The sequence below is a fragment of the Bubalus kerabau genome, chromosome 5 (assembly GCF_029407905.1).
Source record: "Bubalus kerabau isolate K-KA32 ecotype Philippines breed swamp buffalo chromosome 5, PCC_UOA_SB_1v2, whole genome shotgun sequence".
NCBI lineage: Eukaryota > Metazoa > Chordata > Mammalia > Artiodactyla > Bovidae > Bubalus > Bubalus kerabau.
Window position 1 is genome coordinate 55,810,973 of NC_073628.1, and position 67,715 is coordinate 55,878,687.

The 67,715-nt window shown below is 56.1% G+C and overlaps 3 protein-coding genes across 6 annotated transcripts; 1 reads left to right on the forward strand and 2 right to left on the reverse strand.

Annotated features, from left to right (window-relative positions):
• The first annotated feature begins 13,271 nt into the window (after positions 1-13,271).
• Positions 13,272-30,856, forward strand: SOX13 (SRY-box transcription factor 13). Of its 3 annotated transcripts, none has more exons than XM_055581707.1 (14): positions 13,272-15,056; positions 18,097-18,295; positions 19,569-19,710; positions 19,794-19,880; positions 20,989-21,161; positions 21,624-21,692; positions 22,087-22,201; positions 24,652-24,737; positions 24,896-25,058; positions 25,416-25,525; positions 25,652-25,748; positions 26,535-26,678; positions 27,492-27,708; positions 29,062-30,856. In XM_055581707.1, exons 1-14 carry the CDS (start codon positions 14,956-14,958, stop codon positions 29,336-29,338), a joined length of 1,980 nt encoding a protein of 659 aa, XP_055437682.1. In that variant the 5' UTR covers positions 13,272-14,955; the 3' UTR covers positions 29,339-30,856. The 3 variants fall into 3 exon arrangements, with proteins under 3 accessions (XP_055437682.1, XP_055437683.1, XP_055437684.1); XM_055581708.1 differs by having other exon boundaries at positions 13,276-15,056; positions 19,599-19,710; XM_055581709.1 differs by having other exon boundaries at positions 13,276-15,056; positions 19,599-19,710; positions 22,090-22,201.
• Positions 30,857-34,194: 3,338 nt separating this feature from the next.
• ETNK2 (ethanolamine kinase 2) lies at positions 34,195-52,365 on the reverse strand. Its single transcript, XM_055583535.1, has 9 exons — positions 52,237-52,365; positions 50,363-50,622; positions 47,411-47,533; positions 42,449-42,591; positions 41,823-41,906; positions 38,957-39,102; positions 37,362-37,435; positions 35,601-35,759; positions 34,195-34,905 (listed from the first exon to the last, which is right to left on the reverse strand). Exons 2-8 carry the CDS (start codon positions 50,566-50,568, stop codon positions 35,687-35,689), a joined length of 849 nt encoding a protein of 282 aa, XP_055439510.1. The 5' UTR covers positions 50,569-50,622; positions 52,237-52,365; the 3' UTR covers positions 34,195-34,905; positions 35,601-35,686.
• A 2,177-nt stretch (positions 52,366-54,542) lies between these two features.
• On the reverse strand, positions 54,543-64,297 carry REN (renin). 2 transcript variants are annotated; one of them, XM_055583537.1, is made up of 10 exons: positions 64,206-64,297; positions 60,757-60,907; positions 60,151-60,274; positions 59,514-59,632; positions 58,542-58,738; positions 56,796-56,804; positions 56,196-56,315; positions 55,683-55,827; positions 55,295-55,393; positions 54,543-54,704 (listed from the first exon to the last, which is right to left on the reverse strand). In XM_055583537.1, the coding sequence occupies exons 1-10, from the start codon at positions 64,283-64,285 to the stop codon at positions 54,543-54,545; spliced, it is 1,206 nt and encodes a 401-aa protein (XP_055439512.1). In that variant the 5' UTR covers positions 64,286-64,297. The 2 variants fall into 2 exon arrangements, with proteins under 2 accessions (XP_055439512.1, XP_055439511.1); XM_055583536.1 differs by lacking the exon at positions 56,796-56,804 and having other exon boundaries at positions 64,206-64,285.
• Positions 64,298-67,715: the final 3,418 nt, after the last annotated feature.

Below are 67,715 nucleotides of genomic sequence, written 5' to 3' on the forward strand. Positions count from 1 at the left end.
CAGGAGGTGGTCCCCAGTGACCCCCACCTGTGAGTGGGACTCTACACCTTCGTGTTAGGTGCACAGAGCTAAGCACTTAGCAGGTGCTCAATAAATCCAAGGATAAATCGAGGTTAGCGACGAGGAGGGACCTTGGAAAACAGACGTTTCCTGTTCAGACTCCTCGGGGCCCAGCTTTTGTCCCTGAAGACAGGTGGAAGTGAGCCTCTGGGGAGCAGCTTTCTCCCCTGTGGCCAGAGGAGGCATATCTTTCTCTTCTTGGTCTTGCGGAAATAGTGGTGCGGATGCTGCTGCTGCTGCTGCTAAGTTGCTTCAGTCGTGTCCGACTCTGTGCGACCCCATAGACGGCAGCCCACCAGGCTCCCCCGTCCCAGGGATTCTCCAGGCAAGAACACTGGAGTGGGTTGCCATTTCCGTCTCCGATGCATAAAAGGGAAAAGTGAAAGTGAAGCCGCTCGGTTGTGCCCAACCCTCAGCGACCCCATGGACTGCAGCCTACCAGGCTCCTCCGTCCATGGGATTTTCCAGGCAAGAGTTCTGGAGTGGGGTGCCATTGCCTCCTCTGTGGTGTGGATGAGAGGAGCAGAAAAGAAGGGCCAGGCCTTCTATGATGTTGTTTTTCAGATTGAGAGTCTGTTATTAGCAATTTATGACGGCCAGGTCTGCAGCCAAGCACATTCTGTTCTCCAGTGTTGAGGGGAGACTTGCAGGGCCTTAGCAAGAGGCTCAACAGGAAAAACACCCGGGTCGCTAATTTCAGGACCGACCATGCAGGGCCTCGGCCTGTGCTGGCGGCAGCTTCAGCGCAGGGCCAGTTTGAGCCCAGCCCCGCGTGGGGAGATGCCCTTCTGGGTGGCACGGCCTCCCCAAGGGACCGCAAATGGCTCCTGTAAGTGGAAGGAGCCCCCTCCCACGTCGGCCCACTGGGTCTTGGGTTGCTGATTGCTTTCTGTGAAACGGGGTTAGGACAGTGATGAGAGCAGAGTCACTGTAGTTTCTTGAGACGGCAGGGCCTGGGAACACTCCTACAGAGAAAGAAGAGCGGCTGTGTGAGAGAAGACCCCGGAAGAGGGGCAGCGGGCGAGATGACCACCCTTGTGGAAAGAATGGTGCACAAGCAAAGCAACCCCCTTTCTGCAAAAGAGCTGAGCTGGTGGAATTTAGCTCAGCGGCCGCAAGATCAGGGCAGTAGATAGAGCTCTGCGGGCGCCGGGCCCGTGTGTGTGCAGGTTGTTGTGTGGCGTCCCGGAAGACCATGGAGAGGCCAAGAGCAGCAGCTGCAGCGCCCCCTCCTCCAGGCTGGCCTCCGCGCGTCCCTGGATTCCTCACCAGTCCCCGTTCCTGGAAGCAAGCCCCCTTTCTCCATCCACTCCTCATGTAAGTCGCTTTCATTCTTTCTGTGATTTCCCTTCATTCTGTTCCCAACTGTTTGGCTTTGACTAGAAGCAGCCACATTAGCCATTCTTCAAGGGGTCCGCATCCCCCAGGTGGCCAAAGTGCCAAAGGGCAGAGAGCTTTGGTTGGCGGGGGGCTTCTCAGGGTCAAGTACAGTGCTGCCTGATCCCCGGCCTCTGCTTCATGCCTGGGAGGAGCCTCGTCTGCTTCCGGAAGAGCGAATCTCTCAAGTAGCCATTTCTTGCATCCCAAGCATGTCTCCAAGCTTGCTGCCGTCAGACGGTTGTTGAAAGGCAGACTCATTGGAAGGATAAGAAGCTTTTGTGGGACTCCGGAAAGAGCCAAGGGTGAGAACGTAATGCGTTGGGTAGTGGGGGAGAGAGATGCTGGGCAGTGAGAGAACTGGCCTGGTTTCCAGCTGTGAGGATTCACTGTTATCTTATTATTATCCTCACACAGCTGACGGCCACTCAGTCCCGAGGCAGATTCCCTGTCTTCTCTTCTGTGGGTTGACATCCTTTTCTCCTGCTAGCTCAAGGCTCTTGCCAGGAGTCCATGAAAGGGTGAACTCAGGTCTGATCCAGCATGGTTAGGTTTGTTAGATGTGGAACACACGCTCTGGGCCCAGCACGAGACTCGGGGCTCCACTAAGCATCCCTGTCCCCTGCTAAGACAGATGTTAGTAGGGCGCCTCTGTGCCGAGTGCCGTGGAACAACGGTGACTAAGCTACCAGCCAAGAGGCTGAGGAACCCTGCTGGGGTAGAAACAGGGTGATGGAGGGGGTGAGCTTAGAGAGCAGTTAGGAAGAGATCTTCAAGGTCAGAGGGAGTCTTGAATGGAGGCCAAGGAGCCAAGACTTGCTTGACAGTGAGGAACCAAAGAACGTCTCAGAGAACTTTCAGAATGGGTGGCTCATTCATTGAAGCCAAAACTTCTCTCTGTTCTGCAACAAAATTCCAGCAGAACCCTGTGCTTTTTCTTTCCATTCAAAGACATTTTTGCTGCTTTCAAATTGTGCTGAACCACCTGGTAATAGAGACAACTTTCCTTCCCCCGCAGGGCTCTGGGCTCCCAGGATCGGGACCAAGCCTGGCAGCCTGCGGAGGGTATGTTCCTTCTCCTGGTCTCATGACCACACTCAACCGGGCTTCGCTCCCACGGGGGCCCGAGGGAGTGAGTGCAGCCAACTTTCTGAGATGTGCCATTTCTCCATAAATGAGCAAACTCATTTTGTTCAGGCTTGATGAACGTTAATCTCTAGATGTCTTTTTTAAAGGCAATGGTTTGATATATTTTTTAACAACTAAGATATTCAGAGGATGGATAAGTTTTCAATTCAGTTCAGTCGCTCAGTCTTGTGGCTTCCCTGTCCATCACCAACTCTCAGAGCATGCTCAAACTCATGTCCATTGAGTCACTGATGCCATCCAACCATCTCATCCTCTGTTGTCCCCTTCTCCTCTCACCTTCAACCTTTCCCAGCATCAGGGTCTTTTCAAATGAGTCAGTTCTTCCCATCAGGTGGCCAAAGTATTGGAGCTTCAGCTTCAGCATCAGTCCTTCCAATGAATATTCAGGACTGATTTCCTTTAGGATTGACTGGTTTGATCTCCTTGCAGTCCAAGGGACTCTCAAGAGTCTTCTCCAACACCACAATTCAAAAGCATCAATTCTTCAGCTCTTAGCTTTCTTTATGGTCCAACTCTCACATCCATACATGACTACTGGAGAAACCATAGCTTTGACTAGACCTTTGTTGGCAAAGTAATGTCTCTGCTTTTTAATATGTTCTCTAGGTTGCCCATAGCTTTCCTTCCAAGAATCAAGCGTCCTTTAATTTCATGGCTGCAGTCACCATCTGCAGTGATTTTGGAGCCCAAGAAAATAAAGTCTATCACTGTTTCCATTGTTTCCCCATCTATTTGCCTTGAAGTGATGGGACTGGATGCCATGATCTTAGTTTTCTGAATGTTGAGTTTTAAGCCAGCTTTTTCACTCTCCTCTTTCACTTTCATCAAGAGGCTCTTTAGTTCTTCTTCACTTTCTGCCATAATGGTGGTGTTATCTGCGTATCAGAGGTTATTGATATTCCTCCCGGCAATCTTGATTCCAGTTTGTGCTTCATCAGTCTGGCATTTTGCATGATGTACTCTGCATATAAGTTAATAAAGCAGGATGACAATATACAGCCTTGACGTACTCCTTTCCCAATTTGGAACCAGTCTGTTGTTCCTTGTCCAGTTCTAACCGTTGCTTCTTGACCTGCATAAGCTTTACCCCATATCTCATCATGTGAAGCCACTGGGTGGGGTCGGGAGGAGACCAAACCCTGCCCACAAGGAAGCAGTAATCTGTCTGAGGAGGTGAGACAGGATCACTGGAACCAGCTGCGTTGTGAGAACAGAGCTTTTAGCTGAGTGGGCCAGGGCCCCAGAACTCTTTTTTTTTTAATATTTGTTTTAAATTTTTATTTATTTATGTGGCTACTCTGGGTCTTAGTTGTGGCATGTGGGATCTAGCTTCCTGACCAGGAATTGAACTTGGGCCCCCTGCATTGGGAGCTCGGAGTCTTAGCCACCAGACGACCAGAGAAGTCCCATGTCAGGACTCTTGAAGACATTTTTGTCTCCATGGGCTTGGTTTCAGAGGCTGGGTGCAAGGTGGAGTTAGACAGATCCCTCTTTGCATCCTATCTCTGCTTCTTCTGAGGTGGAAGATTTCTGGCAAATACTAGAACTTTCTTTGAGTTTAGTTTTTTCACCTACAAAGTGGGAAAAGAATAATACCTACCTCCCAAGTTTAAAAGGATTCAATGAAGTGATGTTATATATTACAGTGTCTGGAGTATACTCGATTCCAGTTAGTGGGAGCTGATGTTAGTATCATGGCCATCATGGTGGTGGTGTTGGGACGGTGGTGCAACTCTCCTGGAGCCTGTCTGGATGTGGGGGCAGCTCCTCCCTTGGGTCATGAGCATGGCTTACATGCGATTTGGGAAAGGGAGAGTGTGGTGAGCGGACTCCGTGAGCTGTGACACCTGTCTCGGCCCCCCATCAAATTCTTCCTTCAGACGTGTACAGAGTGCTGCGTGACCCTGGCCACGTTACTCAGCCCATCTGTGCTTCAGCTTCAGGAATTATAAATTGCTGCTGGCAATCATACCTGGTACTTACAAGATTGAATAAAAAGGGTGACCTGGAAAATTCAGACACTGTCTGCCATGGGGGGCGGTGGGGGTGGAGTTCTTATCCAGGCATTTGCTGCTGTTACTATTGCTGTGATTATTCTGCTACAGGAGTGGCCCATACACTCAACCCGGACCTTGGAGCAGGGGTAGGGTGTGGGGTGGAGGTGGGCTCGAGTGTGGACCCCCGTGTGTGGCCCTCACTGTGCCGGCGCTGGAGGGCAGCCCAGAAGAGACGATGAACCTTCTCACCCACCAGCTGCAGGCAGGGTGTCGCCAGGTGGAGCATAAATGACAGTTTGGCTCAGCGTGTACTGCCTCTTGTCCTTTACCCGGTGTTGTCCCTTAATCGGGTCACTAAGGGCGACAGTTCCACACCAAGTAGAATGGACTTTTGCAAAACTGGTGAAATTCGCTTGTAAGTCTGAATCGCTTGAAAGCATGAAACCACTGCATTCACCAGACCCAACTGCTGGTGAATTTTTATAATTCATAGTAACAGACCGCCTTTAACTAACCTTTGGACTCTGGGCACTCCAGAGCTCCTGCAGGAACCCAGCAGGAAGTGGAGGCTGTCCCCCAGCACCCTGCAGCAGACAGGGCTGATTGGTTTGGGTGCACCTGCGGGGAAGCTGCCTTTTCTCCAGAGCCCTTGTGCTGTGGTTTTGGATAGGAGGCAGGTGGACCTTCTGTGCGATTTTGCTTCCACCCTTTAGCTTCAGGTGCCTCAATTATAAAATGGGTTTTGTTGCTACCAAAAATACCTGTGAGGTGCTTAGCTGGTGCTCATTCAAAAACGTGGCAGGCTGTCTTTCTGCCACTGTCTTTCTGCTGATGCAGGCTGTGGCCTGAAGGTGGGAACCAGGGCCTTAGCAGCACTTGTATTTCTACAGCATCAAAGACCCTGGAGCCCTCCCCGACTTAAAGTTTTATCTCTGAGAGAAGAAATAATCATTTATCCCATGAGCAAATGGAAAAACTGAGACCTTGCAAGTTTGGGTGGTGTGTGCCAGGCCCCACAGTGAGTTCCAGGTGTCCAAACCCCTAGCAGTTGTAGGGAGGTTTCTAAACCATCAAGTGTGTGAAGCATTTTGACATTTAGAAAATCACTGTGCTGAGGCTCCAAGCCACACAATGTGTATGTTGACTTCCAATTTATAGATAGGAAAACTGAGGCTCAGAAAATTAGGACTTACCTAGGATTGAACCTTGATTTTTGTGGCAGAGCCGGGGCTCCAACTCAGACCTCCGGCCTCCAAATCCAGGGTTCACCACCGTGCACTCAGAGTTATCACATGGGTCTGTGTGATCCTCTCTGCAGTGACTTTTCCCCTCCGCGCAGGTAGATCTGTTAGGGTGACTAGTCATGAGCCAGCAGGGAGAGGGTTAAATTCCTTCCTAAGCGAGGGCAGGTTTTGAGCTGGGCACCTCTAGTGACCCCGTCACTGACCCTCACCCCGGGTCAGGGCGCGGGCTGTGGGGGAAGGGAAGGAAAGCAGCTCTAAGGGCTGGGTGGGGACGCTCATCTCCCTTCTTCTCTGGACAAAGACAGACACGTGCCAGTGGCTCTTCCCAGTCTCCATAGACAGTCCCTAAGGTTCCCCTGTGGTGCACGGCCATCAGCAGGGCCTACCCTCTCACTCAGGCCCTGGGGCCCCGGCAGCGCTTAGAGACATTGGAAGCCGTGTGATGTGTTCTTGGGTAAGTGGGAGCTGGGCTAGTTTTTTTACCTGTAAAGGCACCAGTAATAGAGAATGAAACTATCAAATGACCCTTCTGGCTGGATGGGACTTTGGTCCCCGCCTGTCATTCACTAAAGAGGAGAAGGAAGATCTGGGTGGCCCACAGAAGCCAGCGTCTCTGACATAAGTGGTGACTCTGAACCCTGGGAAGGCTTCTCCATTCCCTCCTCTCCCCAGGTGGCCCCACCCCAGTCACCCCCTCTGTTAGCTCAGACCTACTTGAAAGCATGTGTTTGAATTATTGTCCCTGTGTCCTCCCTAGATGGACCTCAAGGAGGTCGAGAGCTGTAGAGTAGACTGCCCAGGGCTGCTCAGCAAGTCGGGGATGGGGAGAGCTGTTCTGGAAGCCAGGCGTCACCCAGCACTTTCCTTGAGACTGCCACCCCAAGAAGGCCAATTGAGGAAAGGATTTCCAGGAAAGCAAGGAGCTGACTTAAAGGAAGTGAGCAAAATCTCTTCCTCCATCCCCGCCTTCCTGCCCCCAGACCCTTCCCCTCCCCACTGCTGCTGCTGCTAAGTCACTTCAGTCGTGTCCGACTCTGTGTGATCCCATAGACGGCAGCCCACTGGGGAATTCTTAATACACCTGTCTCTGAGTGACAGGGAAAAGCCTTTAATTGTACCCAGAGGCGAGGGAGGCACTGAAGGGAAAGCCTGCTCACTGGTGGGGCAGGTCCCAATCTGTCTGTCTCTGGCCCTTTTGGACACTTCAATTAATGATGTTAATGATGGCTTTGCGCGCAAGGGGCTCTCCAAGGCAGCTGGTCTCCGGGCTGCACAGCCCCGATACCTGGCCAGACCTGAGTCCCCAGTCCGTGAGTCTGTTTTATGCCTGTCTGCAAGATTAAAGGTGCCATGAAACTGTAAATTATTAGCAGTTTCATGTTCTCCATCTTTTTTGTGTGTGTGTGTGTGTGGTAACATACATATTAATGAAATTGACTGTTTTAATAATTTTTAATTGCATAGTTTGGAAGCGTTAAGTACATTTGCATTGTGCAACTGCCCCTGCTGTCTATCTCCAGAAGTTTGCCTCCCCCAAACTAAAACTCTGTACTTGTTAAATAATAACTCCCCCTTAGCCCCTCTCCCCAGCCCCTAATAACCTCTATTTTACTTTCTGTCTCTATAAATTTACTATTGTAAGTACCTCATACAAGCAGAATCAAGAAATATTAGTCGTTTTGTATTTCACTTAGGCTTATTACATTTAACATTTTCAAGTTTCCTCCACATTGTAGCATGTGTCAGATCTCCTTTTTAAGGATGATGATATTCTGTTCTTATCTATACCACGTTCTATTGTATCCATTCACTCTTCCACAGACACTTGGGTTGTTTCCACCTTTTGGCTGTTGTGAATAGTGTAAAAGCACGGGTGAGCAGCGTCCCTTCGCGGCCCTGCCTCACATCCTTTGGTTATACACCCAGAAGGAGAATTGCTGGATCGTAGGGTTATTCTATGCTTCAGCTCTTAAGAAACCACCGTACTGTTTTCCGTAGCAGCTGTAAAATTTTACATTCCCACCAGCAATTGTCTGCATCCTTGCCAACACTTTTTTTAATTTTTTTAAAAATAGTAGCCATCATAATGGGTGTGACGTGGCATCTCACTTTGATTCTCCATCTTTTGAAGGGGAAGTCAGGCCCCAGGAAGCACTAAGACATGTCCTCTGCATTGCAGAGCAGCTAGGCCCGGGCCCACGTTTCTCGGTCTGTGTCACAGGTTCCATCCTGTACTTCTGCTACGCAAGAGGAGGCAGACGAGGGGAGGGTTTATAGATTAGGAGGTTGGGATTAACGGATACACTCAACTGTATATAAAATAAAGCCAGTAAGAACCTACTGTGTACCACAGAAAACTCTTCTCAGTATTTTGTAATAACCTATAAGGGAAAAGAATCTGAAAAAGAATGTATATGTGTATGTGTAACTGAATCACGCTGCTGAACACCCGGAGCTAACACAACATCACAAACCAACTAGACTTCAGGAAAAAAAGAAAAGTAAAGAAAAAGAGGAAGCAGGTGAGGCCCTTCTCCTACCTCGCTCTTCCTGCCGATTGTCAGGGCCCTTTCCCTGCCTTCTGTCATAGGAGCAGAACGGCCCTGGCCCATCAGAAGTGTCTGGAGGGTGAATGACCTTCATGGGGAGAAGGGGCTTTCAGTGATATTGAGATTTAAAGAGTTGGATTGTTTTAACCCTGGGCACACTCCAGTGTTCTTGCCTGGAGAATCCCAGGGAGGGCGGAGCCTGGTGGGCTGCTGTCTCTGGGGTCGCACAGAGTCGGACACGACTGAAGCGACTTAGCAGCAGCAACAGCATTGGGTAAATTACGGTACAGCCACTGCAGAGATGTGCAACAATTACAAATGACTTCATAACTAATTTTCTTTCTATTTTGCTACACTGCATGGCCTGTGGGATTTTAGTTCCCCAACCAGGGGTCCAAGGCAGGCCCTCACAGTGAAAGCGCAGAGTCCTAACCACTGGACTACCATGGAATTCCCTGAAGAATTTTAAATAATTTCCAGTTTTTAGTAACATGAAAGCTTCCTCTGGTATTACATGTATATGGAGGGGAATAGTGTAAAACTTCTTTATGAGCTTAATGATGAAAAAGAAAACTAGACACAGGAAAAAGATTTAATGGAAATATGCCAAAGCGTTATCAGCTGCTGCCACCTCTGGATTAATGTGAAGTGGGTGACTTTAATTTTTTTGTCTTTATGTTATTCTAAATTTTTCAGATTATCTATTGTACAATGAATACATATTCCTTTTATAGTCAGAAAAAAGATTGATAATAAGATGATGGCCACTCTTCGTTTGGCACATGTGTTGAGTGGTCTGTGAAGTATACAGCTCTGCTCAGGCTGACGGTGGGACGCTAAGGTGTGGAGGTGTGGGGACAGAGGGCAAGGAAGGAAGGTCAGGACCCGGCGAGGTGATCGCTGGGGGAGGTCAGGGACGGGGGTATCTCTGCGCCCTCCGATGCCGCCCTGAACTCCCGACATTAGGACCCTGGTTTTGAATCATTTGATGTCTGCATGTGGCATTTGCCTTTGACTTTTCTCACTTCAGCTGAGCTGGGACCTGCCTGGACCCCTTGACCCCCGTCATGAGAGCAGCGGTGGCCCTGCAGAGGTTAGGGTCGAGGGGCGGGCGACTCAGCCTCCGGTGGGTGATTTCCCATGGCTCTTAGGACCTCAAGCATGTGGGAGAGAAACCAGCATAATCCAGCGCTTTAAAGAAAGTGCTCGACAGCCAGTCTCTGGGCCAGTGTTTTGCTCACCACTCATTGGCCATGACCTTTGGCAGCCTCCTTAAGGCTTTGTGTCCTCAGTAGTTAAAACAGAGATGATAACAGTAACTATTTCACAGGGCTCAGGAAAGTATTGAAAGAGCTAATTAATGCCTACTGATGGCCCCTAGCTTATTGTGTGCCTGATTCCTGTTGTCTGGTTGAGAGGAAGATTCTGATGCTAGACCTCCTGGACCCAAACCACCTCTGTGCCTCAGTTTCTCCATCTGTAAAATGGAGATCATAATACCAACTATCTCAGATGGTTATTGTGAAAATGAAATAAATTACTATAAATAAAAGTGACTGAAATAATACTCAGCACATAGTAAATACTTAGGAAATGTTAACTATGATCAGAGGGATATACACTGGAGTGGAAACCAGTTATGTGTGGGGGGCACCCGCCAACTCATCTGATTGTCCCGGGAGTCCCATCTCACAGGTTAGTGCCCATCATTCAATTGTTAAATACTTTGAATGCCCGCACTATTATTACCAACTCGGGCTCCAGATGTCAAGATTCCTATCTCATCCCACCGCTTTGCCAGATTTCTCTTTTCTTAGTTGAAATGGTCCTGCTCAGTTTCCAAAGGGTGCTGGTGCTGGAAGTTGGGGTCCCAGGCAGACTGGGGTGCAGGCTGGCTGCTTTGTGGATTGCTTGATGAGCATTTTAGATGAAATTGGAGACTTGAAGCTGTTCTCCTCCCCTTGCTCCCCTGCCCTTTTGAGAAGGAGCCAAAGCCAAGAAAAAGCAACGATTCACAAATATAAAGGGGACCATGAACATGACAGACAGGAGAAATCTTCCGCAGCAGTCTTGGCTGCCGGTGGGCCGATGGGGTAGATAATGGGAGAGGAAACATGGCCTTTGCAGAGAAATAGAACGGAACACTTTGTTCACTGGAAGAATGAACGCTGGTTGAGTAAGAGCCGCTCAGTCGGGGTTTCCGATGATGAGCTTGTCTTTGGGGAGATGATGGCGATTAGGTTTTCTCAAGGCGCAGGTGGGGTCCCACCCAGAAACCCTGGGGTGGGGGAAGCCACAGACCTGAGCAGGGCGCCCAAAGGTGAGGCCAGTGCATCCCAGTGCAGCTCATGGGCCCTGGCCGCTGACTGCAGCGCCGCCAGCCACTCTGTCCCTCCGTTGTCTGCCCAAGCCGAGGAGCGGGGTGTGCAAATCCCTCTGGAAGCCCCCGAACCTTTTCTCAAAGTATATCTTTTTATGGAACCTTAGGGAGGTAGAGGGGCTTCCCTGGTGGCTCAAATGGTAAAGAATCAGCCTGCAATGCAGGAGACTCCGGTTCGATCCCTGGGTCGGGAAGATCCCCTGGAGAAGGAAATGGCAACCTGCTTCAGTACTCTTGCCTGGAGAATCCCATGGACAGAGGAGCCTGTTGGGTTATATTGTCCACGGGGTCGCAAGGAGAAACTGAGCAACTTTCAGTTTTTTATAGGGAGGTACATCCCAGGGAGGAGAGGATGAGGCCACGTGTATTTTCTGATTATTTGCATGCCAACTTTCTGGGTCAAGACGGTATCCTGTCAACACTTCCCTGGACATATATTCTGTACCAGATTCTCGAAGCTTATGATTACCTTCTAATTACAAAGTAGGTATTGGAATCTCTGTTTTACGTGTAAAGAAACTATTCTAAAGACTGAATCTTCCCCCCAAGTTTCCAAAGTGACTTTGGGTTTTTTTGATTAATTTTTCCTTGGCCATGACTCAAGAAACGACTGGAATCCTGTAAGCGGCAAAGACAGTGGCGGCTTGATCTTTGCTGGACCGGATCCTGTTACCTGGGTTAGAGGGAGCCAGGGCACAGCCAGCAGATGGGAAGACACGGATCTGGGCATTAGTAATGGCTGAGTTCAGATGCCTCCGCTGAGCCTTGGGTGGGTCAGGAGAAGGAGAGACGAGGCCTTGCCCAGTGCCCTCAGCCGGGTGGTGTTCTGGCACAGCTTGCTCTTTTTCCTCCTGTCCCTGTGGTTAACACTTGGGGCTACCCCACAAGGCAGGTCTCTGCCGAGGCCGGTTGGCCTGGGCCGCGCGCGGGCCCTGGAAGGGACCTGCTTGTGCGAAGGAGCAGACGTGCATGCCCTCATCCAGGCTGGGGGCCTGGACCTGGCTCTGGGAAGGGAGGTCAGCGCTGCAGCTGCCCCAGCCCTGTGGCCCAGCTGCTGACGGGGCTCGGGAGGGGCTGGAGACAGCCTCAGGTCCTGAAGCAGGAGGGCCCCAGAGGAGGGCCTCCAGGAAACACTGTCTACTTCCTTGGCTTTACCCAGGCTGGTGGGGCAGCCCCTTCCTCCTAGGAATCTCAGCGGCCCTTCCACGCTGCCTCTTCTGTCTCTGCTGGATTCTTCAGGAAGAGGAGGCTCTGGGTGGGAACAGCACCGCCCGTTTCTCCCAGCTTTTTAAGTCCTTTGGGGGTCAGCTGAATCTTGGCAGCTGCCAAAGCTCCGTCTGGAGCAGGATTTCTGTGCTGGCGATGCAGGGGGCTGCCTCCTCTTACAGGCTAGGACAGGGGCTCCCGGGAGCTCGGCGCGCCTCAGTCTAGCTAGTCTTGGCTGCTCTGCTAGGTAATGTATTACCTTGATCAGCCTGGAAACAGCCCAGGGACGGGGGGTATTGGCCATTGTCTCCACCTGGTCTGGGCTAGACGGGGCCACACCATGGACCTGTTGACCCCCAGGGCCCACAGAGGCCGAAGAGAGGGAGAGAGCCTCTCAGGAAAGCTTTGTTTCAAGCCTGTGGCCAGCCCAGCCCCCAGCTCTGAGTAAACAGCAGAGATAGGATCGGGCGTAGCCAGGAAGGGTGGCAGGGTGCGGCCTGGGAGAAGAATGGCAGGATGTGGCACTGGGCACCGTGCTGGGCACCCACGCCTCGAGCCATTGTTCAGGGCTGCCCGGGGCTCTCAACTCTCAGGGGCCCTGAAAGGAAGTGATGTTCCTCTGGGACCCGTTCCCCTGGCCCTGCCACTCCCGGCCACATGCTTCCTCCCTGGCAGTGCCCTCTGCACCACCCACGCAGGGGCGGGGGTCTCAGTAGAGGGTCAGGTGTGTGCCCAGCGGGGAAGTGTCGTCACTGGCCCTCCTAGGAGGGTCCGCCTTCCTGAGGCCCTGGGTCTGAGTCACCCGTCATGCTCCGATGACTGGAATTTATCTCTATCTTTATCTGTATCTAGATGTGGGGAGGGGAGGGCTGTTGTTATGGAGGGAGGGAGGAAGGTCTGAGAGTAAAAAGTCCTTTGATTCCAATCTGGCTGGGCTGGTTGTTGTCTGATTGGGAGAGGAAGTGGCTGGTGATTTGTTTAGGGGTAGAAAGGGGCTTAGTTTTTGTGTGCCTAGGGTGGGAGGGGGTCAGAGGGGCTGGGAGAGGGTTGACTGTAGGCAGGAGAAAAAGGAGCTTAGCCCCTGGAGTCTGCCTGGTTGCAGACTCCAGAACTGGGCTCTGCGCCCTCGTCCCTCTGTGGGGGGCAGGCGTCCGCTGCCTTGTCCTGGGCGCTGGATTTGAAGTCAGCTCAGAGACTCAAGACTCTGCTGCATCCAGGGTGGGGCTGGCCAGAGCCCTCTCCCCCTAGGGGCCTTCACTTCTCAAGATGCTCAGGTGAGGTTAAACCCAGGAGAAGGTGGCGGAGGGCCTGTGGGATAGGTTCCCCGGAAGGGAAGGGAAGGCAGAGCAGGAATGCTGCTCCGTGCCCCAGCTGGTTGAAGGTCCTCTGACTGTATTCCTAAATCAGTATGCCCAAACAAGCCAGGTGAACCTGACGTTTCTGGGCCTCAGTTTCTCCATTTATAAAATATGAGTAAGACTGGGCGAGAGGGAAGAGATTGGGAACACAGAAGCGCTTCTACCCGAGTGAGAGCCCCACCTCACCGGGTGGCCTCTGACCAGGACCTGGATGGGAACTGGGGGAGGCCAGTAATCCACATCTCCTGAGCACCAGAAGAGTCTGACTTCTGGGCGTCTGGGGAGAGGGGAGGCTGTGACAGCTGACCTTAAAACCTCCTGAAAAATCATGTATATATGATTGAAGCATGGAGCATGCTTTGTAGGGAAGGGGTAATAAGGGAATTTTTTTTTTTTAAGTCTCTGGAAAAGACTTAAGGGAAGACTCCACAGGGTCTTTAAATTCATAACGTTTGGAAAATGTTTCTTACTGTCCCAAGGTAGGAACAAAAGGAAGTGGAGTTGCCTTGCTACTGGGGGATTGGGGTCATTCACAGGAAGAGCTTAGATGTAAGAAAGATGCAGCTGAGGATAACTGGCTGCGGGAGGTGGGGGTGTGGGAAATTAGCCACAGACAGCAGCATCCATCTGATGGTGATGATATAGTAGTTGCCACTTAGGCATTCAGATCTGCCTTGTCTTATGCTGCTGAGCTGTATTATACTCTGAGTGTTGTGCAAATGTTTGTTGAGCACCTATACGTACCAGGCACTGTGCTAGACTGCGGCTATACTGATGAGCAAAACTGAGCTTATTTTCACAGTGTGGGGTTGGATGGGTTCTCAGGCTACTGGGCCAGTCAGAAATAAAACATGTGAAGGTATCATTCCCAATTGTGAAAAGTACTTTGAAGTCGCAAGTTCAAGGTGCCAAGAGAATGTAAAACAGGCATATCTTATAGGGTCTGGAGTGTTAATGGAAGGCTAATCTCTTCATCTTTGGTCTTTCCTTGTGGCTCAGCTGGTGAAGGATCTGCCTGCAATGCAGGAGACCTGGGTTCGATCTCTGAGTTGGGAAGATCCCCTGAAAAAGGGAAAGGCTACCCACTCCAGAGTTCTGGCCTGGAGAATTCCACGGACTACAGTCCATGGGGTTTCAACACGGAAAAGCATTCCTGCTCTGCCTTCCCTTCCAGGGTTGCAAAGTCGGACACAACTGAGCGGCTTTCACTTCAATCTCTTCATGTTGGGAGTTTTATTCCCATTTCACTGAGGAGGAAATTGAGATTTAGAGAGGTTACGTCGGTTGCCCATGGTTACACGGCAATCAATTAAGCAAATTTAGGATTCAAATGGACTCAGGTGTGTCTGACCCAGAGCCTTCTCTCTCAACCACCTGGCTCTAGGAGCATCCTGGGCTATATGGCACCTAATGGATGCTCAGCCTGTATTATTTAATGTCCATGGACACCTGTGAGAGATGGATTATTATACCCATTATATGGATTAGGAGGCGGAGGCTCAGAGTTCGTTAGTTTCCAAAGGTAACACAAGTCAGTTGGTGGCAGGGCAGAGATTTGAATCCAGATTGTTAAACCCCAAAGGCTGCACTCTGCATCAACCCTGGGCTGTTGCTTCTCCATAAACCAATGAATCCATGGAGGGGACCAATGGAGAGCCAGGGCCAGTGCCTGCAGTGAAGACAGACGCCTGTGGGAATGAAGGGCCCTTTTCTGGGCTGCTAGCAGGATCTGGCAGGTAATAGGGGGTTGGGGTGGGGGAGTACCATGCCCTGGTGAACAGACTGACACCTCCAAGCTAGCTTGACTGGTCGCCAAGAGCCATTTTCTTTGTTACCAGGCTCTGTGTCAGAAGCTGGGACGGACTGTTGGGAGCCCCCCCCCCAAAACAAAAATAATCCCAGTACCCAGTTGGGTGTACTCTTGGGAGTTAAGAGTGGGTAGAAAAGGCCATCAAGGTCAAAGGGAAGAGCTGTCTTAGTGCAGCACGGTCCAACAGAAATATAATGTGAGCCACACTTATACACGTTTTTTCCTAGCTACAGTAAGAAGTGCAAAAAGAAACAGGTGAAACGAATTTTAACGATGTGTTTCATTTAACCCCAAAGTGTCCAAACTGTTATATTTGAACGAGTAATCAATAACCAATGAGCTGTTTTACATTATGTTTTCGTCCTAGCCCTTCCAAAACGAGGGTGTAGTTTGTACTCTGCATGTTTCCACCGGGACCGGCCGCGGTTCAGGTGCTCAGCAGGGGGGTGGCCGGGGTACCGGCCCGCGCGGCCCTGGGGTTCCTTAGGACCGAGCATCACCTCCTCTGCCTCGGCCTTCAGCGGCGGGGGCGGGGGGAGGGTGGTCCACAGCGGGACCGAGCTCTGGGGGGCGGCGGGCGCTGGGGGCCCCCCGGGTGCCGCCGGGAAGCTGGGCCGCGTGGGGCAGCACTCTGAGGGTGCCTGGAGGAGAACCCCCCAGGACCCCGGCCCGGGCGGGGCGCAGGGGGCGCGGAGCCGGCCGGGGATCAGAAGCCCGCGGCCCTGCATTGTTCGCCTGTCACACTTCCTTTGGCTTTATTGCCTTTGTCCAACACCCTATTGTCTGATTTCCTTTTGTCCCCCTTTCAGCGCTGCTGTCTTTTATTTTCCAGCCAGCCTGGTTGTTTTCATTTCTTTTGTCTGAAGTTCCTGAGAGGAAGGTTTTATTTTCAGCGGTTTGATTAATTCACAGCTTGAGCCCCGGGTTGTTTGTTATGTAATTGCGGCCCTCGGCTTCAGGATCGCGCCCCTCCCCCGCGCCCCTCCCCGCCCGGGTGGGCCGCGCGCCGGCTTCCTGGCTGCTGGCCGGGCCCGCGCGGGGCGGGACCCAGGCGCACCCCAGAGCTCTGCTGGGCCGCGCGGGGGTCTCTTCTCCTCTCTCCTCACCCTGCCCCTCCTGGACCCCACACCAAGCCCCCAGGGCACCTTGCCCTTTGAAAGTGGCAAGAGAGTCTGGTCTGGTCTGCAGGATGGCATCAAATCGAGCAGATACATCTTTTCGACTGGAATGCTTTCAGTTATTTGAAGTGAAATACTGTGCATGTGTACATCTGTCGTATGTAGCACATCGCGTCATTCCTTATAAGAAGCATTTTGTATAATGGTGATGTAATATACAAATATTATACTGCACCTGCAATTTAATTTGAGGGATGTTTTACTATATATAATTCTTGCCTTACATTCCCCTCCTAAAAATGTAATGCCCGTGTAAACAGTTGTTTTTTTTTTTTTTTAAGTTTTATTTAACACAGCTTTTCAAACTACTATGTATCAGAATCACCAGGAGGGCTTGTTAAAACAGATTCATGGCCTCACCCACAGAAATCCTGATTTGTGCCTGACCCATGACTTCACCTTTCAAACTAGCCCTCAGGCTATGCCGCCTGCCTCCCTTTGCTGCATTCCAACCGGCTGTGCTTTAACAAAGGCACCAAGCACTCTTCTGAACACCTTGTAAATATCAATTCATCACTTCACACTGTCCACTTTACAGATGAGAAAACAGGTATGGAAAGGTTAAGTAACTTGCCCAAGATTACTCAGCAGCTCCTGGAGTAGCTGAGGCAAGACCCATGCCTTCTTGGAACCTGCTGTGTGTCTCAGCTGGTCTTGTCTCTGTGACTTTGGAGGGGGAGCAGGTGAGCTCTGGGCATCTGCTGCTCTGGCCTTGAGCCTGGCGTGACCACCGAAAACGACTCCCAGGATCCTGCTCAACTACTTGGTGATCCCACATGGCATGGTGTCAGCAACAGAAGTAGGAGATTCAGTCTCTGCTTTCATTACACTGGGGATTGCAGAGGCCCAGAGGGGGCCAGACTCTAATTGAGAGACTAACCCGATACAAGAAAATATTTCTCGGAAAGCTACTCATCTCTTAGGTCACTTCAACTCACCTCACTTTTGGTAAATAGATAGATGGGTTCAAGGAATAGTTGCAAATAGTTCACTTTTATCTTGCCTCTACTATAAAGAAAACAAAGAACAAGTGTATAGGCTAGTCAATACTTGGTTTCGCTTTAGCGGAGTAGGAGGGAGTGTGAAAGTGAAAGTCGCTCAGTCGTGTCCGACTGTCTGTGACTCGGTGGACCGTAGCCCTCCAGGCTCCTCTGTCCATGGGATTCTCCAGGCAAGAATACTGGAGTGGGTTGCCATTCCCTTCTGCAGGGGAACTTCCCAACCCAGGGATTGAATCCATGTCTCCCGTATTGCAGATGGATTCTTTACCGTGTGAGCCACCAGGGAAGCCCCTGGTGAGTGGTGGAGAGGGAAACAATCTGGCCTCTTCATAAAGAGTAACTGCTACTCAATCCCAGTTATTGCCCAAGGCTAAATTCAAGAGTGTTCAAGCCCAGATTTTTATGTGCTATCTCTTGATTTTTAAATTTTGATAACTAATTACAAATATGTACTTAAACATACACAGACACATACTGTATATATGATCTTGGTTTTACTGGGCTTGGAAACAGCCAGTTAAGTTTCTAGGCTTCTTGGTGGAACCCATCAGCCCGCTAGTCCCAACGCTGCAACAAGCAGGGTACGACAGAAGGTGGCCCAGTCTCCTCTAGGCCTTTCTATTAAAAAAAAGAGGCGGGGGTTGGGGGCGGACCAGAATCTTTTCCAGTCACAGTGAGTTCCAAGTGGAGCTTGTCTTTTGTATGAGTGTACCTGTTTGGGGCTGGAACAGCAATCACTGCCCGGGGGCTCAGGTCCTCCTCCCTGACTCTGCCCCTCCTCCCTCAGGATGTCTATGAGGAGCCCCGGCTCTGCCCAGCTGGTCCTGGATGAAGTTGGCACCATGGTGAACTGTACTGTCAAGGCAGAGGGGAAGAAGGAGCCCTGTTACGAGGACCCCCAAGGCTCAGCCGCTGCGGCTGAATCGCAGCCTGGAGACCCAGCCCGCACCCCCCAGAATGGTGCTGACCCGCAAGCTCCAGCCCAGGTGCCCAGCACTCTCTTGGGTCCCCTAGGTCAGGGTTCCCAGCCTGCCTCTGCGGCTGCTGTACATGTGCCCATCCCCCCGGTGGATGGGACAGGCACCCACCAGGGGCTCCTGGGTCAGGGTCCCCAGTCTGCCCCTGCAGCTCCTGTGTGTGTACCCATCCCCCCGGCGGATGGGCCAGGCACCACCAGCCTAGCAAGGGGCAGGCAGACGGGTGGGTGGGTGGGTCAGGCTACCTGTCTAAGCAGGACATGGACTCACTCCTGTCCTCAGTCACCTGATACTAACTGCTTGCCTCTGTGTGACCGGTCCTTACCCTTGAGGACGAGTTGAGAAATAAGATACATGCATTTACAGTCTGGCTTAAAGATAATCTACTAGCTTTGTCTAGTAGTAAACATCTACTACTTTCGAATCTACTGCTGATTCGAGCAAATCAGTCCTATTACCCAAACCAGAGTTTAAATCACTATTAAAGACAATATGATTCCTTATCCTTAAAATGAAGGAGCTGAACTATATGAGTGGTGATGATTCTTTTAGCTCTTAAAAATTCCATGATTCCATTTAAGAGATGTAAAAGGAAATATGTAATCAGAGGCAAATGAGAAAATAAATAAATTTAAATTTAAAAAAAAAAGGCAAATGAGTGAAAATGAGGAGAGTTTTAGGGCTCTGAGGAGGGATCCAGCCAGGAGTAGGCGAAAGGGGGCTGAAAGGAGGGGTAGTGAATCAAGGAGGACTTCCTGGAGGAATAAGACTTTAAGCTGAGCCTTAAAGAATGGAGAAGACTCAGATGAGAAGAGGAGAAAGTGGGCAATGTCTGAAAGAGGGTGGGAATGGGGACCCTGAAAGTAACCAGCCAGGCTGGAGTGTAGTGCATGCAAGGGAGGAATAATTAATAGCTGACTTTTGGCCTTTGCCTCTGCAATGGCAAACCTCATTCACATGCCTTAACTCCTTTGATCCCAGCTACAATCCTATGGCAAAAGGAGGTATACGAATTTCCATTTTCAGAAGAGGGAGGTCAGGTTCATAGAAGTTCAGGAACTCATATGGGATTAAGCACATTGTGAGTCAGTGAGCCCAGATCTCTTGTTTTAAAACCTTTTGTTCTTTTCACGAAATCGATTAAGCCGAGTCAGAGCAAAGGTCGGGAGGTGGGGAGAGAGGGCCCTACTGAAGGCTGGGAGCTGGGTAGATTCTGGGGTTCCCCAGGGCACACATCCCTGGAGTGCTCAGCGCCACCCCCCTCCTGTCCCTCTTGTCTTAGGGTGACAGGGACATTCAGTGTGTCTTGCAGGACAGCAGCTCCCTGGAGAACAGTGAGTCCCCAGAACCCAGGAGACCAGGAGGTTCCGAGGCTGCTTCTGGAAGCCAGGAGAAGCTGGACTTCAACAGAAATTTAAAAGAAGGTGAGACGTCTGCCCTAGTTAGAGATGGGGGCCTGGTGGGGCGGTATTAGGATGGCGCTTCTCAGCCTTCTGGTATCTTCCAGTTGTGCCGGCCATCGAGAAGTTGCTGTCCAGTGACTGGAAGGAGAAGTTCCTGGGAAGGAGCTCTGTGGAAACCAAAGATGTCAAAGGTGAAGGCCCGTGTGGGTGGGCAAGCGGGAGATATCTGAACCCCCTTCCCTTCTCTAGGCCTGCAGGGCAATTTCTGGGGTTCTTGGCTCCCTCACACATGACCTGTGCCCCTCTGGCTGCTGCCTGGCCCTAGGGGTCAGCACCATTCTCCACCCAAGCGCTGGACCTATTTCCGTGCAGCAGAGGCCTGGCGGGAATCAAGTCCCCTGGGACCTTGTGACCTTGGGCATGCCATTGCCAGTCCCCATATCTCGCTATGAAATGGAATGTTCCCTCTCACTGCTGGAAATTAATTCTAGGCCATCAGGACCTCCCTCAGTACAATAAAGTGTGTTTGCTTAGGTTCACTCCCAGTGTGGTGGTTTAATTTTCCAAGAGGAAACTTTAAAATAATGCAGATGCCCAGATTCGAGACTCACAAAGGATAGGGACCTAGGCATCTGTATATTTCAAAGGTTCCCTGAGTAATTCTGATGCAAATGGTCTGCATCCTGGCACTTAGGAGTAACTGCTGTATCTGATATGAGCCGCGCTGGAGACAAGTTAGACATCGCTAGTTGAGGGCCGTGTACCGGGTCCACGACTGAGCTTTACATTCAGTTCCCATTACCCTCACAGCAGCCCTGTGAGGTGACAATCACGGTGCTTATTTATAGATTCAAAAAACCATAAAGTGCAGAGAAGTTGGTAGCTTGCCCAACAGCTCCCAGGGGGAATGGGGAGAATAGGAGAATTTGAACCCAGATTTCTCTGGCTCCAAAGCCTGCCCATGTCCCTCTGGACTCTCCTGCGGGACAGTTATCCACCTGGCCCTGTGGCACTGGGCTCTTGAGGACACCCCAGGGGTGGGCCAGGCCTGAGACGTCCCACCATCAGCATTTCCAGGGCCTGGAAGAGCAGCTGATGGTGGGGAACTTCCAGAGTGACCAGTGGTCGGCTGACTAGATGAGGAGCCTGCTCCAGGGCAAGATCATGTTCTGGTCTTCTCTGTGGTCCATTCCCTGGCAGGGCCCTGGGGGATAGCAATTGCTCAGTGTCCTACAGATTAACCGGTGGACAGATGAACAGACAAAAATTGTCAACAGTGGCTCTTTCCCTGTGGAGCAGGGACCAAGGAGAGCCTGGCGGAGAAGGAGCTGCAGCTTCTGGTCATGATCCACCAGCTGTCCGCCCTTCGGGACCAGCTCCTGACAGCGCACTCGGAGCAGAAGAACATGGCCGCGATGCTCCTGGAGAAGCAACAGCAGCAGATGGAGCTGGCCCGGCAGCAGCAGGAGCAGGTGGGCCCTGCTCCCCAGGTCGGGCACCCTCAGAGAACACCAGGGAGCATGGTGGGCCCTGCTCCCCAGGGCGGGCACCTTCAGGGCACAGCAGGGAGCGTGGGGCAGGCCTGGCTGGTGCAGGCTGAGGCTGCGGGCCACAGGAAGGGGCTGGGATTCCCGCCTCTGGGGTGCATCAGTCCTTGCAAGAGGACCAGGGTGGAGGGTGCTGGGGGAGCTCTGAGCGAAAGCAACCAGCTGCTTCCTGCCCACCCTCCCTGTCTGGTCTCTAAGGGCGAGCCCTGCAAAGGGAGAGTAAATCCTGAGGGCTGGCTGGCTGGCTTCTTATCCTGTCCAGCTATCCTGCCTGTCTGTCCACTGGTGTGGAAGGCAGGCTATGGATGGGGCTGCAAAGGCTTATGGGAAGTGGGATCCTGGAGCCTAATGTCCACACTCCCGTTGCCTCCTCTTTCCTTCTGCTAGATCGCTAAGCAGCAACAACAGCTGATTCAGCAGCAGCACAAAATCAACCTCCTTCAGCAGCAGATCCAGGTAAAGGGGGGAGGGCTGGGCTCTGGGAGGGCTGGAGGTTGAGGGGCTGACACCAGAGTGCACAGGTTTTGTGAACAGGGAAAGACAGTGGCTGTGGATTGAGCAGAACCACTCAAGCATGACCCTAAGCATGGCGACTCATGTTTCCTCTAGCCCCTTCCCTTGTTTTTGTCCCCCGTTTCAAGGGCAGGGCCCAGAATATCTTCCTCCCAGCAGGGATCTGAGGGAGCAGACAGGGGCCCATGGAGTGGGTGTGGGGTCAGATGGATCCTTTTGAAAACTGCCCTCAGCCCATGTCTCTCTTCCCCTGGTCCACCCTCTGTTTCCAGGCCTGACCACACCTGGGTAACTGGTTGGGACCCCCAGGGACTTACCCGTGTTTCTTTGCCCTCAGCAGGTCAACATGCCTTACGTCATGATTCCAGCCTTCCCCCCAAGCCACCAACCTCTGCCCGTTACCCCCGACTCCCAGCTGGCTCTGCCTATTCAGCCCATCCCCTGCAAGCCAGGTGAGTGTGGGCGGGGAGGGCCGGCCTGAGGTCAGGGAAGGAGCCCAGGGATCGCAGTCGTCCGTCGGTTTGCCATGTCACCTTTCTGGGTCTCAGTTTGGGATCTGTCTGGTCGAAAAAGAATCCCTTCTTTCTGAATGTCACTGGGAGAATGAAAAGAAATAGCACATAACCACGAAGTGCTTTCCAGACTGAGGATGTTGCCAGTCTAGGTCTAGTCTCCCAGTTCTGGGACACTTCCTGTACCAGAATATTAATACTTGAACATTAACTCACTTATACATCTCCCGAATTCACACTCCTGCTCTGCTCTGCCCCGTCACGGGACTCGGTGACCGCAGAACAGAGCACCAACCATGCGTCCGGCGCTGACGAGTTGCTGGGCAGCCATGAGGTGATAAAATGTGGACTCTGAGCTCAAGGAATTTATGGTCCCAGGAGGGAGACAGCAGAGTACCTGGGAGGGCTTCTTGCAGTGCTCACTTGGGTCCTGGGGGCGCAGACTTATGAGCATGAAGCTGGGAACGGAGGGTGGAGGGCCAGGGCCTGGATCCTGGGGCCGGAAGCCCAGTGGGGTGTCGGAGTGGGACGGCAGCGAGTGGGACACGCCTGGGGAGGGCGGCAGGGCTGAGCATAAACTCTGGAATTTATCTATAGGATGTGGGATGCGCCCGGACATTTCAGTAGAGGCTGCGTTGTCACTGGCTATGGGTGGTGGGGAACAGGGTGGGTACCAGGTGGAGTTGAGACCAGGTCAGGGGCTGTTGGGGGGATTCTTGAGATGGGGGTGACAGCCCGAATGAAGGCAGCGTGGGATGGAGGCGGCGAGGGAGCTGTGAGCACGGAGTCCTTATGAGCAGCCCTGGGGGCAGGCGGAGGTGATGCCTGTCACTGGTCCAGGAGGGGAGCAGGTTTTAAGTCAGCTCCCTTTGGGTGATGTTCCTGTTCCGCCTGAGAGACAGCAGAGGAAATCCAGCGTGGGTCCAGCACCAAGACCTTTGGGCTGCGGGCACAATTCCTGGGTCAGCCCCCCGATTCAGGGTGGAGGCAGGCAAAACATAAAGGCCTGGAAAGTCAGGCCCTGCTTTGAGGGCAGCTTCCTGGGGTGAAGGCATGGGAACTGGGGGTGAAGCGGGGTGAAGGGGAGGGTGGGTTGCACAAAACCACAGCACCTCCAGGTGTTCACGGGCTGAGCTGCAGGGCTGGGGAGGGCAGAGCCTGTGCCGGGATGGGACCACAGCCTCGTGGAAAAGGGAGAGAGGAAATACATTTTGGGAGACCTGCACTGGCCAGGCTACCACCTGCTTTATCTGCTCCCAGATCCTAGTGGGCAGGGAGCCCTGTGGCCACCAGCTGCGCTGCCAGCTTGTGAGCATTAGTTCTATGGCCCATAGAACAGGGTCCAAATTCCCAGGCTCGGCCTTCACAGGCCACGAGCCCCGCTGGTCCACGCGTGCCACCCTCACTTCCTATCTTCTGCTTTGGCACCCGCCTGCCTCCGCTGCACCTGCCCACCCACTGACACCTCCCCTCCCCCTGGGAGGCCTGCTCCGGTCCCTCCAGCTGAACAGAGTTGTCTGGCACGCCATGCACACAGCCCGTATCACCACCAATCACGTCGGCAGAGGCTTATCTCCATGGCTCATCTCTCCATCTCAATTGTCATGTCAGTGAGGCTGGGCCTCCTTGAGGGAGAATGAGCCCAGCTAGGTAGAAAAGAGCTAGTGCCTGTAGAGGGGTAAGATCTGGGTTCAGATCTCAGTGCTCCACTCATTAGCTGTATGAGCACCTGTGTCATTTCTCCTGGTCTCAGTTTCATTATCTGTAAAATGGGATGATGTAAACTGAGTACCTATTAATTTGCCACACACTAGGGATTCTCTTGCTAATGCACATAAGACAGACTACAAACCAGGTAGCTGCTTTTGTACCCTGCATGTGCATGCATGTGTGCTAAATCACTTCAGTCATGTCCAGCTCTTGCGACCCTATGGACCGTAGCCCGCCAGGCTCCTCTCTCCATGGAATTCCAGGCAAGAACACTAGAGTGGGTTGCTATGCCCTCCTCCAGGGGATCTTCCCAACCCACAGAAAAAACCTGCGTCTCTTAAGTCTCCTGCACTGGCAGGCAGGCTCTTGACCACTAGCACCACCTGGGAAAGCCCCCCAGCCTGTAGTAGGTACAAAATCCGTAGGAGTAGAGCTCATCTTGCTGTTGGGTGGGAACTCCATAGTCAGTGAGTTGGGAAGGGCAGGAACAGGGTGAAGAAACGGGGTTGGGAGTGGGCACAGGAGGCCTCGGCAGCACTCGGGGGCTGGGAGGCAGTGGTTGGAAGCAAGCTGGGCCTTCTCTGAGCCTCCACCCGCTTTGAGCTGCTGGGACCTCGTCAAGCAGGGTGTCTGCTGTCTGTGCTCACACAGGACTTTTCTCCTTGCCGCCTTTTCCATAGTGGAGTATCCGCTGCAGCTGCTGCACAGCCCCCCTGCCCCAGTGGTGAAGAGGCCCGGGGCCTTGCCAGCCCACCACCCCCTGCAGGTACCGGCCCCCCACCGGCCCGGCTCCCTCGGGGATGGGGGCTCCTTTGTGTTCCCCTACTTCTACCCTTGTTTCCCGCCTCCTTGTCTCCTCCGCCCCGCTCTGGCCCACGTGCCCCTGGCCCCTCTTGAGTTGCTGACCTTCGGCGCCTCCCTCAGGAACCCTCCCAACCGCTGAACCTCACGGCCAAGCCCAAGGCTTCGGAGCTGCCTAATTCCTCCAGTTCCCCTAACCTGAAGCTGAGCAACTGCGGACCGCGTCCCCCAAGCCATGGGGCCCCCACGCTGGACCTGCAGGCCAACCCCCCTAGCCTGCCTTTGGGTAAGCCCCCCACGCCTTTCCGTGCTAAGGGAGAGTGAAGAGGGTGGGATCTGAACAGGTCCGTGACAGTTTCTATGACCAGGGGTTACACTCGCTCCTCTCAGCCCCCTTGAGTTTCAGCACTCGGCATCCCAGAGACCCTTCCTGCTCTCCCCACCGGATCTGACTGGGCAGCACCCCCCACCATCAGGGATCTAGGCCTTTCTCCCGTCCGTCTGTGGGCACCAGGACTCCACGTCAATGGTGCCCTTGAGGGTGTGCAGGGCAGCAGAGGGGAGGACGGTGCATCACCCCAGGGGTCGTAAGACATGACCTCGCCCAGTCACCCCTCTGCTCCTCTCCCCGCCCTCTCCCCAGGCTTCCTCGGTGAAGGGGACGCTGTCACCAAAGCCATCCAGGATGCCCGACAGCTGCTGCACGGCCACAGCGGAGCCTTAGACACTTCCCCCAGTGCCCCCTTCCGTAAGGTAGGGGCCCCCTCCCCTGCACCCGGGGGGCCGGGGGGACACAGAGGCCGAGGCTACTGAAGGGAAAGCAGGGCAGGGAGTGCGGTGTGCAGAGGGGGCTGATGTACGAGTTCCCTGTCTCCCCAGGACCTCATTAGCGTGGACACATCTCCAGCCAAGGAGCGGCTGGAGGACAGCTGTGTGCACCCACTGGAAGAAGCCATGCTGGGCTGTGACATGGACGGTGAGGATCTGCGGCCATTCCTGCTCCCCGCCAGGGCCAGGGCAGACCTGGGGTGTCTGTCTGCAACCGCTTCTCCCCTAGGCGGTCTGTGGAGTCCCCCTACGGGTCCCTCCCTTGTCTGTCTCTCGTCCCTAGGCCCCTGTCCCTAGGCCCCTGCCGGTCTTCCCTGGCTGCTGCAGGAGGCTTCAGTGACCCCTGGTGGTGACAGAAGGGAAGTCCTTCTGCCAGCCCTGGAGGACTCTCCTTACCCCACGCTAACTGCCCTGGAGGACTCTCCTTACCCCACGCTGGCTGCCCTGGGGGACTCTCCTTACCCCACGCTGGCTGCCCTGGAGGACACTCCTTACCCACACTAGCTGCCCTGGAGGACTCTCCTTACCCCACGCTGGCTGCCCTGGAGGACTCTCCTTACCCCACGCTGGCTGCCCTGGGGGACTCTCCTTACCCAACGCTGGCTGCCCTGGAGGACACTCCTTACCCCACGCTGGCTGCCCTGGAGGACACTCCTTACCCACACTAGCTGCCCTGGAGGACTCTCCTTACCCCACGCTGGCTGCCCTGGGGGACTCTCCTTCCCCCACGCTGGCTGCCCTGGGGGACTCTCCTTCCCCCACGCTGGCTGCCCTGGAGGACACTCCTTACCCCACACTAACTGCCCTGGAGGACACTCCTTACCCACACTAGCTGCCCTGGAGGACTCTCCTTACCCCACTCTGGCTGCCCTGGGGGACTCTCCTTACCACAGGCGGGCTCCCCATCCAGGCTGATTCCTCCCCTGCTCCCCAGGCTCCCGCCACTTCCCTGAGTCCCGGAACAGCAGTCACATCAAGCGGCCCATGAACGCCTTCATGGTGTGGGCCAAGGACGAGAGAAGGAAGATCCTCCAAGCCTTCCCAGACATGCACAACTCCAGCATCAGCAAGATTCTCGGTGAGGGCCAGTGGGGTCTCAGAGCTGAGGGTTGGGGGACAGGGTATGGGCCCTCTCAGAGCCGTAGTCCAGCAGGATGGCTGCAGGAGTCAGCTGGGTCTAACCGGGCCTCACTGGGTGAGGGCCCAAGCCATGGTGAACTCCACCGGAGTCTGCCGGTGTTTGGGAACCAGGCAGGAAGCGGGCCCAGGGGGTCCTAGAGTCTTGTACCACGGTGGGGCTCTTCTGCACCCGTGAACTTGAGGGAGAGAGTGTACGTGTGCACATTCTCTAGCTCCCCCTCTCCTATCTCTCCCTAACATTGTCCTCCTCTTTGCCCAGACCCTTGGAGCTGGCTCTGGCAGGAAGTAAGAGAGACGTATTCTTGGGTTGTCAGTAGAAAGGGTTTTGAAAGTATACATCCTTTTTGGGGGCCAAGGAGAAATGGAGGGCAGGGCAGGTGGGGCTCAAAAAAGCAGCTGTTTTCAAGCCTCAGCTCCTCCAGTTTAGGCCTATGGTTATTGTTGAGGGCCTGGGGGGCTACTCTTTTACTTATGCAAATCATGCAGACCAGAGGCTTCCCAGAGTGCCGGGTAGTTTGATATGTGGGTGGGGGCTGTGTCTTAAGCTAGCAATTGGGTATCCTTCCACCTGCCAACCTCATTCATTTGCTCAGTATCTGTGGAGCTCCCACACTGGGCCAGGCCCTTGCTGTGTATATATGATTGCACATGTATCTGGGACTCGAAACCTTTGTGGGGCCTCCAGCGCCCGCAGGGGGCAGGCCGTGTCAGCAGAGCCCAGCGCTGACCGCCTGCCCTGGGTCTGGGCCAGGCTCCCGCTGGAAGTCCATGAGCAACCAGGAGAAACAGCCTTACTACGAGGAGCAGGCCAGACTGAGCAGGCAGCACCTGGAGAAGTACCCCGACTACAAGTACAAGCCGCGGCCCAAGCGCACCTGCATCGTGGAGGGCAAGCGGCTGCGGGTGGGCGAGTACAAGGCTCTGATGAGGACGCGGCGCCAGGATGCCCGCCAGAGCTACGCGACCCCGTGAGCGGCCTGCCCGCGGCTGCGCGCGCGTGCGTGTGTGTGTGTGTGTGTGTGTGTGTGTGTGTGTGAGAGAGAGAGAGAGAGAGAGAGAGAGAGAGAGTGAGCGACAGGGGTTAGTGTGGGCTTCCAGGGGAGCTGTGCCTAGTGTGGGCTTCCAGTGGAGCTGTGCGTGTGTGTGTGTGTGTGTGTGTGTGAGCGACAGGGGTTAGTGTGGGCTTCCAGGGGATCTGTGTGCGTTTGTGTGTGTGTGTGTGTGTGAGTGACAGGGGTTAGTGTGGGCTTCCAGGGGATCTGTGTGCGTGTGTGTGTGTGTGTGTGTGTGAGCGACAGGGGTTAGTGTGGGATTCCAGGGGATCTGTGTGCGTGTGTGTGTGTGTGTGTGTGTGTGAGCGACAGGGGTTAGTGTGGGCTTCCAGGGGATCTGTGTGCATTTGTGTGTGTGTGTGTGTGTGAGTGACAGGGGTTAGTGTGGGCTTCCAGGGGATCTGTGTGCATGTGTGTGTGTGTGTGAGCGACAGGGGTTAGTGTGGGCTTCCAGGGGATCTGTGTGCGTGTGTGTGTGTGAGCGACAGGGGTTAGTGTGGGCTTCCAGGGGAGCTGTGCGTGTGTGTACGTGTGTGTGTGAGCGAGCGACGGGTTAGTGTGGGATTCCAGGGGAGCTGTGTGTGTGTGTGTGTGTGTGTGTGTGTGTGTGTGAGCGACAGGGGTTACTGTGGGCTTCCAGGGGAGCTGTGCGTGTGTGTACGTGTGTGTGTGTGTGTGTGAGCGAGCGACAGGTTAGTGTGGGATTCCAGGGGAGCTGTGTGTGTGTGTGTGTGTGTGTGTGTGAGCGACAGGGGTTAGTGTGGGCTGTCTTTTGGCTGTGTGTGTGCGTGTGGCTGCAGGGATGACTGTGACTGGTGAGTCCCTGGTGGCTCAGGATATAGATATGTGACTGGGGACTAGCAGGTGTCTAGAGAAATGTGCCTGTGGATCCCATTTTTGACAAACTCGAAAAATTCAGGGGTACTAAAGATCATACAGAGGATTCGTGACTTGACCAAAGCAGGCATCCCAGTGGATTCCTTTAAATAGGAAACTCACTGGGGCACACGAAATATACAGCTTTCCCAAACTGAATTTACACACGATCCTCTAGGAATATCTGAACGTGTGGCCCTGGGGCTGCATGGGCCGGGGTGGGCGGGGGCAGGTCTGTAAATTTGCCATCAGAAAAGCACCAGGGAGCAGGTGTGTGTGTCTTGGAGCCAGAAGGGTGGGGGTGGGAGGACGTGCCCTGAGGAGGCCCAGAGGAGAGTGGGCCTGGGGTCGAAGTCAGGGACACCTGTAACCGCGCCTGTCCTCCGCCCGCAGCCAGCAGACCAGCCAGGTGCAGATGAGCCCCTCAGAAGTCCTGTACCCGCGGGTGGCAGGCGTGCCCCTGGCACAGCCCCTGGTGGAGCACTGTGTGCCCCGCAGCCTGGACCCGAACATGCCGGTCATCGTCAACACCTGCAGCCTCAGGGAGGAGGGCGAGGGCACAGAGGACAGGCACTCAGCGGCTGACGGCGAGATGTACCGGTACAGCGAGGATGAGGACTCGGAGGGCGAGGAGAAGAGCGACGGAGAGCTGGTGGTGCTCACGGACTGATCCCGGCGGCCCGGGCCTGGCCCTCCTCCCTGCAGAGACCTGGGCACAGCCACCCCACCCACTGGTACTTGGACTCGGGCCTGCCGGAAGATGGGCACAGCTGTGTGTGTGCAGATGCTTGCGCGATGGGTGATGACCCCTCCGCACACCCCCTGTGGGCACACTGAGGCGCTGGTGGCCTCGGTGGTGATGGGCTGGGCTCGCCGAGCTCCGCTGGGGCGCTTGGGGCTCATGGCCAGGGGGCACTGTGTGACCTCCCCTCCTGCAGGTCTGCCCGTCCTAGGGGTATGGCAGCTACAGACCTGTTCCTCTAGGGCCAGTCTTTCATTTCCATTCTTGTTCTGGCTGGACCAGCCACCGTGGGACCAATCTGCACCCCAGCATCACCACCACAGTACCCCAGATGGCTCCTGGGACCACCAGGATCACTTTGTGCACAAAGGTCTGGCTGTCCTTGCTGTCTTTACCTTCTGCCAAGCCTTTCGTGTCTCTGGCTGCTGCGTGTGCACGTGTGTGTGCGCATGTGTGCGTGTGCGCGTGTGTTTTCGTCTGTTCTTGCATCGCATGAGGTATTTATTGAGTGCCAGGGGCCGCCGCTGAGCTCCCGCGGGCGTGTCTCCTGGTGCCGCTCTTGCTTCTCTGGGGGGCTCTGTGCTTCTCTTTGTCCCCAAATTGCTACCTCTCCACGTCAGTCTGGGCGTCTCAGGCTCTGTGCGTCCTTAGTGCATTTCTGTCCTTGCCTCTTTGCAGGGCCTGTTTGGGTCTCGCCCTTCCCCAGTGCCCGCCCTTGCCCCTCTGGCACCCACTGGGTCTCTGCAGGCCCCAGTCTGCCCCGGGTCCCCGGGCACCCCCCTGCTCCTGCCCACTCCGTCACTGCCTCCCTGACTCCCCTGGAGCCACTTCCAGCTCCCGCGGCTGGGGATGTACTAGCCTCCAGAGGGCCCTGTCTTGCTGCCTCAGCCCTGTCCCAACCTGAGTGCCAGGAGTGGGGCAGAGCCCTGGCGGTGCCCCTTCTGTAAGCGGCAGGAACCTGGGAGGGCTCTCGAGGCCGCGGAGCTCCATGCCCCTCTGAAGCTGGAGGTGGGTGGGCTCCGTGTTCTGGGGGGCTTCGTCCTCTTCCCCTGCCCCCTGCCTGCCGCTCCCCTCCCCTGCCCCACGCCACACCAAGAGCTTGCCCGGGTCCTGGTCCCTTTCACAGAGGCTTTCCCCAAGAAAATCAAATCCTGATGGCACCTGACTCCAAAGATCTGCAACAGCCCTGGGCAGGGTGGGAAGGGAACCCATACCCCACAGGGACAGATGTGGAGTTTCTGTCTGTTCCCCCATCTTCCCCCTTCTCCTGCCCCACGCCCAGCTTTTCTCCCGCTGTTTCTTTTTTTATGACTGTAAACATAGATAGTGCTTTATTTTGTTAATAATAAGATAATGATTAGTAACTTAACCAGCACATTTCTCCTGTTTACACTTGGGGGGATTTTTTGTGTTTTGTTGATATAATAAAGACAGACCGTCTCAGAATCTGGCCCTTGCCTGGATGGGTTAGGGTTAGGGTTAGCCCCAGCCCGGCACCACTGCCCCTGGTGGCAGCCCCGTGGAGCCGATGAGGAGACATCCCAGGCCAAGGAGGCCAGGCTAGACACCCCCCAGAGCCCACACGCGACGGCCACCTCTGCTTCAAGGAGGGGAGCCCAGCCTCACCACAGCGCCCCCTCACGTCCAAAGAAGAGAACGCAGTGTTAGGAGCACCCTAAGAGGCAGGAACTCAGGAAGCTCTCCCCAGAACTGGCCATGTGGTCCTGTGCGTGTGCTGGGGGGACGTCGTCTCCCCTGCATGCCTCGTTACCCTCATCTGAGAAACAAGGATGCTGTGCCTTAGCCAGGGCTCTTTTCCTCTCTTGGAGAAGGAGCCCTTTGAAAACCTAATGAAAGTATGGACTCTCATTCCACAAAAGGGCTCACGTAGACACCATGAGCCCCCCAGGATACTGATTAACGAAGCAGGGTCTCTATTTATGTACTTTAGGGCTCTGTGACCTTACACTTTGAAATGAGGATTCCAAATATCTATGTATCACAGTAAGGAAAGTAATAGTCCCTAAAAGAGCTGGATGACTGAAATGCTCCAAGTGCAAGAAGAGCTGATGAAAAGACCAACTCCTGTAGCTGAAATATTAATCCCATTAATATGAAATTGGGGCAGCAAAGCGGAACAGTGCTACGTCAATTAGACTTGGGTTGGATTAACAGAAGTGTGTGCTGACCAGGGAGGTGAGGAGCCAGTGTGCACCACGCATTCCTGATCTCAGGTGCGTCACGGCAGCCCGAGGCCCTTCAACAGAAAAGGCCATTCTCGCACTGGAGGGGCCCAGAGGCAGGCATCCTATTCAGAGGGTTGGAGGGAGCCCGGTGGATGGACGTGACTTTCAAGGAATGGTTGGGAGGGCCAGGGATGTTTGGTCCAGAAAAGAGTAGGTTAGGGTAGGGTGGAAAGAACAAGATTGCTCTCTTTAAGGCTGTCAGCTGGGCAACACAGGTATTTGACACAGCTCCCAAGGGAGCAGTAGCCTGGCCTTTTGATCAAAGTCTCAAGGGCCAGCGTTTTTGGCTTAACATAAAAAACTTGTTGACAAAGATGGCCAAAAGTGGTAGTGAGCTTCCCCAAACAGGAGAGTTCTTGAATGCTGGAAAACGGATTTCTAAGTTAGAGATGGCTAGTGGTGAGAGAAGGTAGGTATGGTTGATTCCAGGGCCACAAAGCCAAGAATTAGGGCCCCGGGCTTTTGATCTAGGGAGCATCCTGGCTGCCAGCCTTCGCTGGTTTTGCCCAGCCCAGCCTCCCAGAGCTTGGTGCCTCCTCCTGCCCTCCCACCCCAGGTCACCAGCAGAGCACTGACAGGCAGGCCTCGGGAAGGCCGACTGTGGCGCCCGCCCCCTAGTGGCCACACGGGAGAGGCGCTCATTCCCACCTCACTGTCCGTCCCCCACCAACTGCCCCTCACTGTTCCAACCCAAACTGGACAGTGTGGTCAGCACACGCCCAGCAAGGCTCACCCTTACCTGCAGCCAATCCTGAGCTCCCCTCACTTCCCTACTCCCAGGGCCCCAGTGGTCTCCGGAGCCTGAGGCCAATACTACCCAGCTCCCACTCCAGCAACCCTTGTCCTGTCCGGCTCCCAACTCTGGACAGTCGCACGCCCGCATCCTCTAAGGGCAGGAAAACCATGCCCGGGAACCTGTGGTTGGGGCCCCGGAGCCCCGCCTGCTGGCCCCAGGAGAGGCGGCACAGGGTCAGACGGCTGGGAAGTGCCTGGACACTCCTAGGAAGCTGGGGCACGCCTTGTTCTCTGCGCCCTGGGTGCCTCTCTGGAGGGTAAGGGGCAGGGCAGAGATGAATGTGTGCCCAGGAGTGCTTTGCCCAGTACACCTGCTCAGTGTCAGGAAGGGCCCTGAGGGAGCATCCCAGGCCACCCCAGAGTCTGGGAGGCCTGGTGCTAAGCCCTGTGGACAGGGGAGCTGGTCGGTGCCAGGGGCAGCGCAAGGAGACACGATGAGACTCCAGGTTTTGTTTGGGAGCGGTGTGCCTAAACCTCCCATCACCCAGCCCACCCCCTAGGGAACTCGAGGGATGAGAATCATTTCTCAAGGCTGTAGTGGAATAGAGACTCAGATGAACTCTGGTGCAGGTGGTGGCCAGGCCAGGGGGATACAGGATACCGGGGGCTCTGTGCCAGCCACTGCCTGCTCACCACTGTACCACACCACTCCAGTCCATCAGGGTGCACTGTGCTCAGTCACTCAGTTGTGCCCAACTCTTTGTGACCCCGTGGACTGCAGGCTCCTCTGTCCAAGGGATTTCCCAGGCAAGAACACTGGAGTGGGTTGCCATTTCCTGCTGAAGATCTTCCCCACCCAGGGATCAAACCCACATTTCCTGCATCTCCTGCATTGGCAGGTGGATTCTTTACCACTGAGCCACCTGGGAAGTGGACATCAAGGCCCCAGGAGTCTGGGAACAAAGCTGCCTTCATAGTGGATCCCTCAGCTCCAGAGGTGGATGATCTAAGGGGAACAGAGAGGGTGGGCACTGCCCATGACCCCTGCCCCCAGAGATGATCCCCAGGGGTCCAAGGTGCCCAGCCCTGGCACCCGCCCTCTGCTGGGGCAGAGCTTCGCCCACGTCCTCCACTAACATCCCTCCTAGGCATGATACTGCTGCCCACCAGGGGCCTGGCCACGCTGGGTCACCAGGACCTTGAACAAGGCCCCAGCTTCCAGCGCCAGCTTGACTCCAGAGGTTGCCACGGCTCACGGGTACCTCTGCAAGCACAAGCCAAACAGAGTTCCCCTGGCAGGCAGCCACTGCCTTTGCAGGTGCTACTCCTAAGGGCACCGGGCACTTCTGGGGGCCTCAAGGCTGGCCCTCAGAGTGCAGCCTGGGCTGCTCAGAGGTGCCCACCCAGCTCTGAGCTTCTGTTCTCTCTCCCTCTGGCCTACTGAGGCGACAGTGTGGGTCCAGAAATCACCCTGGCCTGCTCTCAGCAAGTCCCCGCCCAACTCTAACAGCTAGCGGCGAGCGAGCACCAAGGAAGTCCTGAGCACTTGCGTGTGGGGTCTTCCTGGCCCATCACCCGGGCAGGCATCCAAAGCCTAGTTCCCTCTAGGCTCCGCCCCCTCAGGGTCAACTTCAAAAGCAGCGGAGCTGTGAGACCACCAATTCTGCCCCAAGCCGGGACCCCAGCCTCGTGAACCAGGCACGTGGTGCCAGGAGTGCACCCCAAAGGACCCAGAGAGGAGGGGCCACACCCCCTCCACGCCACCGCAGAGCGCATCACGGGATCCAGGTCAAATCCTCACTAATGGCTCTCAGGTTGGTCCATACGTGACCATTTTTAATGCAGGAAATGATGATCATTTACAAATGAACCATTTTATCGGCCAGAGCCAGGAGGACCCAAAAGGCAGTGAAGGAGGAGGTGGAGGCCACTGGGAGCTGGGGAAGCAGCTCCCAAGCACCTTCACAGATGATCCCACCCAGGCCCCTGCACGCCGGGCAAGCCCTGGCCATCCATGGCCCCTGCCCTCCGACTCCCACTAGGCAATCCCCAGGGGGAAGACCGTGGGTCAACCTCAGGACAGAAGACTGTTCCTGGGAAGTGAGGGTCTGGAGGGCAAGGAGGGAGGGGACAGGATGCTGGCCGCCATGCAGCCGCCTGCTCTGGGCTGCGGCCCCTCCAGCTGAGGCAGTGTGAAGCCTAGCCAGCCTTCGGCTCATCCCCTCCCTTTCCTCCCGGCAGGTGGCAGAGGGACCAAGCACAGGCCTGGGGCAGAAGGGGCACTGGGGGAAAAGCACGTGTCCTCAGGATGGGAAGGGTTTATCTGGCTGGATCTGCTTTGGAGAAAGGGAGGGATCTCAGAGGAGGCGGCTGCTGGGGGAGCCATCAAACCTGACTCTAGACGCCTCCCCCAGCATCTATACATCCATCGGTCAGAGTTGGCAGGATACTCGTCTGGACCCAGCACCTCCCACATGGGGCACGCAGGGGTAGACAGGCTGGAGGCTCGGGGCCCTGGAGGTAGAAAGGAGCCCTTCCACCATCCCCCTTCCCCAGGCCAGGAAGGTCAAAGACACGAAGGCAGCCCAGACTCGGGATGGCCGGGATGGGAAGGCTGGGCTTCCCAGGGTGGTTGAGTCCCAGCCCAGACTCAGGATGGCCGGGGTGAGAAGGCTGGGCTTCCCAGGGTGGCTGAGTCCCAGCCCAGACTCAGGATAGCTGGGAGGGGAAGGCTGGGCTTCCCAGGGCAGCCCTGACTCCAGGATGGCTGGGATGGGAAGGCTGGGCTTCCCAGGGCAGCCCAGACTCAGGATGGCTGGGATGGGAAGGCTGGGCTTCCCAGGGTGGTTGAGTCCCAGCCCAGACTCAGGATAGCCGGGATGGGAAGGCTTGGCCTCCCAGGGTGGTTGAGGCCTGAGCCCAGACTCAGGATGGCCAGGATGGGAAGGCTGGGCTTCCCAGGGGGGTTGAGGTCTGAGCCCAGACTCAGAATAGCCGGCATGGGAAGGCTGGGCCTCCCAGGGTGGTTGAGTCCCAGCCCTGCCTGGCTTCAGGCACTCGCCGTCACCAAGTCTGGCGAGGTGGAGAGGACCCTCAGGGCTGGGTTCTACCAGCCCATCCAAACAAAATCGGTCACCAGAAGCATCTCTCAGGGCTGGGGACAGGGGCAGAGTGCTCTTGGCAGGGACACCCCCCGGCCCCTTGCCCACCTTGTCCAAGGTGTAGACCCCAGAGCAGAGCCGGGCCCTGGAGAGCAGGTCTGGCCAGGCAGACGGGGGAGGACTGGGAAGGGTGGTCACTTTGGCATCTCCAGGGCCGACACTTGAGGCTTCACCTTGAAATACTGGTTGAATCGGATCACTGCATACCTGCCAGAACACAGGAAAGGGAACTGGCGTGAGAAGGGAGGCCAGGTGAGCCCTGTTGGGGGCACTCACACCATGGGGACAATTTCTCACCAGCTCAGCCCATCTAGGTCTGGACAAATGGACCCCAGCCCAGGCTGGGGTTTTTTGTTCATTTTGTTTTGACTTCAACTATAATTTTTTTTTTTTTCTTAGATCAGACTGGAGCAACTTCTCCCCAAACATGTTTGTTTGTTGATTCTTTACAGCTCAGTGTGGTCAGTATGTTCACCTTGTTGAGCAACAGAGCTCCAGGACTTTCCATTCCGTAAACCTGGACTCTCCCCGACATAGCAAGTGCCCGGCCCCCAGCACCCACCATTCTACTTCCGTCCCTACGGATGTGACTACTTTAGTTAGCTCATCTAAGTGGGATCATACAGCATTCGTCTTCTTGTGACTGGCTTATTTCACTTAGCACAATGCTCCTAAGGTTCATCTGTATTGTATTATGTGACATAATTTCCTTCCTCTTCAGAGGCTGAATACCATTCTCTGTGTGTATAGACCACATTTTGCTTATCCCTTCACCCATCAATGGACCCTTGGGGTTGCTTTCACCTCTTGGTTATTGTGAATAATGCTACTATGAACACGGTTCTGCAAATATCTGTTTGAGACCCCGCTTTCACTTCGAGTATACAGACCCAGCAGTTAAGGCTGCTGGATCATACAGTAATTCTACGTTCACTCTTGGAGGAAGGACCGTATTCTTCTGCACAGAAGTTACACCATTTCACATTCCCAACAGCAGAGCCCAGGGTTCCCATGCCTCCGCATCCTCACCAACACGTGTTATTTTCTGTGTATTTTAAAAGCAGCCATCCTAGTGGGTGTGAGGCGGGGGTGACTGGGGGTTCGACTTGCATTTTTCTAATTTTTGTGAACACTTTGAAGCCAGCATTGTGATTCCTTTTCAGCTGAGGGTGGGTAGGGACGATAAAGACAGAGACTGGACCAGAATGGAAGGCAAAATGATTCCTGGTCCTTCGGGGCCACGTCTCACACATCAGGGCCACCTGAGTGGTCAGTACTCACTACACTCTCGGTACAGCCCCCGATGGGTCACTAGGGCCCTTAAAGGAGTACCTGGGTCCGGGACCCCATGCACGGAGCACCAGCCACTGAGCGACCTCACCAGCCATCCACCCTCTGGACCTCTGTCCCTTCTGCTATCAAATAAGGGTTGCACTCATGATCTTAGACTAGTTTCCAGCAATTTCCATCAGCGCCAGGCTTTGTGGGGAAGAGCCAGCCAGTGGAGCAGACAGCAGGCTACAACAGAGGAGGAGGAAGCAGCTTGGCAGGAGGCGGGGTGAGAGACTTCTGACCCCTTAGAGAGGGGTCCTGGGCACGCATACTCCGCAGGTGTCCGGGCAGCAGAGGCCCTCCTCGGGGGGGGGGGGGGCGGGGGTGCTGGCGGGAACAGGGGCAGTGAGCAGAGCAGAAGCATGCATCCTGGGCGGTCTATTCGGGGTGTCCTTCACCCCCACACCCTGGACTCAAGGCTCTTCCTCCCCTCTACCCCCCTCCCCCAATGACTCCCAGCTTGCTCCCTGCACTCACCTGAGGAAATCAAAGTCGATGGTGGAGAACTGGTTCTGGATGAGGGCCCAGAGTGCCCAGAGGAAGTGAGACGCCTGAAAACAGGTCGGAGAAGATTAGTGTGGTGAGCCCCCCAAACCTGTTGTGGACCCTGACAGCTGGAAGGACATGGTCACGGTGGAAGACACACAGAGCCAGGATGCTGGCAGAGACACACGGGTGGGGGAGTCCGGGGTCACTGCATGGCACTCGGGGCCTCCACTCGTGCTAGCAGAAGGCAAGCAGGGTAGGTTCTCCCTGCCCTCAGGCTTACGCAGACCTTCAGCTTGTTCCCCAGCTTCAGCTGGACCTGAACTCCAGCCCTGGCCTCCCCCCTACCCAGGAAAACCCCTAGGAAGAGAAATCCCAAAGGCAGAGCTCAGGCCTGCTCACTAGTGGGGGGCTGGCACCCCGTCCACAGTGCCCTGGCCACAAGGGCATCAGAGATCAAGTCACGGGAAGGCCTCTACACTGCCCTCTCTCCTATCATGAGGTGGGTGGGCTCAGAAAATAAACACAGACAGGAGCCAGGCCACCGACCAGGGGTCCATCTGCCACCCAGGCCACCCCAGGCACCAGAAGCCAGAGCGCTGGGGTCCCTGCTGCCGGGTGACCCAGGCCAGGACCCACTCCCACGGATCTCCCTCTCCACCCCGAGTCCTGCCCACTCTGCTGTCGGCTCTGCAGTACCTCCCTTGTCATGACTTAGATCAATTAGCAAGTAGGAATGGTTACTAAAAATTTAGCCAAAGGAAGGCATGGGCGAAGAACCTTAAAAAGAATCACTTGGTTGTACAGCAGAAATTAACATAACGTTGTAAATCAACTATGCTTCAATAAAATAAATATTTTTAAAGAGGAGGAAGAACCTGACAAGAATCACTTTTATACCAATAAGGAAAATAGAATAGGCAATTCAAAATTACATGAGATTAAAGATTTTATTTAAGCTCTATAATGCATTGTGAAGCTCGGGTCAGCTGATGTGTCTTCTTGCTTATGCATGACTGACATTAGAAAGGCTAGCTAGCAATCCCCTTGGCACTATCCGTGGAGACCGGATGAAGCATGTACCTCGGGTGAGCAGCGCTCAAAACAGGGCTGACAGCAAAGTAATTTCAGAAGAAAAAGCCTGATGGGAAAGGCTGACCGAGTTCTGAGTAAGTCAGCGGGGACAGTCAACAAGGAGGATTTTTTAGAACTGACATTCTCTACTTTTTCCAAAGGCTAAAAAAAAAAATGGGATGCATTTAATTGTAGCATGAAAGGCTAAGGTTAGACACTAGAAAGAACTTGTCCAAATGAGAGAACTGCTAAAACAGGAAGCGGGGATCTTCCTTGGAAATAGTTCTCCAGGAAGGAGAGAGAACTTGATGGAATGGGAGGAAAGCGGAGAACAGGGCATCTTAGTATTAAGAAGTCCAAGATGGCTCTTCCCAGACTCCGCCTCAAGGCTGGGACGCCCTGGACCTCAGCCCTGACCCTGGGCTCTGCTTCCTCCGATCACAGGGCTGCGAGGGCACAGGAGCTGAGGTGAGCCCTCCTCCCGGCTCCTCCCTCCCTGCCCCAGCACTCACCAGAGCAAACTTGTTGACTTGCACGTAGAGCCTCTCCACCTCTCTGGGGGTCACAGCCGTCCCCTTCTGGGCCTGCAGGTAGTACCGCAGCCACTGAAGCTGGGTCTCCCGCGCCGGGTACCGAGAGTAATCCACCTCGTTCACACCTGAGGGGGACGCGGCCGCTCAGAAGCTGCTGGGAGACGGGCCCACTGGGGGTCTCCTCCAGCTCAGGAGGTGTTCCCCGATGCCCTCAAAACCTCCATCTCCTTTGCCCTGGGGGGCTGTGCCAAAGAAACCTGCTTCTTTGACCACCAAAAAACTCTAATGTATGGAGAGCCAACCCCCATCCCAGCTGAGGGCACTGCTCTCAGCTGAGCCGGAGGAAAGGACAGAGGGAGGCAGATTTGTTGAGGGGCAAGGCACTCTCCTGCAAGTGAATGGGGGTCCCCCTAAGACAGCACCACTGCACCCCTGAACCCTACCCAAAACCACAGCACACGGGAGGCACTGGGCCAAAGCCCCCAGTCAGGAGCCTCCTTGTCTTAGATCCGACGCTGCTGCTGCTGCTGCTAAGTCGCTTCAGTCGTGTCCGACTCTGTGAGACCCCATAGACGGCAGCCCACCAGGCTCCCCCGTCCCTGGGATTCTCCAGGCAAGAACACTGGCGTGGGTTGCCATTTCCTTCTCCAATGCATGAAAGGGAAAAGTGAAAGTGAAGTCGCTCAGTCCTGTCCGACTCTTCGTGACTCCATGGACTGCAGCCTACCAGGCTCCTCCGTCCATGGGATTTTCCAGGCAAGAGTACTGGAGTGGGGTGCCATTGCCTTCTCCCAGATCTGACGCTAACCTCCAGTTAACTTTGAACAAGCCCTTTCTTTTCAGCAGCCTGAATCTCATTTATAAAGCAAAGGAACTGGATGCAATGTATCAATATCTGAAGCCCTGCCTCCTTTTTAGGCAACCAGTGTTGAACTGGTTGCCTAAAAACATCACCTGGAGTGCTTGGCAAAGATACAGACTGCCGGGCACCCCACCCTGTCCCGTTCTCCAGGTGATTTGGACACACAGCCATGCTTGGGAGCCCTGAGCTAAGCGGCCTCAATGCCTTCTAGTCCTGCCCTTTCTTGAGTCCTCAAGCTGCCAACCCAATACACAGCAGCCACATCCCAGGCACGGGGGCAGAGGCCTGGCCGCAGAGCCGGCACAGGAAGAGGTGGCTTGTTAAAGACGGGACCAGGACTGGGCTACTTTCCCTTGTCTCCTCCTCCCTCTCTTTTCTCCTTATCTTTCCCAAGCTTCCCTGTGTTCCTGGAGAAACACACAGTCTTCTGGGCCCCCAAGAGTACGGCCGGAAAAGAAGCTGCTGGCACAGAGCTACACTCGAAGGCCCAGAGAGAAGACAGTTGTTCAAGGTCACAAAGCCAGTTAGAGTCTTGTTCTTAGCTCCCCTTCCTATCAGGGTCTCCCTGCTCCTGAGAACCCAGGAGGTGCCTCTCCTCCACTGCCTTCCCCATCCCCCCATCCTAGGTTCCTGGCCTTCATTCTCAACTTGGAAGCAGGATACGATCTTGGCCCCTTGGAGAAAGTCCAGCTGGACTCTGCTCTGTGTGGTGGGTGAGAAGGACTTAAGATGCTTGACAGTTACCCGCTTTGGAAAGGCTGGTGGGTCTGGCAACCAAGCAATCACAGGCCCAGTGCTCAGCGGTGCCAGCCTCTGCTCCAGGGCACACCCCGCAGCTCAGCTGCTCTGCTCAGCTGAGGCCCCACCACCCCGTGGGTTTCTGGGTGCTGCTGGTGGCACCCCGGGGAGTCACACCCTCAGGTACAGAGCTTGACAGCCCTGGTCACCTGGGATTCCTGAAGGGGAAGAATTGGCCTGGTTGGCTGGAGCGGGTGCCTTCCCTCTCCGAAGCCACGGGGACTGGTCACATCACCCCAGCACCCCACACTGCCAGCCTGGGGATGTCCCTCCCACCCCAGTGCCCACCTTCAACCACCAGTCGCCTCTTTAGCCCCATCAAATTGTTTAACAATTAAGCCCTCAAGCTGGAAAAACCTGCCCTGCTTCCTCTACACAAACGATTCCATTGTACACACCTGCCTTTATGGAAGGACAGCCTACACCGGGACATACCCCTCATCCAACCCCTTCCAAGGTGCTCCAGCCTCCCTTGAGTGCTCCCCTGACTGATGCCAGCAGGCTTGGGGCTAAGTGTGTGCCACGCTGGTGTGTGTGTCACGCATCAAAACCATGAAGCAGGCGCTATCTTCTCCATCTTACAGAGGCACAGAGAATGTAAGGAACTTGCCCCAAGGGTCATACAGCTAATCAGCAACAAAGCCAAAAAGTGAACTGGGGGAGTCATGTTGGGGTACACACTTTGAACCAGTTCCACCACAATTAATCTCATCAGGCCACCAGGCCAATAGCTCTTTGCTGCCTCTGCCCTCTCTGCCTGCAGGGCCCCCATTTACATGCGCTGCACTGAGCCCAAAGCAGCCCAGATGGGGGTGAGTGGCAGCTGACATCAAGCTTCACTGGAGCAGCGGGTGGGCTGTGTCTGCCCAAAAGAAGGGATCTCTTTCTATCTCACCTGTCAAGCTGAGTATCCTCAGGGATCCCACAGAGGGCATGTTTTCCGAATGTGTACCAGGGGCTCGCTCTGTCTATACAGACCCGCCCACTCCCCACCCCACCTTGAGACCTGGGGCCTCCTCAAGCAGGCTGTGCCCGCCCCTCTGCTGAGCTGTGATACCGTGAGGACAGGCGTGTCCAGCCTCCCTTCCCCATAAACCGAACCCCCTCCCCCAGTTCCCCCAGACCTGGCCCCCCATCTCAAGGAGGCTGTCTTGGACATAGGCCGAAAAGCAACGCCCTTCTCACCTGCAAACTCATTGAAATGGTTGCCAATGTCAAAAGCTTGGTAGTTGTAGGCAGCATATTCATAGTCGATGAACCGTACATGACCTGTGAGGTAGAGGAGAGGCAGGGAGGGTTGGCCCCAGAGCTGGACACAGGGCTTAGTCAGGCTCTTACAGATTCAGGAGCGCCCCCGCTGATGCTCACGGGCTCTGCAGCAACCCAGCCTAACCCAGCGTCTCAGTGGCCACCTTCTAAGCTGCTTCCTTCCATCTGTCCATTTGCCCAGCTCCAGCTCCCCCCTCACCCAGCTGGGCCCTCAGCTGAGAACCAGAAAATAAGGCTAAGGCCTCTGTGGGGGCAAAGCTGTGGTCAGGAACTCAGGGAGGTCGCTCTCCGTGGAGGCTCAGGGCAGCCGGGACATCCTCACTGTCGGGGAGGACGGCTCCACAAACTGTAATTTTGAGTTCTTTTGCGGTAAAGTTTTCTAACCATGAATTTGTTTCTTTTTCACTTCTCTCCTACTAATCAACTTGAGACCTACAGCAGACGGTCTCCCTTTGCTTGCCCAGCGCCAGCCTGAGGAGGGACGCCCCGAAGCTGCTGATGGGGCTGCCGGAGCCCTGCCGCCCCGGGCCGGGACACGGTACCTTTGCTGCTGTCGTAGATGATGTTTTTGCAGAGCAGGTCGTTGTGACAGAACACCACCGGGGAGTCCAGCTGAGGCAGGTGCTCCTTCAGCCAGGCCAGCTCCCGCTCCAGCACGCCGACCTCAGGGACGTCCGCGGACAGGCTGCGCAGCGGCAAGAAAGGCGGCCCGTGAGGGGCTGAGAGCGGGAGGGCTCGGCCTCAGACGCCCCGGGCCGGCCCCCGCCCCGCCTCTCACTGCACAGGGACCCTGGACAAGCGGTCGGCCTTTCAAGCCCTCACTTTAGTCGCGTGTAAAAGGGCACTAAGGCTTTCCTGTCCTTCTGACTTCCTGTGGTTACTCTGAGAAGCTGTTTAACACATGGGCACGGAAGCACTTTGCGAAGCATGCAAGTCCCTGAGTGAATGGCGTCCTGCTTCTTCAAAGGCAGCAGGAGATACGAGAGGCTCAGGAGGCGTCAGGGAGGACAGAACAGACATCCAAACTCAGTTATCCCAGAAAGGAGAAGGGCGGCAGGGGAGAGATACAATAGACCTCCTCAGAACAGTTCCGAGGGGGAGATGTAGTTCTCTTAAAAAAGAGCCCAGAGCTCCTCCCGTGGGCGAGGGATGGAGCCCTGGAAGTGGCTGGAGCACTGGGGCCCTCTTGAGCAGGCAGAGGGACATCCGGGTGTGTCTCCCTCCTGCCCTGGCAGCTGCTGACATGGTTGGAAAGGACCCGAGACCATTTTGACTAGCTTCCCACTGCACAGAGAGACCACTCGGGTCCACACAAGAAAGCCAAAAAAAAAAATGCTTCTTAGCCCCACGTCTACAAGGCCAAGGGAAGACGAGGGCCTCTCGACAGAAAAACACTTCTCTTGCACCTCAGTAACTCACCTCCTCCCGCTTGAACTCGGTGTGTGACCCTGCCCCGGCCCCCTGCGTGTGTGAGGGGAAGTCCAGAGCAGGAGTGAAGATGTGTACCTGTGGATGCACGGCCCACCTGTCCCTCAGCCCACCCGACCCTGCAGCCCACGGGAAGCACTTCTCTAAAGGCACACGTTGATGAATGAATGAACGGGTCAGTCAACAAGTCTCTCAGAGGCCATGGGGAGGCTGATGTGGGTGCTCTGGCACCAGTGTCCTGAACTTTGGTCCTGCAAAGCACTCAGGTCTGTGTACACTGCAAAACCAAATAGTTAGCGGAGCCCTTAAACACCTAGCCTCCTCCCCTCCACCCACTGGTGGTTCTGGGGTTTTATCTCCATTCATGTGACTCCTATTTGCTTTCTCGTCCAGGGCAGCGGGGATACGTGCAGGAGGCTGAGAATGAGACGTGTCCTCGTTGACTCTCCCACAGGATGCCCCACTGGCCCTCACCTAGCCCAGAAGCCAGAACGCAGGGTAGAGTATTCCGCGGCTGAGGCACCTTCACACAGCCCTGTAAAAGGCTGAGCAGGAGGCTCCCCCCAGGCTTTGAGATGGTCAGAGCTAAAGAGCATCTGAGGCCTCCAGTCCAACACCAGGGGGAAACGGAGGCTCAGGGCAGAGGCTTCCTCCCACCTCCAGAGTCTTACACACCTGGACACTCTACTCCCTCACCTAAGGAGAGCAGTCCTTGGCGTGTGCAAGAATCCAAACCCAAGCCGAGCCTCTGCCCTGAGAAGGTGTCAGCACCCCTCAGGTTCTGCACCGCCCACTCTGAGTCTGCAGGTCCGTTAGGGGCCGGGCTGGGGAGGCCGCCCCTCACTCTCACAGCAATGTCTCTGTGTCGACAGGTCTGCACAAAGTGCATTTCAATCTTGGCTTCTCTTAGAAGCTCCCTTTCTTTCCAGATTCCTTCCCACCTCCCCCCTTGAACTGACCATCCCAAGATAAGAATTAGGAGGCTTCCTTTGGTTTGCCCAGGTCTTAGCCTGAGAAACCTGTCTCTGCCATCCAAGATGCCTGCCGCCCAGGCCCTGGCCCCTGTCTGACCCCTCCACTAGCCACCCCAAGGCCATGCTGCTCGTTATACTGTGGGAGCAACCCAGACCTTCTGCCTCCTCCATGAGCTGCCCTGCTTCCCTCCACTGAGCTCCGGAAACATCGCCAGCTTTGCTGCCTTCAGCCCTGACGTCTCTCAAGGCTGAGCGGATGGCAGAGCAGTAACCACTGCCGCGTCACAGAAACTCCCACCCCCCAAGCAGATAGCTCCTCCGACTCCTCTGTCCCTCAGAGGCAGTGGGAGGGGGTGACAGGGCTGGGGGCCCCCTCAGGGAAACCTGGGGATGTCCACCTAGCTCTCAGATCCAGGTGCACTGGTGTGGGGAGCAGGGTACTGTCTCTCTGGAGAAAGGACTTTCTAAGTGTTCACACGTATGTACCAATCAAGCCGTGCACACTGCCTCCTGATGCCCCCTGAGCAGTGATCAGCCCCTGTCCCCGCCACGCTGGGCCCCTCCAGGCCCCGACCCAGCACCAGACCACCATGCCCATCCCGCCGGGCCTGCCTCGTCCCCCTGTCCTCCGTCTCCCCAGGAAGCTGCCACGGCAATGTTCCTTGGAAGGCAGCTCCCTGATCCCCCGCCCAGATCACCCAGGGAGCCTGTCAACATGCAGATTCCCAGGGTCTCATGTAAGACCTCCCAATCGACCTCCAGGGTTAGGCTTAGGATCTACACGTGCAAGAACCCAGGGGGACGTCATGCTCCAGCTTAGGGACCCTAGGCTTAGATGTTGCCCGTCAGATTATAACACTCCCCCCACTGGCCTCCCTGCCTCAAAGCCCCCAACTCCCACCCAAGTCTGCCCTTTACAATGAGCTCCTTACAAGGTGAAGCTGTCTAACACCTTCACAGTGACTCTCCACTGCCTGCTAAATTAATCTGGGCTCCTTTACCCGCCATGAAGGCCCCTCACAATCTAGCTCCAACTCCCCTCTGCAGTCCCATCTCCCACGACCTGCCCCCAGTCCCTCCTAAGACTGGCTCCAGCCACCTCATCCACTCATCATCCATAAACAAGCCTCTCCTCCAGCCGGAGGCCTCCCTTCTCATCGCTGCCATCTACCTCTGCCGAGTAGACGTTCCCTGGTGCTCCCTCTCATGCTCACATACCCTGCACAGGCGGGTCCTATTTACATGGATGATTTCTAAGCTCCTTGAGGGCAGGGCCACTTCTCCCTCAAGTATTTTTATTGTTTTAAAGTCCAATCAGTGTTTGTGAGATGAACCCTAAGTCAGGGTTATTAGGCAACGACGGGAACTCAAGTGCTTCCAAGTCTCATCCAAGTGATTGTTCGTCGCTGTCCTGCTTCTGGCAGGTTAGACAGCTTAGGGCAGGATCCATCCCCTAAAGAGGCTCAATTTAAGCAGCTTGATTTGCCCAAGGTCAAAGGTGTGATGAGAGAAAAGGAATTCGGCCAGCTCTTCTTCAAAAAGCACGCCCCTTTCAACAAGGTCACCCTCTTAAGATTACACAGTGACAGTACAGTCAAAAGAAGCTGCAGGAACAAGAGTCGTGCCTGAGCATCGAGCCTGGGCTCCAGTCCTTGAACGGCCATTGATCAGGTGGGCAAGCCCATCTCTCCTCTGGGCCTCAGTTTTTCCATCTGCCAAGTGAAAGTGGGAAGCTGGCCGATCAGAGGGTCTTGCTCTCTGTGTGCTGCTCAAGTCCTAGAACAAGTCCTAGTCCCTTCCTAGAGGGAAGGTGTCCTTGTCCCAGAGACACTGACGTGGAAGGTGTGAACACGGCCCATCCGAGACAAACAGTCCCCAAGTGGTGCTTAATAATCAGTGAGAGGGAAGATCCCGATAAAGTCATGAGTGCATGCGTGTGACAGAGATGCATCCTCGGGATGGTTAATTACTGTCTTATCTTAGAGGGGACAAGACACCCTTCCATCAGACCTCTTCTGTACCCTGCCCCTATGAACATTTGGAAAAGAGTGATGCTCAACCTCAGTGGGGAACATGGAGAGATCAGAGATGCACTATGGCCTTTTGTGGGGGCAGGGATGCTGCTGCTGCTAAGTCGCTTCAGTCGTGTCCAACCCTGTGCAACCCCATAGACGGCAGCCCACCAGGCTCCCCCGTCCCTGGGATTCTCCAGGCAAGAACACTGGAGTGGGTTGCCATTTCCTTCTCCAATGCAGGAAAGTGAAAAGTGAAAGTGAAGTCGCTCAGTCGTGTCCGACTCCTAGTGACCCCATGGACTGCAGCCCACCAGGCTCCTCCGTCCATGGGATTTTCCAGGCAAGAGTACTGGAGTGGGGTGCCATTGCCTTTTCCAGGGGCAGGGATGACTTCAGTCTACCTATTCAAGGGTAGGCTGGGGAATCAGGGATCTGAAGGCTAGAAGGATCTCAGGTTGCTGGCCAGAGAGCATAAGGAAAGGTCCAGGGAACTGCATCTCACCCGGGAAAAGGCAATGTCAGGAGGGGCAGAGCACGCCCTTCCTGGGAAGAGCAGTGAGGTAGCAGCAGCTGTCGGTTTGAACACGGTGGGGGACTGGGGTCCTGGAGCCGTGTGGGGACAAGAGGTGTCCGGGCAAGTAGCAGGAATCTTGACGTCCCAAGGGCTTGTCAGCTGGTGAGCTGAGCCCCATACTGTTCTCTCAAGAGGGCCAGGCCATCCCTTCCCAGGGCTCGGAGCCAGCTCAGGGAGAAAGGGTCCTGCAGAAACAAGAGCCCTGCCTTGGACTAGCCCTGGGACCCCAGGAAAAGCCTCGTCTCTGAGCTCGGTATCCTTCAAGTGAAATGGGGAAATGTTGTCCTCAACCCTAGTACCTGCCATAACCAAAAACTGAAGGAGAAATAAGCTCATAAGGACAAAACTGTGGGAACAAGTTCCTGAGCTTTCACGGACTGGCCGCACTCTGCGTGGAGAGAGAGGCCCAGGAATCGGGACTGAAGCTAAACCTTCTGTCGGGCAGGCTGGGCCGGGGGCCGTGCTAAGGCTGCAGCGACAGCAGAAGCCTCGGGCTCTCTGAGATACTCCTACCTGGGGCTGATCTCGTTCTTCACGAGGGCGAAGTAATTGTGTATCTTGTGCCAGAGGGTGGGCTTAGGCAGGCTGCCGTTGGCATGGATGGTGTGGATCTTGGCCATTTCTAAAGCGATTAGCCTGCAGCAGAAAAGAGGGAGAGCAGAGTCTGAGAGTGGGGCCAGTGTGGGACTATCACAAGTCAGGAGCTCTCGGTCCTACAGAAGGAAGGTCTCGGGACCTTCAGGACGTGAAAAAGATAAGGCCTTCAGCCCAGCAGCTGGGACAGCATCAGGAAGTGAAAGGGCAAAGCAGTGGGCTGTTGCCACAGGTCAAGGACCTTGCCCCACCACAAGGTTGAGTAACCACGGCAAACCCCGAGGACAGAGGGGTCACCTGGGCGTGGGGGCAGAACCCCTCCCACCGCCCCACCCCGCCCATCTAGACTCAGACCCATGCCGTCAGAGTGAGGTAGATGCCCAGCCCCAAGAAATCAGGGTGGTGATGCCAGGCAGAGGAGCAATGCGCATCTCTTATCAGCCTGGCCAAGGTGGGGAGGGAGGCAGGCTGGCCCTGGGCAGCCCCTTCCTTTGCAGCAAGGAGGCGATGCTGGCGGCTGGGTGCCAAGGACGCAAAACAAACCAGCGTTCTATTTTCAAGTTCTCCCGTGGACATTATCCAAGGTCCCAGGAGGGAAGCAGGGGGTGGTGGGAGAGGAGAAAGCAGAGCTGGGGAGGTTGCTGAGAGAGGGCAGGAGTGGACAGAGGACGGGGCGCTCAGAGAGGGAAGGCCCTGATATGGAGCCCAGCGTCTGAGGCCCTCGCCCCCGCGGGCTCCCCCGCCCCCTGCCAGCTCCCCCTCCTGCAGCCCCACCCCCACCCAGCTGCGAGCCTCCAACATTCAAGCTTCCTTCGCCCCTGCCTGCTGCTCAAATAATAATCGCTGGGAAAGACAACAAGGGCATTGGCTGTTTGAAACCTTGTTACTAAGTTGTTCTAGGGACAACCCCTCCACTTGCCAGGTCCTGGCAAGGAACAGCCATCACCCACCAGGAGAGCCGGACAGACTAGGGGCTCCCCGAGAAGCCCCCAAGGCTCTCACCTTTAAAGGGTGGAGGGGCAGGAGGCGTGGTAGCAGCCAAGTGGGTGAGAGAGGAAGCCTGTCCTCTCAGGGGTGAGAGAGAGGCCCTAGGGCAGGAGTGAGCCCGCCAGAGCTTGGGCAAGGCGGGGACGTAGACCTGAAACCCGGGGCTCCCCTACTCCAGGGAAGATTCTGAAGCAAAGAGCCTAAACAGAGCGTTTTCTTGAATATCAACAGGGTTGTTGTCTGGAATAGCAAAGAAAGTAACCTCAACACAGCATTTTTATGCTGCAGAGCATGAAAGCATCACGCGGAGGTTGGGAGGTGAGGTTCAGGGACACCCGGGGAAGTAGCTCCTGCGCCTCCCTCCTGCCTTTACCCCAGAGATCCACCTTCACCAAAAGGGCAATGGTCCGTCCTGGGAATCATGGAGGAAGCGTCTGCTTCCTGCCTCTATCCCAAGTTCTGACTCTCCCCTAAGTGTAAAGTTCTTCTTCTTATCAAACCTAAATCCATCTGCAATATTACTGACAGGGGTAACTGTTTCCACGGGAGGATGCCGGGCAGTATCCGTGGGAGAACGGGGGTGGGGAGGATCTGTGAGCTTCTTGGCACAAGGCTGAGGGGGAGCTGGGGGGACTATGGGAGGAGTCAGGATGGGGTCCGCCCTGCTGCAGCCCACTCTGACCTCATGTCTCCAGCTGGGTGCATATGGACCTGTCACCTGCAGCCTGAGAAAACCCTCTCACGGGGTGCACATTCCATCCTTACCCACACCACACACACAACTGCACGTGAATATCCTGGGACCCAACCAGCCCGAAAGGCAGTGCTCTCAGAGTCCCTTCTTCCAAGTCCCCAGAGGGCCTGCTAGGGCTTCGCTGCAAATGGGGCAGAGGCACTAACTAACTTGGGGTTAGCTGGGTAGCCTCAAGATGATGGAGCAAAGATGCTTCTTGGTCTACTCCCTAAGTGGGCTTTCCTGCTTCCCCTCGAGAGCTGAAAAGCTTCTTCCCCTTAGGTGAGACAGGACAGATCCCACGGATCTCAAGCAGACCCCTGTGCTGCTATCGGGGGTGTCTGGGGTGAATTTCAGCCTGCCTCAAGCCTCCCTGTGGTCTGAGCACCCTGCCCGTGGGCGTGGCAAGAAAGAGAATCCTGCCCAACCTCCCTGCCCAACATGGTAAGAGGAGAGCATCAGAGGGCTCTTCTTTTGTTCTCCCCCTTCCAGACCCCCAACAGAGGCATCCACAGGTTAAGTCTAGTTCCTGGGTCCTACACATCCAGGCATTGAATAGGAGGTGATCCCTAAGGGGTATAGGTGCTTAGGAGTCTCTGGAAGGAAGCCTCAGCAGTCTCCGAACCTGGGCTCCCACCCTGTCAGGAAGGACAGAGCTCGTATGGGGAGAGGGCTGGCACCTTCTGGGCGGGGACAGCCACACTCAGCCCGGGTAAGGCCTGTTCTCCAGGAGTCCCTGGGCTCTTGGCAGGAGGGGGGAAGCAGGAAACCTTGAGTGCTCTGGGGATTTGGCTCAGGTTTCACTTCCAAGGCTACGCAATGTTTCCAGGTCAGATGTGGGGTGGGCAGAGGACTGAGGCATGGGCCAGGAAGCAGATCCCCTTTGGCTTCACGTTCAGCAAAATTCTCACTTGCCTCCCCAAGAACACATCCTTTTAGCAGACCTCACTGAATACTGAGACAAGACGACCGCTGCTCTCCACAGAGCAAGGCATATAAGCACACACACACATTTCATGCGATTTCAAGGAGTTCATGGATCTTAAGACTCTTTCACGGACTCCGCTCCACCAGGGAAGCTGGCCAACGACTTCAAGGCCCAAGGCCTGTGGAATCCTGGAGATGAACAGTACCCCGGGTGCCCTCCTTACCTGAAGAGTCGGGGCTCACGGATGTGCTCTGGCCCCAGGGCCACGCCCCTCATGTACTCATAGCACAGACCATTCTGGAAGGTGCAGTAGAGTTTCGGGGCACAGCCGTGAGCCCGCAGCAGCTGGAAGTTCCGGACCTCGCTCTCGCGGTCCACCAGCAGCTCCGTCCGCTCCCCGTAGACTCGGACCAGCACACAGTCCCGCATGTCCTCCTCCACGTAGCAGGCCACCAGCTTGTTGGTGATGCCGTCAGTGAAGCGCTGGCACAGGGGAGAGGGCAGTGCAGGGGCGTGTGGGGCAGGTGAGGCGCCCCGTGCTGCCCCAGCTCCAGCACGTGCTGCTGGTTTGAATGCTGAGCGCAATCACACAGCACCCACATCCTTTAGCCCTCTCATTTAGTGAAGAGCTCAGCACTGCTCTTAACCCTCCACCCTTTCCCAACGTTTGAGACAGACCAGAGAGTTCAAGAAAGAAACAGGAGCTTGGGCTCACCCCAGACACACTTCTCCTGGGTCTGCCTCTGGTGAATGGGATTTGGCTGCTGAAGAATTTTCACACCACTTAGTGGGTAGAAGCCTGCCCCCCCCACTCCCTACCCCCAGGTCCCATCAGGCCCTAAAAGAAACCTCCATGGGCCAGAGTGCCACAGAGGGGGCAAGGAGTTGCCTAGGATGGGGGCAGCCTGACCTGACTCGCCTCTCATCTCTCTGCCTGCCAGACCGAGGGCCCCTTGCCATCCCTCTTGCCCCACCCAGCGGCAGCAGTACAGGAGGGTACTGAGATTGGCACCCGCCCCAGGGCCAGGTGGTCACAGCTCCTTATGGCCAGGAGAGACAGACAGAAGATCCTGGGCTGGGAGAGCAGGTTCTCTGAGCAGGGTGACAAGGGGGAGTGAATCACGGAGTTTATGGGGTACAGAGTGAGAGGGGTGGAAGGGGCCTTAGGGGACATCTGAAGCAAGAAAAGGTGGGGAAGCTGAGGCGCAGAGAATGGAGGGACTGGAAGGCAACATGTTAGGCCAGTGCTGGAATTAACCTCAGGCCTGCTTGATGGCCTGACAATTTTACACCAAGGTGGTCTTTTACCGTGAAAAGGTTACCCCTCCCCCCAGGTCCTGAACCTCCCTCTCCCCACCGGCAGCCCCAGCAGCGCGGAGCCCCTGCTGCTCTAGTACAAGCCGCAGGTGCCCACTCAAGGCAGCAGCCCCCACAGGCAGCTCCCGGAGAGACTGGGGCAGCTGAGGACCCTCAGACTGCCCGCGTCTGTGTCCCTACGCCTGTGCCCAGCGGAGCAGGGATGTGCCCTGTGTAGGGGGTGCTGAGCCAGAGCTCAAGGCAGTAGAGAGGCTTTCCACCGGGCGCGGGGCTGGGGGCTAGCTCGAGTTCCACAGGGTGGCTCCCGGGACCAGCAGGAGCAGCTCAGAGCCCGCAGACTTCGCTCCCACTCTGGGCTGCAGCGGGGGCACTGATGTGAGACGTGAGAGTGTGGGGGGCGCCCTTAAAAGTTCCTGCCTCCGCAGCTTTCAGAGCCGGGTGGGCACCGGCTTCTGGGCAGCGGGGGACACGCGCGTACAGCGCCCGGGGGTGAGGCCCGCACGCGCGGCGCTCTGACAGTGGGCAGGTGGCCCTCCGGCGCGCCCGGGCCCCGAGAGGAGGGGTGCGTGTGCAGGGCCGAGAGAGCGGGGAGCCTGGCTGTGCTCAGGGACCGAGACAGAGAAAGAAGGACCCAGGCACGCCGCCGGCGCACCCCCTCGCGTGCAGCAGCGGCGCGCACCCCTGAGACCCACACCCGAAGGGATGCCCGGCCAGACGCGCGGGCAGCCCAGCTGCAGCCCCGCGGGGCCGCGTCCCCGGCGGCCCGCCTGCTCGGCTTACCTTGGTCCGGACTCGTTCGGGCTTCCAGCGCGGCCGCAGCTCCCGGATGAGGCGCAGGGCGCCCGGGAGGATGTCGTCCTGGTCCACCGAAATGCCGAAATATGGGACGGCGGCGGCTCTCGGGGGTCCCGGGGGCGCCCCGCGGCCGGCGCCGGCCGCCGCCTCCATGCCCCATGCGCGCCGCGGGGGTGGCCCCGGCCCTCAGGTAGGAGGGCGGGCCGGGCAGCCGGGCCACGGCCGGCCCCTGCAGCCCCGCCCCCGGAGCGCCGCGCGGACGGGGGCGCGGCGGGGGCGGGGCCGGGGTGCCGGGGTGCGGCGGGGGCGGGGCCGGAGCGTGGCGCGGGCCGGGGCGCGGGCGCGGCGGGGGCGGGGCCGGGCGCCTGCGGCCGCGACGTCACGTGCCGCCGGCCGGGGCGGCACCGCCTCCTGCAGCCGAGGCTGCCCGCGCGCGGGGCTGCCCCCGGGAGCCGGGATGCGGGGCCGGGGAGCGGCGGGTACCGGGCCGCCGATGGGGCAGCCCCGGTTCGCTCCCCGACCTCCGAGGCCGCGAGAGGCCTCCTCCCTCCAGCCCCGCCGGAGGCCGCGCCCCCGGATAACCGGGACGGGGCTCGGGGAAAGCGCCCCCCGCGCCCGAGTCCGCCCGGAGGTGTGGAGGTTCCGCCGCCCCCAGGTGGTCAGCTTGGGCGGCACCACCTGAGCCCCCAGTCCCTGGACTCCTGCAAGAGGCTCCGCTGGAGTAGGCCTTTTGGGATGGCGAGGGGACTGGGGAGATGCATTTTGTGGGCGGCCGTGCCCGTGGGGACCTCAGTCACCAGCCGGCTTGGGAGAGCGCTCGCGGCGCCACCCAGGAAAGTGCCTGTTTCCCCACGTGGCCCCTTTCACCTCTTCAGGAACCTCCCAACCGCAAGGCCCCTGTCCTCATCGCTGCCCAGAATCCCGCTCTGCCCCGCAGAACTTCTGGGCGGATGAGTGTTCTGTTTCTGTCTTGTCCAGGGCTGTGGCCAGCAGCCACATGTAATTGTCCAGCGACTGAAATGGGGCTAGTGTGACATTTAATTTAATTTTATGTCTAATGTAAACAGCCGTATATGGCTGTCTTATAGAATAGGAATAGAAGATGTTGGGGGGGCGGGGGTGTGCTACTTAAGGTCACGGAACCCAGGATGTTGGGAAAGGACCCTGACTCCAAGCCTTCCTGCAGCGAGGAAATACAGCTAAGCAGGCAAGAAGACTCAGAGAGTCATGCTCCTGGCTATGCACAGGGATGTCACAGATGTGGGAATGCTGCCAGGGAGAGGTCCTGGGGTTCCAGTACAATCCCAACAGGTGGTAATTCTCGAGGTATGAGGTTTGCTGGGGCCTGGGTGAGCCCTCCGTGCCTCACTGCTTTCAGTCAAAAGAGGGGCGAGCAGCTGTCAGGAAGAGGGACAGTGTCGGTGGCTTCATTCGGGCGGATACGGTCTCTTATTCCCCGAGCTACACGTCTCCCACAGACAGTCCAAGGCGTCAGAGTGGGAGCAGACCTCGACCTGAGCCCCAGGCCTCGTGATATGGAAGATCTGAGTGCTTGTGCACCTGGGCCCGTACGGGGGTGGCTGAAGCTCTGAACCTGTGGAGTTCACCTGTATATGGGAAGGTGGGAAGCGCCCAAGGTCTGAGTCAGATGGGCAGCCTTCTAGTTGTGGTTTTTTACACGTCACTGAGCAACCCTGGCCAAATGCGTTCACTCTCTGAGGCTCAGTTTCTCCTCATGTACAAAGGGAATATTAGGCAGACCTCTGTGGTTCTATGTTTTTAGATGTTAGTGCCTTCGATGGCATGTTAAATGGCTCCGTGGGGAAGCACGGAGCCTGAGCTGGCGGCTGACCTCCATGAGCTTGCAGCGTCTTTCTGTCTACAGTCCACTGCCACGGCGTTAGCTTTGGTTCTCCAGGGGCTGGCTCTCTGCAAACTTCCCGCCCAGGGTAGTGTGAACAACTCCATCTGAACCCTGCCGACGTTGCACGGGTGGTATCAGCCCTGCATGCAGGAACCTGTGCTTGTGAGCTTGTCATTGTGTCATGTTCTGTCTGCACGAGATCACACACTGTACTTCCCTGTTTCAAATCCTTGAGAACCCAGGTGCAGTGGGGTTGGGAACATGAAGTCTTTATTCTGTGGTCCTCAAAGAAGGGAAGAGCCAGTGCTGGGGGCAGGGCACACATCCGGGGGGACTTCCACCCCGCTGCGTGAGGGCGCAGGCAGGGGTTGGGGGGTGGTCCCAGAGAGTGCTCTAGTTCCGGGCCAGGGCAGGGCAGCAGAGGGCCTCAGCGGGCCAGGGCAAAGCCGATGCGATTGTTACGCCGATCAAACTCCGTGTAGAACTTTCGGATGAAGGTGGCACCCAGGACCCAGACTGGTCCAGTGGGTGGTGGGATGTCCATACCATGGAGGGCCAGTGTGCACAGATCATCATTATTGTAGGGGTCCTGGCAGGAAGCAGAAGGGTTCCTCCACTGCCTGGCACATAACCACCTTGCCAGACTCAGCAGCATCTACCCATCCGTGCCCCATCCGCACTGGGCCTCCATCACATCTTGGCCCTTTCAGCCATCATGGGTCACACCCCTCCCAGAGGCAGGCACTAAGCCGGATGCTGCTAACAATGCATCGGGCACAGCGCTGCCTTCAGGAGCTCACAGTCTGGCAGAGCTTCTGGTCCTAGACAAACTATTAACACCTCTAAACATACTGAATATAAAAAGCAGATAGCATTACTGGGGACATTTGATCAGAATGGAGATCAGGAGATGAGCACAGTGATTTCCAAATCTGGCTGCACGCTGCAATTACCTGGGGAATTTTGTAAACACTGTTGCCCAGTTACCCCCAGAGGTATCAGTTGGTATGGGATGTGGCTTGTTACTGGGATTTTTAAAAGCTCCCAGGTAACCCTAATGTGCAGCCAAGTTTGAGAACCGCTGGTCTAGCAGGTAATCTGTGCATAATGACATGTCTGCTTTTGAGGGCCCCTGCCCCCTCTTCCTCCCTGCCACCGAGGAGCAGACTGGAGCCTCACCTGTAACACATAGTCCGCACTGGTGAGTGTGTAGGCTTTGCCTCCAAGGTGGAAGGAGATGTCGGGGAGTGTGGGCATCTGGTTACAGTTCACGACATACTGGCAGTGGGTAGGGTCACAGGAGCCCCTTTGAGTGTGGGAGGTACCCCAGGAGACGCAGCCCTGTGCTTGTGGCCTGGCCCCTCTGCCGGAGAGGGGTGGGCACAGCCCCCAGCTGCCCAAGCCCCCCCCCCCCCCCCAGGGCCCAGGCCACATGTGGAAGAGTGTGAGAGGCAGGAGAGGAAGGCCAGAAACGGTCCCCTTCAGAACCAAAGCATCCTGGGGTGATCTGGGAGCCTGGGCCAGGTGGTGCGCCCTCCTCCCTGGTGCCCGCCCCCCAGCTCCTTACTTTATCTATGCTCAGCTCCTTGGCCCCCAAGGCCTCCATGAGCAGTCTCAGGGAGCTGGTGGGGCCCGAGATGTAAGATGCACCAGTATCCACTATGACCATGCAGCCCTCCTCACAGAGCAAGGTAGTCGACCTCACAGACACCCTGGGGAGGCCACAGCGTCAGACAGACAGCTGGACAGAGGCTGAGGGGCACCACCAAGCTGCACAGCTTTCCTGAGTGCGGGCAGGTGATAAGAGGCCATGCCGGAGGTCCGGTGATGAGGTGAGGGATGCATGACACGTGAGCTGGAAGAGAATGCTGCCTACCCCAGCACATGGCTTAGTGACCCTCCGCCTCTTCTTGTTGCCCCCTCCCCCTGACCCATCATCTCCGTGTCCCTTCCCCGGACCAAGCAAGCAGAGAGCAAGGGCTGCACTTGGAGAGAGGGCGGGACGGCAGCCTGGCCCCCTTGCAGGCCCACCCCCAGCAGCAGCAGCACTTTCAGAGGGAAGAGGGTTGAAGGTCCTGACCCTTTCATTCTGATCTGCCAGGAGCCAGGCTTGCTGATGCTCACGTAGTGGAAATTCTCTTGGTAATACTGGGGGTCACTGCCTCCCAGCACGATCTCGCCCCCTAGCAAGTGGGAATTCCTAAAGGGAAGATTAGAGTAGCGTGGACACCCACGGCCTCCAGGACTCAGTAACCCCAGCCACCAGGGAGGCTGGGCCCAGGCTCAGGGACAGCGGCAAGGCTGGGGCACGACGTGGAAGCTGATTCTCCACCTCTGCCCATCCCCAAAGCTCAGTCTGAGGGTTCTAGGGTGGCCCAGCAGCACCCAGTAAAGCCTCCCCAGAGAGGTCACAGAGGAGCAGACGCAGGACAGGGCAGAATGCGTGCAAGACGCAGATTTCCCCCACCTCACTGGGGCCTGAGCAGTGGGGGACCTGGGATGGACCTGGGGGAGCTGCTGGGGTGGTGGGCAGGGGCGTGAGGAAGGCGGGGGTGGGTGGGGAGCTTGGGCATCAGTGGCGCCTCGCCCGCTGCATTGAGTTTGGGGCAGATGGCATGTGTGATTCTGGGCCAGGCATTCTGGAGGGTCAGGGCCAAGTGGGGGCTTTCCATCTCCTTACTTGGAATCTCTGCAGAGAAAGAGACAGCAGAAAGGAAGCTTTTGTTTCAGATGAGCCCCACCAGCCCGTTGTTTGGCAGGGTGGTATTACACACTCTTTTTACCCTACAGGCAGTGGAATCACCAGGAGGTAAGTCGCTGAAGTCACCCTGGCAGTGAGTAGGGGACTGGAGCCAGGACCTCTGGTGCCCCATACGAAGCTGATGCCCCTTGCTTTCCTCTCCTCCAGATGGCATGATGCCTCCCACAAGTGAGGGTCTACCTTAGGGATGGTTTGCTATGTGTGTGGATATGTGTGTGTGTGTTTAAGAGAGAGAGATGGGGTTTTCCAGCACTCTTAGTAGGAGGCGTGTGTGTGTGTGCACGTTGAAGCATGTAGGCCACACATGTTATTGGTGCGAGTGCATTAATTGCATCATTATAAATCCAGCACATGTGCACCTATGCTAGACAAGTTCCCCTTACCTCTCTCCCAACACTTCACGATCTCTCTGGACGTTTCCTCCTTCTCATCCCAGAGTAAAGGAAGAGGCAGGTCTCTCCTCAACAAGGCCTCTTTGCTGGGATTCCCCTCCATCCCATGGCCTCTCGGCTCCTGCCCTCAATTGTCTCCTCTTTTCCCGCCTTCTCCGTTGCTCACCTTCTGCTGGCTGCTTCTCCCACCTGCCCGTACTCGGGCACCCTCCAGCATTTACAGACACCTGCACGTCTCTCCCTGCTTCTCTGCGCGGCTGTGTCTGCGTCCCTCCCCGGGCAGACTTCTCAGGGTGGGCCTTTCCCTCCCTGACACCCACACCTGCCTCTGCACTGCCTACGTAAGCCCTTGCCTGGCTTCTGAAGCAGCTCCTCCCAAGACTGCCCTGCCCACCAGTTGGTGGCCTTTTCTCAGCCACTCTCTTTCTCTCGCCAAACCAGACACTCCTTTCCGTTTATCTGTGCGATGTTTCTGGGCGCTGATCTTCCCCTCTGTCCTCATCGCTTCTGGCCTGCAGTTCTCACGCCTGTGACCCCCTGTCTCCAGCTCGTGCCCAGCAGCTCAGGGCAGATGGCAGCTCCGCGCCACAGCTGGTGGCAGCTTCCCCAGGCCTGGCTGTGCTGCACGCAAGTTTGGCCTGGAGTTGAAAGCACAGGGTTTCAACCTCATGTCCCCTGTTTTGCTCATCATATTGTAATGTTTGTCTTCCCTGCTGGACTGTAAGCTCTGTGAGGGCTGGCACTCTGTCTTGTACACTGCGTTCCTGGTTGTACCCCTAGAGCCTTGCACAGTGCTTGTCATGTCCGTGCCCAGTGTTTGTGGAGCCAGGGACTGAGCAGATAAGTGAAGGGACTAATGAATGAAGTCAGCAGTCCACATGAGAGGAGCCAGGCCCTCACAGGGAGGCCCAGCGGTCATGGCAATGCCTCACTTCCCATCACCCCCACTCTGCATTCTTCTCTTGCTCTAGAGCAGTGCTGGACTAAACTGTAAGTAAAAGACTCGTCTGCTAAGATGGAAATGTGCTGTACTTGTATAGTCCAATGTGGTAGCCGGTAGTCACTGTGGCCACTGAGTACTTGAAAGGTACAGTATGACTGAGGATTTGAGTGCCTGACTTTATTTCCTTTTCATTTAAGCGCTGGCTTCCATGTTGGATCGTATCCCTCTGGATATGGAGTGAACACCACCTGATCCTGAACACAGCACAGTCCTGCTCAGACCCGCCTCCTCTTCCCCGGCCCCGCCCCGGCCCCGCCCCAGCCGGCCCACCTGCTGTAGTAGACAGAGAAGACGTCCTCAGTCAGCACCCGCTGGGCGAGGATGTGGTCAAAGACCGGAGTGACGCCGCCAACCGCCTGGGCGGGGAAGCCCATGCCCAGGACGCCGTCAAATTTGGCCAGCATGAAGGGCAGCAGGGGCAGCTCCGTGACCTCGCCAAAGGTCTGTGTGACTGTGATCCCACCCACCTGTGGAAGGATGAAGCACCAGGGGAGACCAAGCCCGCGGCCCATCCCCTGGCCAGAGTCCCGTCCAGGCCTCCGCACGAAGGGCCCCAGGGACACACCGCGCCAGGGTGTGACCACTTTATCAACCCCACGTGCACAGCAGCCCTCCTAACACACGTCTGGGCTGGGGGTCCAGAGGGACTAGGAGGGGCACCACAGTCGGACCTGCCCTTCATGCCCCCTTTCCCCTATTTCATGGGCTCACACTGATTTCCTCCCAGTTCCATGGGTACCCCTACCCTAACTCTGCCAGAGCAGGGAATGGAGAAGCCTAGAGATGGAGGCGGGTCAGACACAGACCAAGTGACAGTGAGAACCAGGACTGACCCTAATTCCAAACTCTGAATTCAGCTGTGACCTTAGAACCTGTGCCTAACTCCAAAATGATCCTGACCATAAGGCTGATGGTACCCTTGACCCTGACCCTGACTCTGGATTTCAGTCTAGGGTCTGGTTAAGAGCTCAGTCAGAGCCGGATGACCCCAAGCAGGATCCTCGATTGGAGACTGGGCTCAGGACAAGCTCCACGAATGCCGTAGCTGCAGAGGCCCTCACAGATCACTCGGGCAGTGCCCAGAATTCAGCTCTGCTCTGCCCCAGGTGCTTGCAGCTCCAGGGAGCAGTTGCAGAGGAGGGTGCTCCTCCAAGGTGGGCTGGGCTGCACCATCCCCAACCGCGGGTGGCAGAGGAGGTCTGGGGACAAGGAGGGCAGATGACCTGAGACAGCCTCACTTACAGTCACCAGGTCCTGGCTCAGGAAACCTTTGACCTTCCCGGATCCATAGTGGATGGTGAACTCCGTCCCATTCTCCACATAGCTGGAGGATTCCAGGGAGTCGTAGAGGCTGTGAATCTCTGGCAGGGAGACAAAGGCTCAGGGCCGAGGAGCCCAGGGAAGGGGTTGGAGGAAGGTGCTGGGTGGGGCCCGTGTGTTGAGGCCTGAGTGCAAAGACGGGGCGGCCCTGAGCTGGGAGGCTTGAAAAATGTGGTTAATCAATCAAGGTCTGTATGTCTTGGGCCCCTGTAATGTGCTCATGTCTCTGAGAATTTTGTCTCAGATGAAGTGTCTTAAAGTAATTGCTGATCCTAGAATGGCGAGAGGACTCTGGTCCCTGGAAGCACTCAGTGGTTCCCTGAGGTTAAGGAGGACAGAGCCCACGCTCTGAATGGGTCTGAGAATTCAGTCCTTCTGGAGCCTGCTTTTTACTTGATGGTCATGTCAGAACAATGGGAGACATTCTCTCCTCTCCTCTCAGGGGCAGGGGGCACAGAGGCAGACAGGAGGAAGCTCAGGGGGCATCAGGAGGTACTGAGCTGGGGCTGAGGCCTGACAGGGGAGCGGCGTGGGGAGGCACCCAGGCCCCTGGTCTCACCACAGGCCGTGTAGAGGGGGCTGCACTTGGTGGACGGCACCCAGAGGTTGGCGGAGCCTGTGTCAAAGACGACTTTGAAGGTCTGCGGTGGGGTGCCAATGCCGATCTCACCGTAGTATTGGGTCTGCAGGGCGAAGGAGAGAGGTGGCCTGAGGGGCTTGGGGAGTCTTGGGGTCTTGCCTGATACGCTCTTTGGAACTTGGGGTGAGATGAGGCAGACCACGTAGCCTCTCTGGGCTTCCATTTTCAGCAGGGATGGAGTTGGAGGCTTAGCAGTGTCTCATGACAGGAAGTGGGAAGCTCAGTAAGACCAGAGGGCAAATTAAACGTACTGCCAGTGAAGCAGGGAGGTGCCCCATGCACCACAGAAACCCTGATGCTTCGCTGAGCCCCTGCCCCTGCAACACCTGTACGTGGGGGCCCAGGGCCTGGATTCCTGAGTTCCAAACCTGCCCCCGCCTCTGGGCTCCTTCCGGTCCTCTGTGCCTCAGTCTTTCCAGCTGTGAAATGGGAATTTCGTGAGGTGCTCAGACAGGGCAAAAACGCCTTAGGCCCAAGAGAAGAAGGAGAGAGTGAAGCAGGCAAGGGACCGAGCTGGGCACTCACGTCCAGGTAGTTGGTGAGGACCACAGGGGAGGTGCGGTTGCCAAAGGAGAGAGTCTTGGTGAGCTGGCTCCACTCAGTACCCAGCCGGGCCATGTCCACACCTCGCTCCTTCAGGCTTTCCCGGACTGAGGGCATCTTCTTGAGGAAGATCCTAGCCCATGATGGAGTAAGAAAAAGTAGAAGAGCTCTGTCCCCTCCCACAGTAATGGTAGAGTTCTAGAAGCTTCTAATAAAACTACCCCAACCTTAGCCCAGGCACCTAGGGATCACTCTTGAGCTCTTAAGTCTCTGAAGGAGACTCCATGGTTACCTGTGCTGGTATTAAATGATCCTCAACTAACTTGCTCCTGTTGTTTGATTTTGCTCATCATTTTAAGATCATTCACTCCACAATCACAGGTTGGACACCTACTCTGTGCCTGCACCATGCTGGATGCTAGAGATGCAAAGATCATCACCACCTTTGAGGGGCTCCAGCGGGTGGGAAGATGGAGGAGGAAACAGCCCTGACCCCCCTAAGGAGGTGAAGGCTGGGCGTGCCGCTCACAGCTGGATGGGTGAGGCAGTGCCAGGCGGGGCCTGCAGGTGGCAGCACATGCCCACACGGCCGGGGCGGGGGCTCCAGGAAGCCCCAGGCAGCACCCAGCCCGGGCCCTGGGGCTGACTGGGTGGGGTGGGGGAAGGCAGGCGTCTCCAGAGTGCCTGTGCAGCCTGCCCTTGGGAAGAAGCGCCTTCCTGAGCCTAGGTCCCAGGCCCTCCGCTTCTTGTCCTGACGCTTTCCTCTCACCTTCGGGAGGCAGAGTTAAAGAGATCTGGGAAACTCAGGTCACCCTGAGCTGCCACCGTGCGGGCGCCCAGCGCTGTGCAGGCCACCCCCACCACGTGACCTCGTTCCCATCCTGCAGGCTGGCTGTCCTCACTCTGGGGTGAGGGATGAGGTTCGAGGTGCCCTTACTGGCCCATCTCCCACACGGGTCCCCGGACTCCGACGTGAAGGCGCCTGAGCCGTTGTTGGGGGTCCCAGGCTTGCAGCCCAAAGTCCAGAGGGTCCCTGTTTCTTCTTCTGTACTTGCACTAGCCTTTCCTTGTCAGGCCCCATGCATTTTGCCCACAAACGTGAATGCAACTTTTATGCTTGTTGGTGTTAATATTTTAACAGAAATGACTTGCCGTATTCATAACGTGGTCTGTTCTTCCACAAAGTATTTTCACGACTATGATCTGTTTGATTCGCAGCCATCCCCTGAGGTGAGTAACTTTACTATTCTCATTTTACAGATGGGAAAATGAGGAACAGAGGAGGCTGGACCCCAGAGAGGGCTCCTTTCCCACTGTTTACTCTGGACCTCTCCTTTTACCCTGTCCTTTTAGAGAATCCCTTCCTTCTCCCCTTTCCTTCCCCCTCTCCCCCACGCCAGCACTTTCCAGCACTTCCCAGCCCTCGAAGGCCAGCGTGCACCCTGCCTCCTGGAAGCCCTGTGCCCCCATGCTGGCCTCCCCTTTGCCTGGGCACCTGCCCTGTTTTCCCCGGGTGTCCGTAACCAGCGCGGCACAGCCTCATGCCGTCTGTGATGAGGCTGTAGTGGTCGTGGGGATGTGCTTGAATCCCCTCCTACCTGCCTGAGTCTGAGCAACTTACCTGACCTCCTCTGGGTCTCTGTAACAATGGACTTAATGGTAGTACCTACAACCGAGAGTAAGCACTTTTCAGATTGAGTTGCCCAGCGCTCAGTACATGTTGTAAAAGGCGTCTGTGTGTAAAGCACCTTGAGAATGGGATCTGCCGTTCAGGCGCCAAAGAGCTTGCATGGGGACACTGAGGCTCATGTCAGTTAGCAAAACTCCTCTAAGTACATTTGGAAAGCCTGACTCCCTCCTCACCCTGGTCCAATTTCATTCTTCTTCTCATGCTGAAGAGACGAGGGAGAATGTTTTTTTCCTTTCCCTCCCCTTATCCTGGGGGTGGGGGCCAACCTCAGGCACACTCTGCCACTGGGAAGCGCCTCTCCCTGGCTGAGGGCACACCACGCCCCCAGCCCAGCAGCTACTCTCCCTGGAGCAGAGGAAAGAGGCTTTGGAAACACACGTCGCAGCGTGTGCCCAGGCTGACCTCCCTGAACCTCAGTGTCCCCAGCTATAAAATGGGACTGTTGGGAGGATGATTTGAGCGGAGACACAGGAAACAATCCTATGAAGTCCTCAGCATTTTACAGGCCTAGCAACTCCCACTGTTATGAAAGCCTGCCCCTTAACTTCAGGTCTTCTGGCCCCATCTGCTTCCCCAGCGTGAAACCCTTTCTCTAGGAGGCCCTCTCCCACCTGCCTCCCCGCTCCTGCAGCTTTGAAGAACTGCTTGTTCCCTCAGGGAAGAAAGTGAAACTGAAAGCCATTCAGTCGTGTCCGACTCTTTGCGCGTGCACGGACTATACAGTCCATGGAATTCTCCAGGCCTTTCCCTTCTCCAGGGGATCTTCCCAACCCAGGGATCGAACCCAGGTCTCTCACATTGCAGGCAGATTCTTTACCAGCTGAGCCGTCAGGGTTCCCTCAGGGCCTGTCGCCAAACATGGATGTTGGGTCTTTATCCTCCTCCTTTGGGCTGCCTTAAACCTTTCTTTTAATGTTCGTGATAATCCCCCTGGAGATGGTAACAGCTGGGTTTTTACAGCATGCCTGCACCAGGCTGAGGCATTTACAGGCAATATCTCATTCACTCTTCAAAGCAGCTCTGTAAAATAGGTTTGTCTCTGTAAAATATTATCCCTGTTTTAAAAATGGTAAACTGGAACTTCCCTGGTGGTCCAGTGGCCAAGACGCCATGCTCCCAGTGCTGGGGGCCTGTGTTCAATCCCCGGTCAGGGAACTAGATCCCACGAGCTGCAACTAAGTGTTCTCACGCCACAACTAAAAGATCCTGCCTGCTGCCATGAAGATCCAAGCGGGCAGTGTAGCCAAATAAATGAATATTGAAAAATAAAAGTGGCAAACTTGGACCTGGCCAGGTTCAGGGTCTTGCCCATGGTTCCAGAGTTAGTTGGCACTGCTAGTGGAACAGAATTTAAACCAGGACCATTCAGCTCTGGATGCATTTAACCACTGCGTTGCCCTGCTTCCCTGGTAGAGTTAACAATACCACACCCTTCTTAGTAATTAGTCTGTGAGCTCCCGAAGGGCAGAGAACATCTCAGTCATCTCCAAGTCCCCCCAAAGTGCCTAGCATGGTGATCTGTGCAGGAACTGAAAACTCTGGGCTAGGATCAAAAAGGCCCAGCTAGTGCCTCTGCTGGCTGTGTGACATCGGGCAAGTCACCTGACCTCTCTGAATAGGGCGAAACTCTCCCTGCCCGGTTGCTTGTGAGGACGGGGTGACATCACTTGTTTGAACCACCCCCCCAACCTGTGTCAGGAAAGTGAGGATCCCTCCTCCCCCCACCCTTTCTCCCAGTTACCGTCTGAAGGCGGCAGTGTCTGCAGGGAGACTGAAGGTGCAGGAGCCCCAGAGCACCAGCACAAGTCCCCAGAGAGGCATCTTGCTGCACTGGTCCACACTTCGCCCGGGTGCCCAGCTCGCTCTGGGGTCCCCTGAAGCACCCTCTCCTTTTATACATGCACACTCGGGATGGCTGCGATTCTGCTCTGCCCTGATTTATTACCGCGGGGCAGATGGCGAGGCAGCCGGTAATAAATCCCTCAATGGGACTGAGCTAAGTGGGTGAAGGGTGACCAGGTTTCTGACATGGAGCAGGGGGGCTAGAAGAAGGATGGCTGTGGGAAAGCAAGGCTGCGCCCAGTGACGCCAGTAGCCCTGTCTCGGCCTGGCCCTGTGACCCTCAGGGAAGACCGAAGCCGATGAGAAACAGCACCGCTAGGGAACCAGGACAGGGCTGGGAAAGCGCAGGACCCCGGGTTCCAGCCCCCAAGCCTGTCTCACCGACCCCTTGCCTCTGTGTTAACCTTGGCTGTGCCCCTGACTGGCGACTCCCAGTCTGCGTCTCAGTGTTACCATCTGGAACATGGGTGATCCCTCCAGCTCATTCCCTGACAGAGCCAGATCCAGGGAGTCCCGACGCGGCCTCCCCTCAGGTCTGTTAGCAGCGGCTGTTTATGGGAAAGTGCAGCACAGACCTCCTCTGGAAGTAAGGAGCTGGGGGCAGGGGACGTGGTTGCATCTTAGATGACCTGTGTTGGTGGAAGGGAAGGGAAGCCCCGGGACCGGGGGAGGCTGCTGTCTGCCATAGAGCAAGGTGGAGCAGCTGGTCTTTCCACTCCTCTCCCTCTCTCTGCTTCTCCCTGAGTCCTCTCTGGGCCATGTCTGCCTCCTTCCCTTTCCCTTATGGCTTACCAGCAGTCAGGAGCCACTCACCACACATCCACCTGGCCCCTGAATCCCAGGGTGGATGCTGTTTACGCAGCCTAGGACCTCCTCTCCTGGCTCCTCCCTGCTCACTCTTTGGGGCCCACTTCCAGGATCTCTGTCTCCTCCAGGAAGCAGGCATGGATTCAGCCTGGTACTGACCGTCTCTGCTGGGGCTCCCACGGTGCAGACACGCGCCTTCTGTGAAAGCACAGGCCACTCTCGGAATCGTTTCAATGTGCGTGCCTCTGCCTCTCGCCCAGAGTGGCGCTCACCGCTCATCAAATGAGCGTCCGGTGAACCGTGACGGGCAGGGCCAGGGGCCTGGCTTAACTTGCTGCGTGACGTGGGGGCCTGCACCCCTCTCTGGGCCGTAGTGCCCAGGCGGTGTGAGGAAGCGGACGCTGGGCGACCCCAGGGTGCCCGCCCGTGTGGACGCTCTAGCAGCCAGGTCCCGTGTCTTCAGCGTGCTGCTCTCTGCACCTGTGGGCGGAAAGAACTTAACCAGCGGAGCGAAACTCTGCTGCCAGTGTGCGGACTACTTAATGAGTGCGGATCTCTGAAATTATAACACCCTTGCCGAGGGATGAGAAAAGCTGGTGCTTCTTGGTACAAACTCTCACTGGAGAATTTTCAAGCATTGTGGTTGGCACTGGGGGAAGCATTTGAGGGCCCGGGAGAACCTTTTAGTGGGAACTTCTGTCTTATCAGACTAACTAAATATTCATTAAACGTCCCTGTAGGTCTCAGTGCTCTTCCATTCATTAGCAAGTATCACTGAGCGTTTCTTATGTGTCAGGCATTTGTCCAGATGCGAGAGTTACAAAGGTGACAGAACCACGCTTCTTTCTCCGCAGCCCTATGAGGGGCGACCGTCAGCCCCCCTGCTCAGACAGGAGGCTGAGGCTTCAGAGGACTCAGGGAAGGGCAGGCTGAGTGGTGTGCCCGGGACTCCCGGCTCCTCTCTGGGGCTTCGTGCCCGCCCGAGCCCACGGGATGCAAAGGAGAGGGTGCCGGGCTGGGGCTGAGTCTGCCAGCCCGCAGAGCTCTCTGAGAGCTCTTCAGAGCCGCGGCCTTGCTGCAGTGTGGACGCCTGGCACAGCGGGGCCCTCGGCTGTGTCCTAGCTCAGACTCCAGACTCTTCCATGGCAAAGGCAAAGGCAGGGCTGGGGGTCCCCACAGCCGGTCCAGCCCTCTGTGGCCCCAGGCGCTCTCCAGCCAGAAACACCCTTCCCGCCCACCTCCCTGTGTCCTGCCAGTGTGTGCAGCTCGCGCGAGTGCTGGGCCCATGCACCAATGTGAATAGAAGAGGGAGTGACCTCCAGGAGAGACATACATTTGTCAGATTGCAGACCAGAGTCGAAGGCACCAGAGGGGAGGCAGGGAGCCAGCTTCTGAGGGGTGACGCGGCCCGGACACCATTGGCTCTAGCTTCTCCCAGGACCCCGGCAGAGCTGGGAGCAGCAGCTGTTTCTTGCTCTTTCTCACCAGCTCCTCTCAGCCCACCCACCCCACCCTTGTGGGACCCGGATCCTGAGGCCAGACAGCAGGTAGCACATCCCAGCGAGACTGTGGCCCAGAGTCAGAACCAGCAGGAATCCCGGAATCAAGACCTGGAGGTCCATGGTGGGCTCCGCAGAAACTTGACTGGGAGCGAGAGGCCTCAGGGGTCACAGAGCCCTTGAACGTTCTTCCACAGAAGCTGGAACCAGAACTGTTTGTGCAGCCTCATCGTACAGAGCTGAGGTCTGTGATGGAAGGAGAAAGAATCCGGTTTCATCTCCACTCTAAGGAGGAGCAGTCAGCATTGTCCAGTGACCACAAATGCCCTGCCTGGGGTCACCTCGGACCCTGGGACAGTCGGTCCAGGGTTTTAGGATTCTGTGGTCCTGCCTGCCTGCCTGGTGGCCAGCCTGTTCCTCTCCTGTCTCTGGAGTCGTGTGGGGATGGACAGGACGGCAGGTGGGTCTCCCTCTGAGCTGGGGCTCACCAGTGCCCCGTGCTGTGGGAGGGAAGGAGCGTGGGTAGGTAGGGACCTTTCTCAGGTTATCGAGCGGCCCCATCAGCCTGGGTCCAGGGTTTCTCACGGAAGCCCCCGCGGAGTCCCAGGCGAGGCCCCAGGCTACGTCACCTGGAGGTCGGGAAGCAGCCGGGGCAGAGGCAGGGGCTGGGCGGCACCTGCCCTCTCCCCTGGGGCAGGCTCGTGACGCCAGCACCCTCCGGAAAAGCGTAAATCCCTCCAGCCTCTCTGCTCTCTCTTCAGATCCTCCGGGCATGCAGGGTGGGGGAAGGGACTTTCGCAGGGGGCTGGGGCACTGCAAATCTCTCAGGAGACAGTGGGACTCAGGGTTTCTCTACAAGTGGTCCCAAACCCCCTTTGCTCTAGGACAGTGATTCCAAGGAGATTCAGGATTGTGACCAAGGATGGAGGGGCCAGCAGGGGTGAAGGGTAGAGGGGGAGAAGGCTGAGTGGCACAGAGAGCCTGGTTTTTGCTGCTTTGAAAGGTTCATGGATTTATTCCCACCAGCATTAGTTTAGTGGAAAGCTCTTGCCAAGGCTACAGCCCTGGGGAAGGTGGAAAGAGGTCGAATTCACGAGGCTTGG

What these genes read in the sequence shown, in the direction of transcription:
- SOX13 (XM_055581707.1), top strand. Translation starts at nt 14,956, where the DNA reads ATGGAGGGGACCAATGGAGAGCCAGGGCCAGTGCCTGCAGTGAAGACA. An exon ending in ACCCGCAAGCTCCAGCCCAG is followed by an intron (nt 18,296 to 19,568) that starts GTGCCCAGCACT and finishes CTCTTGTCTTAG; the next exon opens with GGTGACAGGGACATTCAGTG. An exon ending in CGCCAGAGCTACGCGACCCC is followed by an intron (nt 27,709 to 29,061) that starts GTGAGCGGCCTG and finishes CTCCGCCCGCAG; the next exon opens with CCAGCAGACCAGCCAGGTGC.
- REN (XM_055583537.1), bottom strand. Translation starts at nt 64,285, where the DNA reads ATGCCTCTCTGGGGACTTGTGCTGGTGCTCTGGGGCTCCTGCACCTTC. An exon ending in TGAGCCAGGACCTGGTGACT is followed by an intron (nt 58,739 to 59,513) that starts GTAAGTGAGGCT and finishes ATCCTTCCACAG; the next exon opens with GTGGGTGGGATCACAGTCAC. An exon ending in AGGAGCTGAGCATAGATAAA is followed by an intron (nt 55,394 to 55,682) that starts GTAAGGAGCTGG and finishes ACCCACTGCCAG; the next exon opens with TATGTCGTGAACTGTAACCA.
- ETNK2 (XM_055583535.1), bottom strand. Translation starts at nt 50,568, where the DNA reads ATGCGGGACTGTGTGCTGGTCCGAGTCTACGGGGAGCGGACGGAGCTG. An exon ending in CGTGAGCCCCGACTCTTCAG is followed by an intron (nt 47,534 to 50,362) that starts GTAAGGAGGGCA and finishes TTTCTGCTGCAG; the next exon opens with GCTAATCGCTTTAGAAATGG. An exon ending in CATCTACGACAGCAGCAAAG is followed by an intron (nt 41,907 to 42,448) that starts GTACCGTGTCCC and finishes TCTACCTCACAG; the next exon opens with GTCATGTACGGTTCATCGAC.